General features: G+C 31.9%; 8 protein-coding genes across 9 annotated transcripts in view; 7 read left to right on the plus strand and 1 right to left on the minus strand.

Annotated features, from left to right (window-relative positions):
• LOC122602894 (LEAF RUST 10 DISEASE-RESISTANCE LOCUS RECEPTOR-LIKE PROTEIN KINASE-like 1.2) overlaps positions 1–1,767 on the plus strand; it is a 7,381-nt gene extending 5,614 nt beyond the window's left edge. Inside the window, exons 3-4 of the mRNA XM_043775509.1 lie at positions 38–274; positions 589–1,767. Of these exons, the coding sequence (XP_043631444.1) occupies positions 38–274; positions 589–1,550 (1,199 nt within the window). The 3' untranslated portion in view covers positions 1,551–1,767. The remainder of the gene's footprint in view (positions 1–37; positions 275–588) is intronic.
• A 6,923-nt stretch (positions 1,768–8,690) lies between these two features.
• LOC122585329 lies at positions 8,691–12,788 on the plus strand. 2 transcript variants are annotated; one of them, XM_043757459.1, is made up of 7 exons: positions 8,691–9,225; positions 9,544–9,749; positions 10,720–10,771; positions 10,847–10,963; positions 11,050–11,135; positions 11,222–11,313; positions 12,083–12,788. In XM_043757459.1, exons 1-7 carry the CDS (start codon positions 8,977–8,979, stop codon positions 12,304–12,306), a joined length of 1,026 nt encoding a protein of 341 aa, XP_043613394.1. In that variant the 5' UTR covers positions 8,691–8,976; the 3' UTR covers positions 12,307–12,788. The 2 variants fall into 2 exon arrangements, with proteins under 2 accessions (XP_043613394.1, XP_043613393.1); XM_043757458.1 differs by having other exon boundaries at positions 10,720–10,963.
• Positions 12,789–21,357: 8,569 nt separating this feature from the next.
• On the plus strand, positions 21,358–25,333 carry LOC122585988. Its single transcript, XM_043758102.1, has 3 exons — positions 21,358–21,544; positions 21,686–21,891; positions 24,834–25,333. Exons 1-3 carry the CDS (start codon positions 21,452–21,454, stop codon positions 25,129–25,131), a joined length of 597 nt encoding a protein of 198 aa, XP_043614037.1. The 5' UTR covers positions 21,358–21,451; the 3' UTR covers positions 25,132–25,333.
• A 388-nt stretch (positions 25,334–25,721) lies between these two features.
• Positions 25,722–27,097, plus strand: LOC122585917 (reticulon-like protein B9). The gene is made up of 5 exons (XM_043758034.1): positions 25,722–25,889; positions 26,130–26,310; positions 26,408–26,537; positions 26,624–26,693; positions 26,793–27,097. The coding sequence occupies exons 1-5, from the start codon at positions 25,787–25,789 to the stop codon at positions 26,960–26,962; spliced, it is 654 nt and encodes a 217-aa protein (XP_043613969.1). The 5' UTR covers positions 25,722–25,786; the 3' UTR covers positions 26,963–27,097.
• Positions 27,098–32,266: 5,169 nt separating this feature from the next.
• Positions 32,267–35,159, plus strand: LOC122606948 (receptor protein kinase-like protein ZAR1). Its single transcript, XM_043779852.1, has 2 exons — positions 32,267–33,760; positions 34,362–35,159. Exons 1-2 carry the CDS (start codon positions 32,299–32,301, stop codon positions 35,009–35,011), a joined length of 2,112 nt encoding a protein of 703 aa, XP_043635787.1. The 5' UTR covers positions 32,267–32,298; the 3' UTR covers positions 35,012–35,159.
• A 6,290-nt stretch (positions 35,160–41,449) lies between these two features.
• LOC122584751 (E3 ubiquitin-protein ligase MBR1-like) lies at positions 41,450–44,028 on the plus strand. Its single transcript, XM_043756806.1, has 5 exons — positions 41,450–41,901; positions 42,210–42,359; positions 43,242–43,340; positions 43,415–43,567; positions 43,670–44,028. Exons 1-5 carry the CDS (start codon positions 41,569–41,571, stop codon positions 43,802–43,804), a joined length of 870 nt encoding a protein of 289 aa, XP_043612741.1. The 5' UTR covers positions 41,450–41,568; the 3' UTR covers positions 43,805–44,028.
• A 16,458-nt stretch (positions 44,029–60,486) lies between these two features.
• LOC122605673 (elongator complex protein 2) lies at positions 60,487–67,288 on the plus strand. Its single transcript, XM_043778629.1, has 10 exons — positions 60,487–60,708; positions 60,838–60,925; positions 61,009–61,094; positions 61,506–61,656; positions 61,744–61,904; positions 62,322–62,987; positions 64,431–64,743; positions 64,982–65,199; positions 65,798–65,975; positions 66,538–67,288. Exons 1-10 carry the CDS (start codon positions 60,577–60,579, stop codon positions 67,020–67,022), a joined length of 2,478 nt encoding a protein of 825 aa, XP_043634564.1. The 5' UTR covers positions 60,487–60,576; the 3' UTR covers positions 67,023–67,288.
• Positions 67,289–70,542: 3,254 nt separating this feature from the next.
• LOC122584988 overlaps positions 70,543–72,089 on the minus strand; it is a 2,604-nt gene continuing 1,057 nt past the window's right edge. The window contains exon 2 of the mRNA XM_043757083.1: positions 70,543–71,326. Coding sequence (XP_043613018.1) covers positions 70,741–71,326 — 586 coding nt within the window. The 3' untranslated portion in view covers positions 70,543–70,740. The remainder of the gene's footprint in view (positions 71,327–72,089) is intronic.

Consider the following 72,089-nt stretch of genomic DNA (forward strand, 5'->3'; position numbering starts at 1 on the left):
CAGAGTATTTGTTTGCTTATACATATATACTTTCTAGTTGTTGTTGGATTTGCGCTCCTCATGGCCCTTGCCATCGGCATTTTCTTTATCCGTAGAGCTTACAAACGCAAAGCTTTTGCGTATTTTTCGTCAAAGGATAAATCACAGGAACTAGAAGATGTGAGTGTCTACTTTGGTGTATCGGTTTTCTCCTATGCAGAACTTCAAGATGCCACCAATCATTTTGACTCTTCTAAAGAACTAGGCGATGGAGGTTTTGGAACTGTTTATTATGGTAATATCTAAATATATCAAGATTCAATATTCAAAACCTTGGCACCTCACTCCCTCCGCCCTTTTTAAAATGTCATAGTTTGACTATTTAAATTTTTTATTTGACTTTTGAAGGTAAAAATTTTTATTTATGTTATACAAAATATAAAATATATAAATGGACTGAGTTTGTAGTATACTTTCCACTAAAAATAACTTTTATTAAATATTATATAGTACAAACAAAAATATGTATGGTAAAAAACGATACTTGAAAAGTCAAATTAGTACTTAATCTTCAAATTTAGTAATACTAAATAGTGTTGTTTTTACTAGGTAAACTTCGTGATGGTCGGGAAGTTGCAGTGAAGCGACTTTATGAGCACAATTACAAACGAGTTCAACAGTTCATGAATGAAGTTGAAATTTTAACTCGATTACGCCATCAAAACCTTGTGTCACTCTACGGTTGTACTTCTCGCAAGAGTCGTGAACTCCTTTTAGTGTATGAATACATCTCCAATGGCACTGTTGCTGACCATCTCCATGGAGACATGGCTAAACCAAGCCCACTAAAGTGGAGAACCCGTATGAAAATAGCCATAGAAACCGCCAATGCGTTGGTGTACCTTCATGCGTCCGAGATAATCCACCGAGATGTGAAAACCACTAACATTCTCTTAGATGAGAGTTTTTGTGTCAAAGTTGCGGATTTTGGGCTATCGAGGTTGTTACCTAATGATGTGACACATGTATCAACCGCGCCTCAAGGGACCCCGGGTTATGTAGACCCAGAGTATCATCAGTGTTATCAGCTAACTGAAAAGAGTGATGTTTATAGTTTTGGAGTCGTTTTAATTGAATTAATATCATCAATGCCAGCTATTGATATTAGTAGGTCCCGTGAAGAGATTAGTTTAGCTAACATGGCTATAAACCGGATACAAAGATGTGCTCTCGATGAGCTGATCGACCCGTTTTTAGCAGTGGACCCGGTCACCGAAAGAATGATGACGTCAGTGGCAGAATTGGCGTTTAGGTGTTTACAATTTGATTCAGAATCCAGGCCTACAATGGTTGAAGTTTTGGAGGTCTTGAAGGGAATTCAAGTCGAGGAAAGTGTTGATAATATCAACGAGTTGACCACCACGAAGTCTGATGTGCCACCGCCTTCACCGGAAAATGAAGGCGCCGGGTTGTTAAAAGGGTTGCACGCCGCATCGCCTATCTCGGTTACGGCTAAGTGGCATAGCACTAGTAGTGAATCAACCACACCATACAATAGTGTGATACATTGAAGGATTATATGCAAATGTATAGTTATAGTATTGTTTTTGATATATACATTTTGTAACCATTATATGCTTGCCATAAAAGTTCACATATGGATTTAGTAACTAAAAAACATCAATGTTAGTTAGAAATGTATAAATGGATCAACCACCGAAGAGCGGTGATCCATACGGTTTAAGATATATGCTTGTGCATAAATAATGTTGAGCGGAAATGATAGTATCACGTGTTTTGAATATCTATATCTATAAGATCAGATCCCATGTTGAAAGTTACACCTTACGTTGTAGTCATTCACATACAAACCCTTATTGCAGTCATCAATCGTTTTTCCCATTATTTCTTTTACACCCATTTTCTATCAATTGTATCTGTTGCAATGTACAGATACCATGCTAGTTTATAGCAAATAAGGATCATGCATTTTATAAGGTTTAGCGATATTAGTATCATTATGCTTTAAGTTGTAAATATTTTAAATTTCAATTTTAAACTAAGCGTCTGGTCAGTCTATTAAAAAATTAAAGTGCCTCATTAGTCAATTGAGTTTAAAAAAAAAACTGTCTTTGATTAATATTTTATTAGGTTCAAAAATTGAAATGTCAATGTAATTTTCTTTTTACCATAAACTATTTTATGATCTTATGTTACTTAGAAACTCAAAGTACCTATGTGACTTGATGACCGATCATTTTTATTATGTTTCATGACTCCAATTGGTGCTGTGCCATTATCGGGATGATATTTCATTTCTTAACCTTTTTTGAATATACTCGTATAAAGATAAGGATTAAGATCCCAAAGTTCAAAAGGTTTGGTCCATAACTGATAATTCTAATAAAGTTCAGATCCATAAACAAGAGCCCAAGATAGACCCTTTATTTAACCTAATACCTCATTCATTATCAATAAAATTCAACCAAAAGTCCAAAACCAAAAGCCCAAGCTACACTGATGAGCTAAATACTTCATTCAATATTTAGAAAAAGAAAATATCAAATTAAGATTCAAGTTGGTGAACGGTGAGTCGGATGATCCTTTTGGATATGCCATCTCACAATTATTTGGGTAGCCATCACAATCATCTAAGAACCATTGTCAAATGAAAATCAACCACTCGTTAAACCAAATGGGCCCGTCCACCATTCAATAGAGATCTCAAAAACAAAAATGTGTCACCAAGTCCATTGTGTTGTGGCTCACCATCAATGTCAACTTTAAATTAAAAAAAAGAATGATTAATCCCTCTAACAAAATAGCTTAAAAATTTTCTTAACTATTGAATTATGACATGTGAAGAAATCAGGGGCAAAATTAAGAAAGAAAATTAGTGGATAACACATGTCACATTCTTAAGGTTATAGATTAATTTTTAGGCTATTCTTTAAAAGGATTAATCATTTTCCATTTAAAAAATAAGCCAACTTGTTTGTACTGGTAAAGTTGGAGGCATCTTAAATCTTGGATTAAAAAATAACTCCTTTAGATTTTAACATTTAATTTTAATCCAATAATCAAGATTTCAGCTTTATTAGTAAAGTTAATTTCTAACTTTAGAGAATCTCAATCCGATGGACGATGCTTTTTATGATACATGTTGATTTTTAGTGAATAAAAACATATTCTTTTAGTTGTTTTACTTTAATACTTGTTTTATTTTAACTAAAACTTATATATAGATATATATAATAAAACAATAATAGATTGTTAAAGAAAAACTTAGTTGAATTATTAAAAATTAAGTTAAGTACCTAGATCTTCACATGAATTTCAAATGATTGAAATTGAGTTGTGAACTTTTTTATTTAAGATTTCAATTTAATACGCGTGAAAACTTAAAGTTTTTAAGAAATGTCGATCACGACTTGCAAATATCTTTAATGATATTTGTATTTTTGGACTAAGCAGAAAAAGAAAAACGAAGTTAACCATCGTTAAAAAACAAAAAAACAAAAAAAAAAAACATGTGATAACACATGTTATTTAAATAATACGGAGTAATACTGTATGTATTGCTATTGATTGTAGTGCAATAATGGAAATGGAAATGTTCTTGATGCACATGTTGGGTTGAGAGTTGAGACATGATCATCTTGAAGAAACGTCGTCGTGCGATCGCATACGTGCACGTGACACTTAGTCTTGGTCAATCAATGGACCAATTAGAATAACCACATTTATTTCTTTCCATCCGATCCGTACACGTGTCATATTACAAACGGTGCTACCCGTCACCTCCATCTTACATGTCGATTAAAGTAATTGTATCATTTTGGTTGGTAAAGTTTTTCCATGATCAGTACCAGCGTGATAATCGCGCATTATAATTAGATGTGGCACAACAGTATTACGAGATTAGACGATTGTTTTAGGCTTCCAAATTTTCAAGGTCTCAATGTTCTGTATATTAGACTTAATGTTTGGATTTAGAACTAAATATCATTATACAATTTACATTGCAGTAACGCCTTTTTAGTTTTTGTATGAACATGTACATCTTTTTTATTACTATTAGTTGAATAACAAAAGTCGAGCTACTTTTTTTTGTTACTTTAATTTATATCGTAATGGATTACGCCTCCAAAATTGATTTCGTTTGACGCCTCTACAAACATTGAGCCGCTACTGATTATAATGTAACTGATAGGATGTCAATAAAATTAGAGATAAAAAAAACTTAAGTATTTATAGGTTTCACATTTAAAAATAACCAACTCTATTAATTTTATCCAACACACTTATAATATTAGAGATAAAAAAAAAGGAAAAATACATAAAAAGGTAACATTTTTACACAAACTTTCTAATAAGGGAAACCTATTTAAATTTCGTTTATTAAAAGGATCTCATTTCTAAAAACTTCTCAATAAAGGTAACATCTTTAGTTTTTAATGTCAACTTTCTGTTAAGTGCCACATCAATATGTCACGTCATGAAAAATTGATGACAAGGACTTTTGACTGGGAAAAACATATGTATACATCATATTTATATACCTATTTACATGGAATTTCTAGTTTCACAACAAAAATTTCACCCAACTTATTTATCACTCCCGGTTGTTTTCCACCAATACTCTTTGGTGTTCTTTGTGATGAGTGTTCATAATCTGATCTTTCCAAGGTTAATTTTTTTCTATAAAAAAGTTCAGCCTACAATCTTAGATCCAAATCCAACCAAACTAAATCCCTTTTGATGTTTCGCAAAACCTTTAGTAGCCACAAAAGTTATCATGTAAATCGGCTGTTTTGGCTTCTTTCAGATTCATATCTGGTCTTGGAATGATGATATTACACTGATAAAGATGTCTATAAATAACCGGGACTAATTGGATTTTATGGAAATCCCAAAAAGATGTCTATATATAGTTCAAGCTTCAAAAACTTAAAAAAACAATGTAAATTAACAAAAAAACTTGAAATGAAAATGAAGATAAACTCCTACTACTTCTTCTTTTGGTCGATTCTTACATATGGGAAACATTATTGGTTCCAATTTAATAGAGAAATCAGTGGTAGAAAATTGCACACCAGGTGTTCGACAAAATGTCTCAATGAAAACCAGATGTCCAGATTGTTTTTTAGTTTGAATTCAAGTACTTTCATATGGATTTCCAGGTTTTAGATAAAGATTATAGAAATTGATATAAAACTGTTATTTTTTTATTTTTTTTATATAAAGCTATTATTAGATGATTCTTGTTATAATGATTTTATAATTAGATGATTGTGCTAGATATAGATATTATATAAAGAACATACAAATACATATGACAAACTACAATGGGAAAAATACGATGATTCTCGTATACAATTTTTTTATAAGTCAAAGGTCCATGTCATCAATTTTTAATGACATGGCATTTAACGGAGAGTTGAAGTTAAAAATTAACGATTTACCTTTATTGAGAAATTTTTAAAAATGAGATTCTTTTAAAAGACGAAAAGTAAATAGGTTTCCCTTATTAGGAACTTTGTGTAAAAATGTTACTTTTTTATGAATTTTTTCCATAAAAAAAAAATTAAGTATTTAAAAGGTTTCACATATAAAAATTTTCATATGTTACAAGAAATGAACATTTTCATATGTTACAAGATTATAGTTTTACAGTATTAAAATTAAAATAATTTATATAGGAATACATTTTCATGAGGATTTACCATTAGTCCATTACCATTTTTCAATATTAGTGCATATAAAATACACATAGCACGTTACCCCCATAATACGAAAGTTTTCTTGACGGCATCGGTGTGGTGGTGGGGGACGGCTGTTGGTGATGGTGGCGGCGTCGAGTGATGTTAGATGATTGATGTAAAGGGTTAATGTAGATATTTTTAAAAAATAATGGTTGATAGTGTTATATATTCATTAATAGTATTCTAGTCATTTTCCCATGTAACTTTCAACATAGCGACTATTTTCTTTATTATACAGTATAAATCCTATCCTATATATTAATAAAACAAGATTTTTATGACATGATTATTGCTTACTTGTCATTATTAGATTTATTTATATGAATTATTTCTTTTTTATTTTCTTGAGTTATGACATCATTTTATTTTAAATTTAGATTTTTTGTTTAATTTATTTATGATATTAAGCATTTTCCTTTTTTAAGTTTATTTCATTTTTATATTTGTTATTTATGATTTTTTTTTATTAAAAAATAGTTTTTATTTAAACTCTAATATTTTATACATGGTCTTTTAGATTTTCATCATCTAAATAGTTTTATCATAATAGATTTTATAAATTATTTGCATGTATGTGGGTTAATAAGCTAATTATATATACTAGAAATATAAGGTATACTATTCCGAAATTATGCGTAGTGTTGAACTATCTCACAGTTCTTAGACATCGACGTAACTTAATATTACAAGATTTAGACTAATAAGCCCGGGTTGAAACCGGGTTAATTAACTAGTATAGATAATGTAAAAACCAAAATAAAAACTTATTAAAGTAACTTTTCGTTTTTGATGGAATAAATACCTAAAATAACACTGAATTTTGGTGTCTTTAATAAAACTAGAAACCATTTATCAAACTTATTAATAGCAAAATAATTTTTAATTATTATCAGAACTAGTAATGTATTTGTTGGCCATGTAATATTAGTCATGTGTGAGTGCGATGCAACATTAGGGGAGTAATTATTAGTTTAAATGTACTTGATCGATGTAAAAAAAATGATAGTGTAGTTATATTAAAAGTTAAAAGATGTATGTTGTAAAATTAAGTGTATATATATATATATTTAAAGGTGAACTTCGTTTGAAACTTTGTGTTGCGATTCGACAACAGGAGGTTTAGCATACATTGTCTTAACCAGTTTCGTGCTAGAGAGCTCACTTGAAGTAAAAACGCCTATTTCAAATACCCGATGGGAAAAAATATCCTATTAATTCACCCGAAGGCACAATGATTAATAAGGGTAACCACTAACCGCTGCCCCTCATACTTGAACTTGAGTATACGCAAGTCAAACTCTCATAAATGAATTTCCTATATTCACTTCAAAGCTTGAATGCAAAACCTTTTGGAAAAAAAAATGTCCTTCCAACCATTAAATTTAATGATATTAGTATATTATGTTTGAAAGTCTAAAATAGACAAATAGTAAATAATAAAGAAGAACATTTTAAGGTTTACTTAATTATATAATTGAAAGGAACAAGGAACAAGTTATCTATAATATATAAAAATATAAATATCTATATATACTATGGGGTTGGGTATTGTAAAACAAGTATTAAAGTAAAACAAATAAGAAATGATCTTGACCATTAGATCATGGTTAAATTGATACACGAAGATTCACGAAACAATTGATGCACAATGATTTTCATGTTGCACGGTGATATTCGGTGAAGAAAAACCTATTGTTTTATTTGTTTTACTTTAATACTTGTTTTATTTTACCTAAAATTAATAAACAAATTACCTTCCTCTCTTTTAAACTCTTTACCTTTAAAATACCCAAAATAGCCATAATTTTCAACACATTCCTAACTCACACACCAAATCTACCCAATATATCCCTAAAATATATATACTATATTAATAAACAAACTACCTTTCCCTCTTTTCAACCCTTTATATTTAAAATACCCAAAATAACCTTAATTTTCAACATATTCGTAATTCACATACTAAATCAACTCAATATATCCCTAAAATATGTTACACCCATTTTTATTCAAACTATCCATCTTCTTTATTAATTAATTTAAATATTTTCATTGAATATCTTTATAATATTTTTAATAAAGTTATTTACAAATTAAAGATACATCTCTTAACCATAAAATAACTATACTATCATCTACATCAATTACTTTTAAATTAATAATCACATCGTTATCACCACCACTAGCACCACCAGTTGCTGCCACCGCATTGTACGGGTACCTATCCTATAGATTTACATATAGATATATGGTTTCAATTTTGATAGATATTTTTTTAATTATATTGTAATTATAACTTATACTATCTAATGAAATAAAGAACCCTTTATTTTTAGAATTATTGAAAAATTGTATAATATTTTCATCTAGCATTTTTATATTATTTTCACATATACTACAATTAACATTAATGATTAAATTATACTATCAATTATTTATTTTTTAAAATATCTTTGTTAACTTTTTACATTAAATAATGGAAAATGATTAATGCTCATAACCAAATAACCTAATAATCCTCCTAATCATGAGATTATGACACATGGAAAAATCAAGAAGCAAAATTAGGAAAGATAATTAGTGAATACCATATATCACATTCTTTATGTGTTAGAAGGATTATTAGGCTATTTGGTTATGAGGATTTATCATTTTTCAATAATAATACAACCAAAACTCCATTTTATGCATTAATCGGTTTCTGCATCTTTTTTTTGACAAGTTTTGTTGGTATATTAGTTGAAACTTAAAACAAACCAATTAGTCATACTAATTTTTTCCATCTTGGCCTACTACCCAAATACCCATCCATCCATTTCCTGCACACAGGACACAAATTTATAAAACGAAAACTCTTTTCTTTCTTTTCATCTTTCCTTTACATTGATTCCCAAATCGCTTTCCTTCTCCCCAAAAAAACCAAACCCCATTTCCATTCCCATTCCCATTCCTTACATCATTTTTAATCAATCAATCGAACAACTTCGGATTTTGATTTCGAATCAGAGTTAGGGTTTGCATTTGGACTTTTATAATATATTATTATCATCTCAATCCAACTTAAATTAATTCGTCGATAATACTATTCTGCGTTTCGATTACTTTTTTGTATTCCGATTAAGTTAATTTTAAGGATAATAGTTAAGTTAATTAATCTAGGGTTTAATACACACAAACAACATATATATATATATATATAGATATACGTATACATATATATAAAGGGAGGAGGATGTTAGGGGCTGGATTACAGTTTGGAAGGAGTCGTGGTGGTGAAGATAGATTCTATAATCCGGCTAAAGCTAGAAGAAATCGTCTTAATAATCAAGATAATCTCCGCCGAGCTCAAAGTGACGTCACCCCGGCGGAGACTTTAGTTGTCAAGATTCCGGTGGAAACGCCGGTTCCGTCGCCGGTGTGTAATCTGGAGAGGTTTTTGGAATCGATTACGCCTTCTGTTGCTGCTCAGTTGCTGTCTAAGGTTTTTTCTTTCATTCAGATTCATATATATTATATATATTTTTATATATATGTGTGTATCTATATATGTTATTGGAATAGTATAGATGATGCTTTGTGATTGTTTTTGTTAAATTAATGAGTATAATAATATGTGTAAAGTCCAAAATGACTATTAAAAACCGCTTTTTGATTGTTGACTAATCAACTAATCTTTGAACTAATCAAGATAGAAAGGTGAATAAAAATCGAGAGTCAAAGAGGCTTTATTGAAAAATGTTTAAGTTGCATATGAATCATGAATGGTGGTTTTGACTTTTGAATCTATTATGTGTTGCAGAGAGCTACGAATGGGTGGAGGAATCAAAATGCAAATCAACCTTACTTTGTGCTTGGTGATTTGTGGGAGTCTTTTAAGGAATGGAGTGCTTATGGTGCCGGAGTTCCCTTGATATTGAACGACAGTGATAGTGTGGTTCAGTATTATGTGCCGTATTTGTCTGGAATTCAGTTATATACTGACCCTTTGAAAATAGCAAAACCAAGGTATTTTGATGGTATTTCTTGTGCTTGAACGTTTCTATGTTAGAATTATGTTGTGTTGTGTAGTATGTTAGTTTATGCATCTAATAACATCCTGGATTAGACTGATATCAATATGGTGTTCAAATACACCGGGATATATTCATGGTGAACTAAATAACAGTTTTAGAACGAGTGTATGTGAGTTGGGTACCCAAGTTTAGAATTCACACAATCAGAGCTTGGAATACACAATTTGTACCAATGTGATTACTAAACTGTCTTTTGCAGTAATTTTACATCATAGGCTCAAACCTTCAATCTAAAAACACCCTAATGATTTTTAAGTTAAAAGGTAATGAAACATTGCAACCTGATGGTTACCCACTTACCCTGTTAACAGAAGTCCAAATGTATTAAGCTAAGCCAGCTTTACCGAATGTGAACTATGTCATGATGCTAATAAAGAAGCATCCTTGGTCAGCATGGCTTGGCCAGGTATCTACTAAGGAAAAAAATATAAAAAAAGGGGGGGGGCATGTTGGTGAATCATTACATTATAATTTAAGAAATGCATGCGTTTAAAGAATGGTAAAAGATTGTTCGTAAGGTTCTATACAAATCTAGCAACCTAGGTATGATACATATAACAACTCATCGTATGTTGGAATTATGTCTTTTATTCAGATTAACACAGTAAGTTTCATTGTTACATAGACTCATATATGAGGAGTTGTAAATAGGTACATTGTTTTGGTTTTTAATGTACAATAAAGAACCACATTGTTTATATGATTTCAGTGATCAGCTAAAGATCTATATTATACGACTATATCTTGCTACACGTGGATTTTTTATCTTATAATATTGATCACCATTTGCTGCGTCGATTGGTAAATTATCTAGTAATGTCGTCTCACTTTAAAGTAGATGAGCTATGATTGAATGTGACTCGCTTCTCTTCTCTAAAAAAATTTGGGTTTTCTGATGATAGGCAGCACATCGAGGACAGTGATGTTGACTCATTCAGGGACTCGAGTAGTGATGTAAGTAGTGATTATGACGTACCAAAGAGTGAAATTTCTCAGCATTTGGATCGGTTATCATTAAATTACCAACAGGCCCTTCAAGAAGGCTTCTCCAGTGATGAGGGTGAATCTGCAAGACCTCAAAGTTGTCTCTCATTTGAGTATTTGGAACGCAGCCAACCATGGGGCCGGGAACCTTTGACTGATAAGGTTTGTTTCTTAAAACAAGTGAAACAAATTTATAACTTATAAGGTACTTAATGTTGTTTGTTCACCTTATTTCATCTGTTGCACAGATACTTGATCTTGCCCGCTGCTTCCCTGAATTGAAAAGTGTGAGAAGTTGTGACTTGCTACCTTCTAGCTGGTTATCGGTGGCCTGGTATGACTTTCATGACATTTGTTGTTTTCTTTTTATCACATATAAATGCTTTTTTTAATTAATGGGCTCCTCTGGTACTTCAACAGGTATCCAATTTATAGGATTCCGATGGGACCAACATTGAAAGATCTTGATGCTTGCTTTCTCACTTTTCATTCTCTCCATACACCTATCACAGGTTTGTAGTTTCAGCTTTTATGAGTATGAAGGTTTTATCATATTTATTTTATTTCTTATCTGCTCTCTATATAAGTTTTCATTTTGTAAGTACATACTATGTGGCTTCGAAAGGCCCAAAACTATGTGAAAAGCTTTCTCTTTGGGTGAGGGTTTGATGAACTAACAAACACTAAAAAAAATTAAAAAACTAACCCACATAAAAAAACTTGTCACATTAGTGGTCATCCTATTTCAAGTCACAAGGTGTATTTTAAAGTTTTTATATCTATAAAAGACTTCATTTTTGTGGGTTTACAATAGGATTTTGTGTGAAGTTCGGTACATTCCAAGCTATCTGCTTGGTGGATAGATAATAAGTTATAGTATCAATTCCTTTAGATGCTTAATATATGATAAAATGAAAGAGTACATTACCAGGAAAACTGGTGACATTTTATTGAGTGAGAGCAAGTCACTGAAATTAGGTTCAAAAAGGTTACTATGGTAACTTTTTGGTATATGAGTAAATACTACTTATTTTTGTTCCAGCAATTACTGATTATTAAGAGTTTGAAGTAAAATATGTTCATATAATCACTAAACTGACTGCCGTGACTTCAAATTATATAGTTCATAATCAGTTCGAAAGTCAATTTTTCAGATGTAAACACCTACATAGCAAAGCTAAAGAAGTTACTTTATGTGATCAGATGCAGGTTTTGATACCGTGTTACCAAGTGTGCCTGGGTGGGTTTCCAGACTAATATTTGTATGATTGCTTGTTGCAGGCAATCAATGTGTGCATCCACCTGTTGTGAGTTATCCTGAGAAGACAGATGGTGTCCCGAAAATCTCGTTACCTGTCTTTGGTCTTGCTTCATATAAATTAAAGGCACCATTGTGGATCAACGATGAACGGATATCGTTGAGCTCTCTTTTGCACGAGGCTGACAATTGGCTCACAACCCTCCAGGTCAATCACCCGGATTTTCTTTTCTTTTCCCGCAGATGATGACGACAATGATGATGATGATAGTTATGTTTACCAATCTACCAGTAACTCCAACTTATCGTGATATGTATCGTTCCTTTCAAGATGGCAACTTAAATGTTTCCCAGACTGTGATATCAGATTTGAAAAAAAGGAAAAACTTGAAGGTAACAAGGGTTGGAGGATGCAGGTTTAGATAAATATAGAGATGGGTTAGATTTATTTATATATATAAAAAAAGAAAGATATATCCAAGGATGTTTAAAACTTTTTGGTATCTAATTTATGATAGGTTACGAGTGTGAGTGAGAGTGATAAGCAGCAGGCTGTATTTTTTTGTGTCCTGGTGATGATGTATGTGTAATGTTATAAACTTGAGGTTTGAGGCATTAGTATCATTAGTATTAGTAGTAGTGAGCCTCTTTTATATTTATGGATTAATTGCTTTGTTTAATTGCTTGCAATTTACTATAAGAAATAGTAAGTGAACTAATTAGTAGGTATATTTGCTTTCTCTCTCTATTTTTTCATATGTTTGTTAAATGGTTAGTGGTATGTTTTGATCTGCTTTGTTTTACTAAACCTTTATATAGTTAAGATTAGGTTAGCATTTTTCATTTTCGTTGTAGGTTATGGGTGGTTTATTTTTTTACTTTGGCAACATGTAACTCCAATCTCTAATCCCATTTCAGTCTCATAAATATAGATCATCTATATAAGAAACATACAATTTTTTTGTGGCCAACTACATTTTGACATTTTTATTTAAAAAATGTTTGTGTCCATAATTCTACAGTTTTATATTTATAATGCAAGACAGTGAGCACATATTTTGTACTTATATAGAGAGATTTGTTAACCAACATGTATAGAATTATGAAACCAACAGCTTGAGGGGTTAAATTTCTTTTAGTGTTTCTCAGATGGAGATCCCCTCAAATTTGTTTACAAATTTTTTTTTCTCTATAGTGTTTCTCAGATGGAGATCCCCTCAAATTTCTTTTAACTTGAGGGGTTAAATTAGTAACATATTGATCATTGAATTAAAACCAATGGTCATGATTCAAAATACAACTTTAAATCTTAATCATTGATCATAATTCAATAGTCAAGATTTCACTAACTTGACTAGTCAAGTTGGAGAACTTGAGGGATTTTTCATCCTTATTTTTTCTGCCTTGGACGCTAATAAAGACCGCCTAAACTTGCAAAGTAATTTAGAACCCTAGATGTTACGGTTTCGGAGGTCACTTCATGATGGTACCGAGGAGGGTTAATAGTATAATGACCAACAATGAACCACAACATATGTTCCATTTTATCTCTTCTCACGATCAGTTTGATAGGTAAAGTTGACCCTCAACTTAGGAGGATCTTGATCCACTGATGAGTTATATATCATGCTCGAATCAGTTCACATTTATGAGAAATACGATGAGTGGAAATGGAATCTAAATGGTGATGTAAAATTCCTGGTCCAACATATTAAACTATGAGCAATGATATTAATACCATCATTCTTGATATATTTACCACATTATATAATAATCCTAATATATACTATAAGACGGTTGAACTAATAACTTATTAACCAATTAAATCGTTCAATTTCATCAAATTGACTTTTGCTTATGTCATCATTTAGATTAACTATAAATTAAAAATCCTAATAATCATTATCCAAATATATTATTATATTAATATTTATATTATTTTGTAGAAAAAGTCTCATTAATTTACACTTTTTTGTTTTCCATCAATAATATACACTTTTTAGCCCTAAATACTTAATTTATGTTTATTTACTTGAGAAAGTTTTTTAAAATTTATAATCATTAAATTAGTGTTAAAAAAATCTCAATATATTAAATATTGTCTACAAAAACTTATTTCAAAACCTAATGACTTATTAACAAATATTAGATTATATTTTTCTTAACTATAAATATTAATATTTAGTTTAATATTTAATATAAACACAATTTGAACTCTAGATATATATCCCAAACATAATAATAAATGACGATATACAACATCCTTATCCTAAACACAATAGGAATCACAAAACATGAGACAATCACGGACTAAAAACACGATTTACAACAGAGGGTTACTTGAATACTAAATCGAAGTCAATATGAAGTCCATTCAAAATTCATTATATCTCTCAAATAAAAAAGGTACATAATTTTCTTTATTTTTTATATTAGGTTTGCGTATTAATATTTAAAGTTACAATTGTCACTCAAATCAAGAGTCCTAATTATTATCAAAGAGTATGAAAACAATCCTAATTGTTATCTAATTATCATAGGACAGGTGATCAAAAATAAATCTATGAGTGTTATGAGTCCGCATCATAATGAAATACGTATACTTGAATGTCAAATACATGATCAAAAGTATGTTTATGTTTTAATTCTTAATTATCTTTCATAATAATATCACATTATGAGTACAACTGGTTTCAAAAAGTTATATAATAGAGAAATTATTATAACATGTGCCTTGTGGAATGAATATGTCGAACAATTTCATCAATATGTCTCAGCTATAAATGACGGTAACGAACATATGATTATTGTACTACAACTTGCAACTTATAACACTTAGAACTCTATATCTTCAAAATTATAAGCTTTTATGACTTAAATGTATGAAAATCTAATATTGATAATATCGTAAACCCGTGTATAGTAATAGACACGGGTCTAAAATCTAGTGTAGGTCTATTCTACAACTATTTATTGCGTAGTATTGGTAAACATATTACAGTATAAAGTATGATACCAATAGCCTACACTTACACTATAGAAGTCTCCCTCTATGCTCCCTACTGTTTTAATCCCATATCAGATGGGATAACTTAATATCTTTGTTTTGCATATTTTACGTGATAGGCTCATGACAACAAAAAAGTTTAATTGCGAGAGGTATGGAAATCTCTTCGATACAAGGATATTTTACTTATGTTAAGGATATTTTACCTCCGTTATATCACTATCATATTTTTGGCTTTCGACTAGGCATATAAAATTTTATCTTTCCTGGCATACTTGGACTATGAGTCCTAGTCTCTTATTGCAATTATGTGTTATTCTTTGATAAGAGTAAGGTTTATTTGATAATCATTCACATATGAACATAGATAATATTAAGTATAATTTGATTAATTTATATGTGAACGAATATGTTCACATATACCTATCACATATGAATATCAAGTTATAATATAGTGGTTCTCACGGTTCTTCCAATTTAAATGTTTCTCACATGAGCCTTTACCTCTTTGATAATTAGTCATACCAATAACTTGTTGCCGTAAATAGAAAAAATAAGTATGTATGCCTTCCAACTTTCAAACAACCGAACAAGATTTTCAACAAGTACAATATCTTGTAACTGAGGCATGTGTCAAGCCTCTTTGTTGAAACCGAAGAGCTCGTAGGGTTGGAAAACCATTGGCACTGGTTCTTTGGTTGGCTCTTGAGTTGGTAATGGTTCAGTGAAGCGATGAAGAGGTTAAGAGTTATGCAGGGTCATTTGATCAGTAAATCAAATTTGTTTTCTTAAGAATAATATTATAGTTTTTTTAAAATGTAAAACCTTTTAACCAATATAAATACATATAGCTATAAACCCATTTGGAACTTCTTGTCGGATATCCGTCAATATTGCTGTAACTTTTTTTGTTTTAAAAAAATATATAATAAACTATATCTTTTTTCTTACTTAAACCATTTATATTTTAACTTATATAAAAAGCATGAGTTTTCCTTCTTTGTTATCTACATTTCTATAAGGGAAGTGATATATTCACAACAAATATTTACCATTTACAACAAATACATGTATTTACTGCACAATGTACAACCGTCTGAAGCAGACAATCGTTGTAGATGACAAATTTGAGTTGTGAATATATCATTTCCCTTTCTATAACACTAGAGTGGTGCTCGCGCGTTGCAGCGACGACAGTCTATAACTCTTTAGACACCGTAACGGTTTATAGCGTTCAGTTTACTTTCATGAGATGCGTCAATGCAGGATCTAACCGTATATATCATTCTAAAAATAAGTCACGGATTAGGTGCGAAAAATAATGAAGTGCAAACACTAACCATGAAAAATAACCACTTACAAGTGTTGGGGAGGAGACCAAGGCAATTAAAAAAATAAATAGTCAAAGATTAAAACTTAATACGAATATACAAAAGACATAATTGGTTCATAATTTCGTGAGTTATAAATATTTTCTTATCCGTAGCAAAACATTCAACAATAATTTTAGAGTAGGATTTTAGGTAATTGTGGTTTTTTTTTTTAATTAAGGGTAATCTCGGAATTTCAGGGATAAGGTGTGTGGAGGTAGTTTAAATATAGAGGGGATATTAGGTAATTCAAAGGTAGAGAGTTGAATGGGGGGAGGTAGTTTGTTTATATAGATAGTATAGATAATACAATAATACTCTATAAAGCAAGTTGCCTATTATATTTTTAGAAATTCAGTACTTTTTTATACTCAAAATATCCCTAGCCTTAAACATCCTGAATATATTACTCATTTATAAAGCAAACTACTCCTTTCTTTTTTAAACTTTTTAATTTTAAAAAATTCAAAATATTCTTAACTTTCAACATATTTTCAACCACACACTATATCTATCTAAGATACCCATTTAACTTTTTTTTAAAGGTGGATTTCGCTTGAAACTTCGTGTTGCAATTTCATCTAATAAACTTACATAGCCTTCATGAAATTATTTACAACATACATCTATCAACCCATAAATAACTATTAACTACACTATTTTTTTTACATTAATAATCACATCGATATCTGATATCGCCTATTTTATATATTTTTATTTTACGCGATATCATTTCTTTTATTTATTTTATACTTGAATTGTTATCATTTTTCTAAACTTTTATACTTAATATGTGATTTTATTGGGTTATAAGTGTAAAATGAAAATTGGTAAAAATAGACCAAATGAAGATTATTTGTCAATAAGGAGCCAAGGATGAAATATCTATTACTTAAACTATGAACTTGAAGAATAAAAGTCCAAATCACTTTTATACTGACTCAGCTAGAGGGAAGATCATACTGCAAGAGGAAGTCAAACAAAGTCAATTAATGTGCAAGAAGCTGTCGAACAAATTCAACCACATTTATGAAATTGAAAATAAAAGATGATGGTGGTCTCGTGGTTTTCTCAGCCAAAAAGAAGAAAAGACTCAAGGCCTTGGGCCTTGTGGTGCGCAAGCCCAGGAAGCAAGAAAAGAAACAAGTTGGCCCATCTATGTTGAGGACTAATGCATCAGGCCCAAAACAAATTGGCTGAAGGAAAAAGAGGCAACCGACTTTTGTTTCACGTGGGCTCCAAGCAAATCAATCCTCTATATATATCACATAATGCAGCTAACAAGACGGAGCATGACATCTATCGAATATCTAATATATATAGGGGGGTTTTAGTTTCGTACGTAAGGAGTTTTGGAGGGAATAGAATTCGGGAGCTGCTTGGTTCACGTGGGGTTTATAGCCGCAAAAGACGAACTTCTTCTGAGGTGCTTGCAATGGAGGCATTTAATTGTGAGGTGCTTTTGGTTTATGTTCTTGTGAGTAAGCAACAGTAAGAGACAAAGGATTTTTATCCTTTGTTTTGAATTCGTCTACAATATTCAATCGCAAGCAAACACTGTTCGATTTTTTTCACTTCACTTTTATTACTGTTATTATTATTATTAGTTAGACTTTATTATAAAACAATTAGTATGAATTCTATTATATTAATAATCGTTATGGTGTTTAATTGTTTAATTATGAGTAGCTAATTTTCTTTACACCCACTTGGATAATGTGAGCATGTCATAAAGTTGTTACTTTGTTACTTATAATTGTTGAACACGGTTTTTACGTTTAGTCGAAGATCCATGTTTGTCCAAGTTTATGTATTGTTTTGATTTCTTATATAGATTAGTTGGTAATTAATTATAGAAGTTCGAGAGAAATCTATAGGATGACTAATTGGTTTATGAAAGAATTAATCGGTTTCTTAATTAATTCAAAGTCATTGGAGTTTGAGAGAAACTAGTAATAGAGATTAAAACAATTAAATTTGGATTAATATGTTAGTCGTTTATGATAGAGAGATCTAATTAGACGATTAAGAAGCAGTTCGAGAGAAAGCTTTTTAGGTTAAATCGTAAAACCAACTTAGGACTTAATGCTTGATTGTTAGGGTAGAAATTATTCGCAAGAGCGATAACTATACTTTTGACAATTAAAGATTTGAGTATAACGAGAGTTCATCTTAATTACATATTAAGTAGTTCAACATAAAAAGTGACATTGTGATAATTTGACATGTGAGCTATTCCAAGTGGGTGTGCTTTTTATATTATTGTTTCACAAAATCTCTTTTCAATTAATTCTATGGAATTACTAACTTTTTCACATTAACTAACTGTTTTTAAAACCAATATGACGGGAGTCTTTAAAATCCAAAACTCTTTCTAAAACTACTTAAAACTCGCTTACTCTTAATTAGTCTATGTGGATTCGACCTGGACATACCTTTAAACTATAGTGCATACGAACGGGTCCACTGCCCGAGAGTGTGTAATAGTCGGTTCTAGGATATTTCTTGTTTATAAATTTAAGACTAGATTTTACACATCAATATCGCTATCACCACCACCGTTGCCATTACTAACACCACCCATCGTCCCCGCCACCAACCATCGTTTTTACCGTCGCTGCATTGCGCAGGTACCCTTATAGTCTATACTATATTATAAAGAAAATAAGGTTTCAAGTTTTAACTTTCAATTTCAACAATGTACACATGATAATGCATGATGTATTATACATCAATGCCCCACAACTTTCAACTTTCATTTTCATCTCTCTCCTTAAATATCAACCACTCATTTTTTTTTCTCTCCTTCATAAATCATTTTATTCATCTAATTCATGTAAAATCTTTTATCTCAAAAACCGTACATCAATAAATTATAAAATTTATATGGGTGTTCTTAAAACTTCATGCTTTTTCGTTAGAGATGTCATTTGATATACTTTCGACGAATTTTTAAATCCGAAGGCGAAGCCCGTACGGATAAGGCACTTGGCTATCACACCCTATGACCTATCACACTTTATGAACTATTACACCCATCATCCCACCACTACAACGCGCGGGTACTTACTGACGTATATTATAAAGCAAATCCATATTTCAACTTTTCAACATTCAATTTCAACAATTTACACATGATAATGCATGATGTACCATGCATCAATGCATACAACTTTCTCTCTCCTTCATAAATCATTTTATTTATATAATTCTTTCAAAATCTTTTATCTCAAAAATCGTACATCCATAAATTATAAAAATTATATTGGTGTTCTTAAAATTTCATGCCCTTTCATTAGAGATGTCATACGATATACTTTCGACGAATTTTTAAATCCGAGGACGGAGCCCGTATGGCTAAGGCATTTGGCTATGACACTCTATGACATATCACATTCTATGACTTATCACTCTCATCATTTTACCGCCGCAACGTGCGGGTACTTGCTCTCGTACTATATAAAACAAATTACCTCTCCTTCTTTAAGTAATTAAGATTTTAAAATGACCATATTACCCCTTTTAATTATTCACTAGTTTAAACATCTTCATCTATATATTTATAATACCTTTAATGAAATAACTTACAACATATATCCTCCAACACTTAAATAAATATATTAACCACTCTTATATCAACTAATTTTACATTCACTACTACTGTTGTCGTCATTACACCGTCATCATTACTACCATTGTCGATGCATCGTTCAGACATACCTAGTTTTATTAAATGGAAGAATCACATGTATCTTTAATTAAGAAGAAAAACTAAATTAAAAAGAAAACTTTGTATATTTACTCAAAAAATACACAATACTCGTAATACATTACAAATTAATATATACTAAAAACTTATATAAATGTATAAGTACTTTATGCGTGAAATGTACAAGCATTTAAAGCATATACTAATTTTAACCACGTTTTGTTTTAACCCCCTAAATATTAACCAAATTTCGTTTTAACCCTTATAAAATATCTATTTTTTAACTTTTATCCCACATCAAATTTTCGCTTTTATTTTCGTTTCACTAAACTTTTAGGTTCTCATGTTTTTATTAAACAACTTTCACACAGTTACGAGTTTACTTCTAAACATTTGGTGTTTGATTATTTTCATTTAAGTACTTTATGCGTGGAATGTACAAGCTTTAACTTTTGCCCCATATTAAAGTTTTCGTTTTTATTTTCTTGATACTAAATTTTTGGGTTTCCATGTTTTCATCAACTAATTTTCACCATTTGGTTTTGACTATTTTTATTCATCTTTTTATATACATAACGTTTTTAAATTTGCCCACATCAAAGTTTTCGTTTATTTTTTTGATACTGATTTTTTGGGTTCTCATATTTTCATCAAATAACTTTCACATGGTTACGATTTTACTTTCTAAACATTTGATTTGACTATTTTCATCCATTTTTTTTTATATATATAACATTTTTAAATTTGTCCCAAATCAAAGTTTTCATTTTTATTTTCTTGACACTAAATATTTGGATTCTCATTTATAATATACTAAAAAGCTATATGAATGTACAAGTACCTTATGGAATGCACAAGTTTTCTATATTTTAGCTTTTGCCCCACATTAGAGTTTTCGATTGTATTTTCTTGACACTAAATTTTTGGATTTTCATGTTTTCATCAAATAACTTTTACCTAATTACGATTTTACTATTAAACATTTGGTTTTGACTATTTTTATTCGTCTTTTTATATACATAGCGTTTTTACATTTGTCTCACATCAAAGTTTTTATTTTTATGTTCTTGCCACTGAATTTTTGGGTTCTCATGTTTTTATTAAATAACTTTTACATGGTTACCATTTTTCTTTTATCTCGCGGCAACCGCGGGTACTATAACTAGTATAATAATAAAAGATAAAGCTTTTAAAAAAAAAAAAAAGGCAAAAGTAAGTTCACCAACAAAACAAAAAGAAAAGAAAAAGAAGCCTCAAACCCCTTAAAGAAAAAACACACACTCTCACTCAGCTTTTGCTCATCAAGATGGCGGTGTCAATGTACGTTCTGGCGCCCGTCGTTTCGATCAACCTCATGGCCTTTATTCTCGCCATCGGCGCTGAACAACGTCGTAGCACGGTACCTCCCACTACTTTTTCTAGTGAAAAAAAAAAAAAAGTAGATATTTATCACTTTCCTTTTTTACATGACATTATTATAATTATTGTATGTATATATAGTTTGCATCTATTTATTTACATATATAAAAATCATATATAGGCGAAAGTAGTACCAGATGAGTATGATGAATACGATTACTGTGCGTATGATTCGGATGCATCAACGGTGTACGGACTAACGGCGTTTGGTTTGCTCTTGATTAGCCAAACGCTCGTTAACGGCGTTACCAAGTGTTTGTGTTTTGGTAAAGGTCTTGTTCCAGGCTGTTCTAAAACCTTGGCTACCTTTTTCTTCATCTTTTCCTGGTAAGTAATTCCTTTTTACTTTTTTCTTTTTTAATCTCAAAATATAATTTTGCTATTAGTAGCCCACCTCCGAATAACACGCAGTAAAATATTGTATGTAAAAATAAGGAGAATGATAATGACAGCCCTTAGGTTGTCATTAACAACTTATTACATGCTTAAAAATTTGTACATTATATATTAAAAACAGCCCTTGATTTTCCTAACAGCAAGGTACAAATTTTAATGCACCCAATTAGTTTTTTGTCACTAACAAATAATAAACGCACCCTAAATTTATTTTTTAATCGCCATGAATAACAAATTTCTTTTTAAAGTTACTTTATTCAATTAGTTATTTGTTATAAATTGATTAGTCGGTGCTATGTTTGTCATTATTATTATTATTTTAAGGGTAAATTATCATGTATTTATGATATTGTTATAGTTAGGGGCCCATCATGTGCTTGTTTTGTTTGTTGTCATGGAATAATTGTGATTAATACATTTACAACCCGTGAGCTGCAAATCGTTGGGGCTACCCGCCTTACCCCAGCCTAATAATCTAGAATATAGTTACGGGTTTGTGGAGGTATTGGTGAAGCCTTGGGTTTGTCTACTACGATAACAAAGTTGGCTTGGGGGGATTATCCTGGTTCGCCGTTAGCCAAGATGAGAAAATTTGTAATAATTACAATTAAAACATTTTTTCGTTACAAGTGTTGGTTTCGAATAGTAAATATGTTAATGTTGGTATTATTATCAGTTAAAGAGGTCTTGATATATGTACCAAGTGTGGGGAAAAAGTTATTCCTATATCTTTATCAGATAGAGGAAGCAAATATAAATGTTTGTTAGTGTAAGTAGGGTATGATGTCTTTTTGGCCTTAGATTCATGACTTACGCACATGGTACGACTTTGATTTATTCTGTTTATGATATGAGTAGGTTTTGTGCATATTATTTGTTTGAGCTCTCATGTTGAAATTCTCCACGTTAGGTATGATTTTTGTTATCCAATGTTTGAACATTTTGATGATTTGGGGTGTATGGTTGTCTCAATATAAGTTCTAATCTGATATGCTACTTAAAAAAAGGTTATCACTGGATATGTGGTCAATGTAACACCATCGTATTCTTCCGTTTCAAAAATGATGAAAAACAGATAGTTGTTGAATCCAGATATCTAGATAACTATACAATGGAGATATGAGTTGTAAATATTTCTTAATTGTTTTATAATCAACTAATATATATGAATGTCGAGTTTGAATCATCTAATCTATAATCTTGTTGGATAAACCATAGGGAATGGAAATGCAGGTGCAACCGCTGATCAATTTAAACTTCTTGCTCATATCTTATTTGTTTCTTGTTTATTACTTTGCAATATTGCATCAACAATAATATAATTAATGCAACAATTTGTAAGCTTTGGACATCTTACAGTAAAACCTCCTTAGTTCAGATCAAAAGATTTGAACTGTTAAGAATAGTTCTTCAACTAACATTGCTGGTCAACCATGAATTTTTCATGGATAGTCATATATTCATGATTCAACAATTTCATTACTTAAAATTCCAAGATTGTATCATGCAAAGAGTATTGCGTACATATGTCATAAGGTTATCCATCCAAGAAAAGATGACTGTATTTTTTAGTTGATACCACATCTTGTATGCATGTTACAGTGGACAGAAATACAAGATACTTTTGGTATGTTGTCCGTGTGGAATTTATTGCAAACCTGTGTCATAATGGTCACCATGCAATAAATGAACATGCCTTTTGGATTAGTGTTGGGCATATGACCTAAAACTCAACTTAACTTTTACATCTTAAAATTTTAGCTGTACATGTCATGCATACAGTAGAAACCACATATGCTTGTGAATTTGTGATGTTTTAGTTGATGACTTCATTTGATGACAAACACCATTTGGCGGTTTGTTTTAGAAGACGAAACAAAACAAGTGTACTTCATCAGTTTACTAACCTTTTAAGGAAATTAGAGAGTTGAAGGTGTTTTATGTTGTTAGTTCATCGTGGCCTCATCAATTTCATGCACATATTAGATGTTAGTACCATGTTTATGAGGCAAAGGTCGCTTCAAATTTTTGGTTTTTTTCATACCTTCATTAGAACCATATAAATATAGCTACCGCTACCTTGTTCGTATTTAGGTTGGTCACTGATGTTTGCCAAAGCTATCCAATAAAGGATTTTGCCAAAATCCTTTTTACCAAAATCATTTTGGTAGAGCAAATAAGCAAAAGTAAACCTTACAGTTGATTTTATTTGAAAATGATGTTGGAAGAAGTTGTAAAACACTCACTTTTTGGGTGATCTCTATCGGAAATCTCAGTCTTGTCAAGCTTGTGCCTCTTGCGGACAGGCTATTGTTATGAAAGTGAAGTAGTATTAACATGAAACCATGAAGAGGTATAAAAGGGAGTTGCATATCTTAGACACACCTGAATGACTAGAACTTAAAATAGGGGTGGAAGAATAAGAGGGTTGGGGTGCTACTGTGCTAGGGTGACAGGTCAAAACACGGATCGAGTTGGGTTGTCTAATACGATTTCAGAAGTTGATATGGAGATGAAATATAGTCTGAATTCTGAAACAGCCTATTCATAAGTGAATGGTGCAAAATTGCCAGCTACATTCTAAACGCTTACCCTGATGTAATAATTAGAACCCATTTGGCCAACTTTTCCATGTATTGCCGTATCGGTGCAAACCACCCTGTTGACATGACCCACATAAACTTTAGGTTTTAGTGGCTTGCCATGATCTTTGCCCGTAAGGAGTTGATATAAGTGGTGCTAATACTGAGTTACTGACACGGGATCATATATAATTCAATTCAGGTCTCTTCCATATGAGCCCATAGTAAAGTATTGATTAAAAGCACTGATTAACATTGATTTTGATTTGTTGCCCTTAAACATGTGAATAGGGTCGTCTTTGTGGGAGCAGAAGCATGCTTACTTTTAGGATCTGCAAAAAATGCTTATCACACTAAATATCGAGCCAGCTTGGGTGGTAATGATCTTTCATGTGAAACCCTACGCAAGGGGGTGTTTGCTGGTGGAGCTGCCTTAACATTCATCTCCATGGTGGCATCAATTGTTTATTATTTGGTCCATTCAAAGGCAGACACGGGTGGATGGGAAAAGCACAAAAATGAAGGTTTGGGTATGACGTCTTTAGAGGCTCAAGACCATGGAGGCGTGGGTCAGTTTGAAAAGCTTTAGCTAAGTTAGAATGACTATATCTTTGTTTCAGCCGCCATCTTGTAGAGAAAAAGAAAGAAAAGTAAAGAAACCGAAGATTAAGATATGTTTAAGCTTTATCTAATCGAATTACTATTAATATGTACAACTGTTTGTGAGTTTTGTCAGAGACAATTATTTGTCTTCTATCTTTATATGTAAAGGTTTTCAGACTCTGCTTTCACATGCTTTTGATTGGTTAAAGATGTGGTATTACAGTAAACATGGAAGGAGTTGGATTGGGCTCGAAAGTAACTTGGATAAGGTGGAGGAAAATGGGCCAGTTGGACCCGTTGATAGTAGAGAATTTTGTCATATACAAAAGGCTAATCGAAATTTTATGCAGTACTCGTTCATTCGTCCTATACTCTGTAAAAACAGAGAGATATAAAATGGTATAAACTGTTAACTTGGAGAATATGTAGTGTTTGTTGGAGGAATCCCCAAAGCCATTCTAAAGTCATCCCTTTCTTTCTTTTGCAAACCCTTTCTTATACACAAAGTTTAGTACCTTTTGTGATTATATATCTAACATCAAATAAGTTTTTAAGCACATTTAGATTCCAGTTACTAGTTGATTATATTACTAATCAGTTATACAAACAGAAGTTTGTCAACTGCATTTAACTTGGTAACCATGTCGAGATCTTCTAGTGATTCAGATCATCACGACACCATCACATATCAGAATACGCCGAAGTTCAAAAGTGTTTTTCATTCTGTGATTGGAAATGGACTGGGTATTTCCTAAATTTTTTAACTATATGATGAGCATATCAGTTTAGTTTTATACATGAAAAAGTGATTATTTGTAACAATAATAAATAATCTGAATGCATCTACGATCTACCTTGATGTCATATTTTTGCTCCAAAATATCCAATTGTATTGTAAATAACATTTGGCTTAATCATATTTCTTTAAGACATCACGCTGCATCGATTTCTATCACTGACTTACGGCTTGATTGGCACTTGCAGTATCAGACGTGCTTCTATGGAGGAACACACGATTATCGGCATCAATTCTATTGGGGGTTACTGCAATATGGTCTCTTTTTGAGGTTTATGAGTATAACTTTGTTTCTCTTCTTTGTCACATCTTCATCCTTGGCATGTTGATCATCTACATCACCTACACCATGGCCAAATATACGCAATGGTAACGCTTTCACTTTTCCATGTCTATTTTTGGCATACATCTTTAATTTTATTAGCTTTAAATATGGTGATGGCTAACTATATATTGTCTCACATAGGGATCTTCCTGATTTTGAAGAGATCACCATACCAGAATCCACATTTAAATGGTTGTATAGGAAAACTAACCAATTGTTACTTAAATTCTATTATACTGCAAGCGGAGAAGATCTCACTCGTTTTTTCTTGGTATGTGTAATTCGTATTCTATACTAAAACTTATTGAATAGATTTTTTAAATAAAATATATCTAAAACGTTTTCTTTCTTTTGCAGACAATGACATCCTTTTGGATAATATCTGTTATTGGAAGTCATTTCAGTTCTTTGAATCTTCTATACCTTTGTAAGTTGTATTGGTTATGCTCTATATTTCTAAACGTGATGACTAGCGTATATATATGTGTGTTTGTGTATCCTTATATTCGGTTCAATCGTTTTGTAGGTTTTCTTTGCATTGAAATCCTGCCGGCTCTTTATGAACGATATGAGAATGATGTGAATCATCTTGTAAGTAAAGGAATCAGAGACATGAAATTACTAGTGGAGCAATTTGGTACTAAATTCCTTGACAAGATCCCAAAAGGACAAATTAAAGAAAGGAAACGCAATTAAATAGCATAAGCAAGTCACATTACTCATCATATGAGACATCTATATGTAACAATTTATGTACATAATTATGTCAAAAAAATCTGGACTTAAAGGTAACACTTGATGTTCATGCTAACATATATAAATTAAACACATTACCGCGTTCTATTCAGATTTTCGTTTCATAAATAGAGAAAAATTGTCAAATTTACGAGCTACTTAACAAACTATGAATAGCTAAAGTTGAAAACTAAAGTCTGTTCAAAACTTAATCGTGATATTTACTAATAACAAGCATTGATAACAATAATATTGTTAGCCTTTGAGATCTAGAAATTGGAAACTCAGAATTCATATGTAGTATACAGTTGTATAATACGAGTATTAAATAAAAAGATTGAAGGATGGATAAGAATTGAACAATTCAGCCCACTGATAAAAGCAACTAGAGTCAAAAAGCAGTTTTTAAAAAAAAGTTAAAAGTCAACTGTTGACATGTTGTTAAATATCCATGTGGAATTGTGGATCATCTCATTCCACACATAAACAGCAGAAAAATAATGGCAAGAGAGTGGAAAGAAGTGGCCCAAAAAATTGGAATCCATGAAGGCTTTGCAGACCATGCGGTGTTACTCTTCTTGTTTGCAATGGTCACCTTCTCAGTCTTTACAATTATCATATTCAAATGTGTAGATGGTGTAGATGATGCGTCAAAACATGACTCGGCTCCTAGCAACCAAGCCGCAGCATGTGGTGGAGGATGCGGTGGTGGTTGTGGGGCTTGAGCTAGATTCAACGTTGCGGAAATAGCCCTTACAAGGATACAAGTTCTAATATAGAGAAATAATTATTATGATGATTCTTGTAAATTAGAAGTCTATGAAGATGAATATTGGCTAGAAATTTATATCATTGGTATGTAAAATTTGCATCAAGATTCTATTAAGAATTTTAGAAACTGCTTTGTAACTGGGTTTACTTTACATATATCTAACTAGGAAACTTTTTTGTAACCTGGTTCATATATTGGCTAGAAATTTATTTTACAAATACCTTCTAATATATATAGCATTGTTTTTTTATTATTATACATAATACATGAGCTTTATAAAATACTCCCTATAATAGGAGTAACTTTTATGGTGCCCAGAACACCGGAGATTGAAACGTCCTCATATAACGAAGGAAAAAATAACTCAACACAAAGGGCACTGGTTTATCAATTTAAACCAAAGTTTTCCCGACAGGTTAGGGAGAGAGAGTTCTTAAAATACGAAAATGATAAATGAAGTTCTTCTAATTATATGATCATAACACTTGCTAAAACTAAAAAATGAAATTAGAAAAGAAAACAATTGTAAATTGTATTCACTTGTCATGTTTTAAAATTTTAGGAGAAGTATTGAGCTATTTATTAAAATGTCGTATCAATTCCTTTTTAAATAAGATATGTTTGAACCAGTTGAAATATTCCTTGGCCATTTTCAAACATTTTCTTTTTTTAGAAATGATTAATATATTAACCTAAAAATTCTTCTATCGCATAATAATTTAAACAAAAAATACAAAGTGTAATTATTATATTATAATATAAATAATTAAAATTAATAAATAAAACTCTCGGAAAAAAAAAAAAGTAAATTGATTCTATTCTCACAATTTCTTACCATTTGTAAGGAGTGATGAGAACGAAAGTGTTTCCCACCTTTATCTCCTTGATTTCATTTTTTAGTCCAACCAAACAATAAAAGTTATTCTTATTTCATTTCGATACTTTACATTTCATCATACTAAACATCCTATCTAAAGGGTTGCCTGGCGCCCTACTTATCATTTAGAAGAATTAGTCTCTGTTAACTCCACATCAGCGTCATATTAACCAAAGACTAATCCCCTAAAACATTCGCAATGCAAGGACTATTCTATGACTCACTATTTATATACTAATTCTTTAAACACCACACATAACCTTTAGATATTCACTCTTCTCTACTAGGAGTAATCACCCAAAGGATGAGTGAGGGACTAATCATCCTTAGTGATGTTCACTCATCCTTATATTGACACGAATGGTGGGACGAGAATGGAACGGAGGCATTGGGCACCTCCTATTGTTTACACTGAAAATATTATCTAATATATGTTTTAAAATGTTGTATAATATATATACTTTTAAAATTTTCTAAATACAATCTGTTTATTGGATGGTTCTATACTTAATGTATATTTGTATATCTTGGTGTAAGAAACAATTTATATATATATATATATATATATTGAAAAGTTATATCAAGAATAAAATGATAAGGTTTGTATTTTATTTTGTGATATCACAAAATGAAAAAAGACAAAGAAGAAGAAAAAAAAGCATCAGAAACATGTCATGAGATGGTGCTTCGACTTTACAGGGACCAAAAAGACCACTAAAAAGGAAAAGAAGAAAAAAAAAAAGGACCGTCTCTTTATTTAATTAATAATTTTTAGTCATTGATGTATTTACCAGAAAAGTGGTCACTACTTACGGCCATACGATTATACACTGAATAACATTTCTTTATTCGTTAAGGCCCAAATATGCCCATAATCTTTACTAGTACATTTTTGCAACTTTATGATTGAATAAGTATGAGATTCTAAATACTGTTCCAAAAGAAGATGACAATAATTTTGTCTTTAAAACAGATTGTATTATGTATTGTTACGCTTTTAAATGGAGTCCTTTTACTTCAACTTAGGTGTACGGTTCATGACAAAATAAAAGGATCAATTGTATTACCTCAACAATACATAAAAACGTTATTACGAGTATATCTACAAAATTAGAAATCTTGGTATTCATTTTGTTTTCGATGGAGTTTTAAACTACACCCATTCTTGTTTTAGTTTACAACCCTCGAGAATGTTATAATGGTTTAGTAGATCCAAAAGTTAATTATAACAGTGATTTATTGTTTAGTACAAGTTGACGATTTCAACATTTGGGGGATTGGGCTTCTAAGACATTAAAATAAGAGTTCGATCTTGATTTCCATTAATAAATTTGCTTCCAAGTCACTTTAAAGTATTATTATTTCCAACTTTATTATAATCTGATTAATGCTAATACCGTATTTGTCCTCAAAATACTGTAAGAAAACCCGTTTTTATTTCCCAAAAAAAAAAAAAAAAATAGAGATCCAGGAGAAGTACCATTGGAGCCTAATGGTTTGGTTGGTAAGTCCGTAAGTTGGTGGGGTTTTTTTTTTTATTATTATTTGGCTCCATCATAAACGGCTATATAATATCTTGCCAAAACAAAATACTTGAGACTTTCATGGTATAAGTCGCTAGGTACTAGTAAGTCTTGAATGGGAGCTTGTTTCAAGTTATACTTATGCATTTCCTTTTAAAATGTTTTCCTTTCTGTTTTTTGTGTTGTGTTATAGACTCAAAAGATAAGCTAAAGATGTTTTGAAAATACTTAAAAAGATTTGGAAACAATCTTATCTGTTATTTTGAGCCCCTACCCAGCTAAACGGTGTTTCTTTCTTGGTTGGATTTTCCATTATGATCCCTCGTGAGGTTTTGTATATAAAACCAATATTTGGACCCCGCAGGTTGCAAAAAAGATAAGACCGTTGGTTCGGATTAACAAATGTTGTTGGTTATATCATTTTAATACTCAATTAGGGATGTTGTTGTAATCATGAAGTCAATATTGTAGATTCGTAGTGGTCGGTCAAATTAATCAAAATCTTTAATTAAACGAACTATTCATGAAATAAGTGTTTACACAGTGTGTATTGGTATAACATATATAATATAAAGGGAAGGGAATATGAGGATGTTATGCACATAAGTTGGGTATGTGAGAAGTTTTTCATGGGGCCCAAACATTTATTCAAAATATTAAAATATTGGTATGTGAGGGGTTTTTCATCCAAATTGGGTGCATAACAGCCCTATACTTATTTTTCTCATAATATAATTATAGTATTATACTATACTATTCATAACATGAATATGTATATCATTGTTGTATTATATTTTTTAATAACTAAGATTATAGTTTAACGAGTGGTTATTAACTTATTATAACTGTTTGATTTCTAGCCATTAGAGTTCAGGTAAAACTTTTATATTTGGTCCATAAAAACAAAACATTGTAATAAAATTTTATTTTATTAAAGTTTTATTAAATGGTTATGTCTTTCACATTATACTATATACAACGATCGGGAAAAAAATACGGTTGAGTTCCTCTCAACGTAAAATCATGGCTCCGCCTACCCATGTCATAGGAAGTATATATAATGAAATAAATGATGAATGGAGATGGTTTTCCCACTTTATTTATGTGATGTTGTATAATTAGAGTTTAACATGAACATTTCGACTATTCTATTTGTTATTTTCAATGTGTTTACTCAAAAGATTTCAGAAGTAAAATCTTTTTATATATAGAAATTTTATGAAAACGACGTGGAGTCATGTTCTATCCACAACATATATGTTAATCATTGGTTCGGTGTTTGTAGAGTTTTTCTTGAAGCCACTATGTGATAACCGGGACACGCTGAAAAAACTCGTATCTACTTTGTAGTATCTCTCGCCCTTATATGATGAGATGAAGTTGCTATCCGAAATACTCTATTTCGAAAAAATCTTACATCAAGTTTTTCTAACACTTTCAATATATTTACCAAATAAGGTCTTGAAACTGAAAAGATTTTTATAAACAAACATTGTAACTACCTTTAAAGTTAAAAGTGATGGTAACTTAACATAACACTTTTAATTCATCTATAAAAATATACTATTTTAACAATATATCATACAAATTGTTAATCTGTTGTTGTAATATACGAGTCAAACATAATGATAACTGATAACTTTATCATATCTCTAGATCCAAATAACCAAACCTATGTCTAGAACTCATGACAGCTAAAATATACAAAAATACGAGTAATATTTTCCAATCCAGAATCAGATTTCTTTAAAGATTATTGCATTTTATACCAACTCTAAAAGAATAAATAGGAAAAGGACATTATTTTATGGAATGCACCCTAGTCCTACTACCTCTTGAAAGCACAAGCTACAATTAATATTTAATAAACTATATTCCCAATGTCTTGTAGGCTGAAAACCCAACTTAGACTTTACCTTTCTCAATGCTCAAGTCCATCATCACTCACCTTTTTTTCACACACAAACTTCCATATCCTTTTCTCTAAAAAACCTCCAAAAACCTCACTTCATCTCTGCTACTTCTATTCTCATTTTCTTGACTTAATTTTCTTGAAGAAAAAAGCTCAAAACTTTCCATCTTAAACAAACATTTTTTTACATATATTTTCTGGGTTTTTCTTGAAATGTTGTCACTTGCTTTTATATTGTCAATTTTCTTGATTTTATGCAACTCCCATTTCATAGTACATGTAACTTGCTTAAATGATGAAGGATATACACTTTTGACTTTTAAACAGTCAATTACACAAGACCCTGAAGGATCTTTATCCAACTGGAATTACTCTGATGAAAACCCTTGTTCTTGGAATGGCATTGCATGTAAAGACCAAAAAGTCATTTCTGTAAGTATTCCTAAAAAAAAGATTATAGGCTATATATCTCCTGTTATTGGATCTCTTAGTGAGCTTAGGCATCTTAATTTAAGGAATAATTTGTTTATAGGAAGTTTGCCTGTTGAGCTTTTTAGAGCTGAAAAGCTTCAAAGTTTAGTGCTTTATGGTAATTCCTTATCTGGGTCAGTCTCAAATGAGATTAGCAGGCTTAATTACCTTCAAACTCTAGATTTATCAAGTAATTACTTTAATGGGTCATTGCCCAATTCAATTATTAAGTGTAGGAGGTTAAGAAGTCTTGATTTGAGCCAAAACAACTTCACTGGTACAATCCCAGATGGGTTTGGGTCAAATTTGGGGTTTCTTGAAAAGCTTGATCTTTCGTTTAACCGGTTTAGTGGTTCGATACCTAAAGATTTAGGGAACTTGTCTTTGTTACAAGGGACTGTTGATTTGTCACATAATATGTTTAATGGTTCAATCCCACCTAGCTTAGGAAATCTTCCTGAAAAGGTTTACATTGATTTAACTTATAATAACTTAACGGGCCCGATTCCACAAAATGGTGCTTTGGTTAACCGTGGGCCAACCGCCTTCATTGGGAATGCTGGCTTGTGTGGCCCTCCTTTGAAAAGTGTTTGTAGTCCTAATGATGCTATTTCTCCGTCCTCATATCCTTACTTGCCTAGTAACGATCCATCTGAAACCAATGAAAAGGGTCGGAAAGGGTTGAGTAAAGGTGGTGTGGTTGCAATTATTGTTAGTGATGTTATCGGGATTTGCCTTATTGGTTTAGTATTATCATACTGTTATTCAAGATATTGTTTTTGTGGGAAAAAGAAACGTGGGTATGAGAAAGGAGCTGGTAAGGGAAGAAATGAGTGTTTATGTTTTAGAAAAGATGAGTCGGAAACTTTATCTGAGCATGTTGAGCAATATGATCTCGTGGCTTTAGATACACAATTAGGGTTTGATTTAGACGAGCTTTTAAAAGCTTCGGCTTTTGTTTTGGGGAAGAGTGGAATTGGGATTGTTTACAAGGTTGTGCTTGAAGATGGGGTTACTTTGGCTGTGAGAAGATTGGGTGAAGGTGGTTCTCAAAGGTTTAAAGAGTTTCAAACCGAGGTTGAAGCAATTGGGAAGCTTAAACATCAGAATATCGTGACTTTGAGAGCTTATTATTGGTCTGTGGATGAGAAGTTGCTCATCTATGATTATGTCCCAAATGGCAATCTTGGTACTGCAATTCATGGTAATTTTTTATTTTTTTTCTTTGAATTCCGATATTAAAGCATTACATGCGCTATATGTCTTGAAACTCGATTCTAAAACTTCTATAAAGTTTGATATATATTACAGCAAAAGGAAAATATATAGGGTGTTTACATAGTCTTTTGAAAGTTATTAGTTGATATATACTAGAAGTTAAATAATTAGCACTAAATATATTGTTTGCATGTGCTTTTGTTGTTTAAAGATATCTATACTCCGTATATGTCTTGGTAGTTGACAGATTTTAGTTAATTACATTATTTTGTATGACATTAGTAGAAAAGATGACCAAAAAGACACTTTTGAGAAAATAATAGATATGTGAATTCAGAGTATATATCTCCTGTATTATATTGAACTAGCAACTATGAAAGTGAATCTAATAATCAGAGGCAAACTCTGTTTTGTGAACTTTATAAGCATTTCCTTATTAATTACGACTTCAGGTCGCAAAATTTGGATAAAGGATCGTGATAAGCAAATCAAATCAGCCCCCAAAAAGCATTGAATCAGATTTAGGCTCTATGCAGGAGCATAACCGTGAACTAATATGGACTTTATGATGGTATCGTTTTTTTCAGGGAAGCCTGGAGTACCATCTTTTGTGCCACTTTCTTGGCCCATGCGTTTGAAAATAATGAGAGGAACTGTAAAAGGTCTAGTCTATCTACATGAATTCAGTCCCAAAAAGTACGTCCATGGTGACCTAAAACCATCAAACATCTTGCTTGATCACAACATGGAAGCCCAAATCGCTGATTTTGGCCTAGGCCGTCTAGCTAACATAGCAGGAGGTGGCACACCTGTAATCCAATCTACCCGAGTGGTCTCAGAAGTTGCAGCTGCTAACACAACCCCCACATCAGCTTCATTTTCAAATACTCATGCATCTTACTATCAAGCACCCGAAGCTTTCAAAGTAGTGAAGCCGTCGCAAAAATGGGATGTTTACTCTTTTGGTGTTGTTTTACTTGAGATGATCACTGGCAAAACACCCATTGTTCAAGTGGGTCCGGAGGAAATGGATCTTGTGCATTGGATTCAGCTTTGTATTGAAGAAAAGAAACCACTTGCAGATGTTTTAGACCCAGGGCTAGCACAAGACGTGGATAAAGAAGAAGAGATTATCGCAGTTTTGAAGATCGCAATGGCTTGCACTCAAAGCAGCCCAGAAAGAAGACCCTCAATGAGACATGTTGCTGATCTTTTGGACAGAGTGAGTCAAGATTGAAAGAAGTGTTGATTTTGTGTTTGAAGTGGTAAGAATCAAAGTATTGTGTTGGTTTTGACATATTTGCAAAGTGGAAGGGTGTGTGATGTAAATCTGGTGAGAGATGGAGATATTATTAATTTATTTTTATTTTATTTGTTTTTTGTTCTTCTTTTTCATGCAACAGTTGGATTTTTAATTTTTTTTTAATGTATATTTTGAAAGCATGTGTGGTGTCATTGGTCTTGATGATCCATTTTACTTTTGACTTATGGTTTTCCATTTGTCTTGATTCGTTAATTAAATCTTTGCTAATTTAATGCTTTCTTTTGCTCTTAGTTTAATGTTTAATGACTTTGGTTAGACATAACCAAGTACAATTTTTACTATTAATATATTAATAACTGGTGTGGAAACAGAAAACATTGTCTAGTAACAATTTTTATTGAAGAATTGTAAAACACATGCTTTCACAATGGTAGGCTGTACTTGTCATTTAAAAACGTTGTGATTGTAACGGTATCTAAACCCTTTATTTTAGGGTGTGATTGGTATGAAAGTTATTGTACTCAATTGTGTAATAGTTATGTGTATAGCAAAACCCATTAGACATGACATTGTGTAAAAACCTTCTAGTTATAATTAACTTATCCATATAACATATACAAGTATAATCAGATTTTCTAACTTAAACTATCAATAATATTGAAATAATCAATAGATATTGAAATATAAATATTTCAACTATAATAATAATAATTAACCTATTAATCAAAGAGTGACATTCTAAATGAAACCAACTTTTATCTATACTCATTACATGGATGCTATGGTGCGATTTCTATCATAGGTTGACAATCTTTTTGTGGACACGTGGGATCTTAGAAAAATGAACGCATTAATTTGTTGGTTAAAGGTTTCATTGTTTCAATTTCAAAGCACATTTTATAGAAAATTTAATAACTATAATAAAGTTCGAAAGAAAGGTCTTCGAATATATTTTGATTGAAAGAAAAGAGGTTCCACATATCACAATCAATCCGTCATTCATGCCTCACCTCAACGACCCTATTAGCTTTTGCCATATTTACAAGATAATTTTATTTTCTATTATATGAATATTTAGATAGTTTTTTCTCTTATAAACTAAAACTAATTTCTTCGGTGTTTTTTTTTTGCCATTTTTCTATAGGTGTGTTTGGTAGGCTTTCAACCTTTTAGGAACTTCAAGCTAAGCTCTCACCTAATAAAACCGTACTAAATTTTGCCCGTATCTTAAGCCTTACCCAACCATAACCTCTTTCTCATTGCCACGTCAGCACCACATCATCTCTTTTCTCATTTTATATTCCAGAAAATACTACTACCAACCATACCTCTTTCTCACCCTTTTTTCTCAAAAAGAAAAAAACAATCTTATACTCACATTAGCCTCTCTCTCTCTACTTACTTTCTCTCTCTCTCTACTTTCTATTGTTTTCTCTTAAAAAAAAGTTGGAACCTTTTTCTCAGAAAAAGGCCCAGAAAAAGTGAGAAAAAGGGCGTTGGGAAGGGCCTTAGATTACAATGGAATAGTATTGATATTTTTTTTTTGAAAGGTGAATTTCGTTTGAGAACTTCGTGTCGCGATTCGACAGCGGGAGGTCTAACATACGTTGTCTTAACCGGGTCCGCGTTAGAGAGCTCTATCGAAGTAGAAATGCCTATTTCAAATACCCGATGGGGGAAAAACCCCCTACTAATCCGCCCAAAGGCGCGACGATCAATAGGGGTAAACCCTGCCTCCTCAGACTTTAACCTGGGTATACCCAAGCCAAGCCTTCATAGAAAGACTTCCTATGTACTCACCAAGTCTTGAACCCAAAACTTCCTGCTTGTAAGGCAGATACTCAACCACTTGAGCTAACTAGGAAGTACGAATAATATTGATATGATCTTGGGATTCCAACGGAAGTCAGCAGGTTGATGGTGATGATGTGGCTAGTGTTTTTGAGGCTCATAACATACACTTTCTTAAGTCAGGTTGATATGATCTTAGATTCCAATGGAAGTCTGGTTGATGGAGGATTTGATATTTAAAATCAATTAAATTTGTTGTATGACAGGCAATTATTATAAGTTTAAGATTACAAGCCCATACGACTAAAGCTCCATTAAGTTAATATCCAAAATACCCTAACTAATACGAGTAAATAAAGTTTAGGGTCCTTTTAAGCATTCAAGAAAAATAAAATAAAATTGATCCATGATTCTATCACGGAGGCCAGTAGCTCAACAAATTTAGGTAGATAATTGGAGTTTAGTCCATTATCTATATTTATGCTCCCTATATAAACAAACTATCCACTCCTCAAATTAAACATTCTACCTTTAAATTTTCTATTTTACCCTTATAATTTACACTTTCTCAAACATTTTATTCCTGAACTTCCTAAAATACCCTTAAAAAAATCTTATGCATCTACGTATCTATCATTCATTTTTTGGAATAGAGATGTTTGTGCGTTTAAATAATGGATATTGTGGTATGTTGATGTTTGCAGGTTGTTTTTACTATGTATAGTCATGTAGATTGAAAATAGTTTTTTTTAATTTTATTTTAATCTTTATAACGCTAGTTTGATAAGGGTTAGTTGATGAAGAAGACAAGATCTCAATTTAATTTCTATATTCGATTAAAATTATTAGCCGCATCACATGTATTTCTTTTCAATACAACCCATTGTTTTTTGTTTATGATACCCCACATTTAACTGCCTTTTTTTTCCAGAGGTGTCGCTGCAACGCGCAGGTATTCTTCTAGTGTTATTAGAAGAATGCGAGTTTTTAATTCAGATGTACATTAAATAACACGAATATACAATTGCTTTTGGATCTTTTATCTGACCACTATTTACAATATTATATAGTAAGATTCGAACTTAAAACCTCTCTTAAAAATATCAGTATGCGTTTGGTTCACAGAACTTGATGAAATCTGATGAAATGAATTTCATTCATTAATGTGTTTGTTTATTCAAAAAAGGGGGAATCTCATTCCATTGGAGTGGAAACATTTCATCACTTGAATTTTTAAAAAATTAAAAACATTTCGTCAAGTTACATTCATTCAAATTCCAATTTCTTTTATAGATTTCATTCCTTCCAAAAACATTTTGTGAACCAAACGCGCCATCAGATTTTATTAGATAAAACAAGATATATATATATATAAAAAAAAAAAAAAAAAGCTAAACAAAGTTTTCTTTTAATTTTATCGGGCCTACGAAACTTTTTCAGTTTTGTTAAAGCAATGACTACAAAAGTAGAATGAACTCAATACTTGCATTGTCAATAGTTTATTACGAATACATAATAAAAGCCCATCAAGCTTGGAAGCCCATTAACTACTGTTAAAACGGAATAAGGCCACTCCATTCAAACTCATTAGTTAAAAAAATATTTTGTCACAACCTAATAAATTGATAGTTTTGAAGCTGATGATTCTCAGAGACGGAGCCAGAAATTGAGGATAGGGGTGACCAAAATAAGTGACGATCCATAATAACACTTTGCCTTTGTAATCTTACGCGCATAGTGATGGATCAATTCTTCATCTATCGGACGAAACGTCACCATTTCTTAGCACTAAACAAAGCCGTTAACACAAAGTGATAATATTAATCTGGTTATGTTCATCTATGAACACATGACTGAGCAATAAATTAAAACACAAAGTGACAAAATGTTGAAGACTTATAGGTAAATAAGTTGATTGTCCCCACAATTTGGTTTCTATCTATATTAATTTGGGCAAATATATAATACGTTATTACAATAATATCAATGGTTTTTTTTAAGGTTGTGATAAAATATAGAAGGGTAAACTTGGAAGGTGGGTTGGCCATGGCCACCTCTACCACCCATGTAGCTCCGCCGATGCCCGATGATGATTCTAAAGACTATAATTAAGATGATATGTTATATTTAATGAGTTTTTAAACATGATTATAAAATTTGCGTTAAATATGGTTATAAAGGATTAAAGGAACATGATATTAGATATTTAAGATACAATTTCTTAACTACGTAACAACACTTCAGTAACAACATGTAACATGTAAAACTACTAGCATCAAATTAAAATCCTTGATTAATTTTACATATATCAGTAATCTATACATCTGACATGTTTCTTGTGCAAAGTGATTCTTCCTTCCAACAATATACACTTGGATAGCCCTTGAGAATAACATTTCATGACCAGACCCACTTCTAAGCTGAAAGTTACACCGGGGTCCAGATATAAAAATCTTTTATAACATTCCATGCGCTTCTATAAATACCCCGTCATGTCTTAATTATCCGGTGTAAAACCAGCTCACGCTTCGTTACCATAATGAAACTACCAGCTAATAAGACCTTCCTTATAATCTTCCTCCCCATAACCATCCGTACAACTTCCCTTGCTATCACTCTTGCATTTGAATAATGTAACCAGTTTATGTTTGATCATGTTGCATATCAAAAACCAGTGGCGGCGCCCCTGAGAAATTTAATACCCCGGCCGAGCAAAGAAAATTATGCCCCTAACTTTAACCGAATTCAAATATATAAATAACTTTTTTTTATAGATGATAACTAGCATTATAAAAAAAATTATATATGCATAATAAGATCATAATTTTAAAATTACATACTATAGTAGTTACTTATTTACCCGATGATCCGTGAAGCTCTCCTAGCATTCTTCATAGCAAATTGGTAAATTAGCTCTTCACAATTTATGTTCTCTAAGATTTCGTTCTCGATAGCCATCATAACCAATCCATTAAGTCTTTCTTGAGACATTGTTGATCGTAAATAAGATTTCAATAACTTCAATTTAGAAAAACTCTTTTCTACAGATGCAACTGTAACTGAAATAGTCAACAATATTCTATATGCAATGGTTGCATTTGGAAAATAACCAAGCTCTTTCAAAACGCTTTAAAACATCTATAGGGTTGTGAAGTTCATTAATTCGTGACGTGTCAAATAACTTTAACTTCATATAAAGTTCATCAGCATCAATATCCGGTCTTTCTTCAAACCTAAGTGCATTTTCAAGAAGGTGGCATGACAACTTAAGCTCTTTCTCTTTAATTCCCTTCAAGTTATGTGGAAACAAAAAATGAAATCAAATATATATTTATATTATAACACATCTTTTAACATATTATACATTTTATATAATATATATATATATTTTAAAAAATTTATGCCCCAAGCGGGAATTGAGTTTGCACACCCTCTAGGCTTCCGATGTCAAAAACAGCTTTAAACTTTATTCTAATCGTCAATATCAAAGTATATTTATTTCTCTACTAAATTAAAATATTGTGAGCTAATTTATTCAAAGATATGTAAAATAAGTGATTTGTTTATAACTTTAATTAGTTGCTTTAGATTAATTTGGTTAAGTAACTTAACTTAAGTTTGCAACCAATATGTGTTGCTGGAGATATAAATACCTAGTTATGTTTTTCTATCCCTGGCCATTGCCTAGCCCTATAGCCTATTGGTTGTAAAAATGTCAAAAATCGTCAAAGAATTTGATAAACTGTTACAACTATTGGATCCAAACAACTAGTTACACATCACTACGAATATTGTTCATTCATATGATTCATAATAAATCTTACTTTTTATGTCGGCAAAGAGCCTAAGAATCCAGTACGCAAATAGTCTAAAACTGCTATATTTATTTAGAGAAAACGAAGACATTCGAGGAGGAGGAGAGGTACTGTTTAATTTGTTAGTTTTCTTTTGGTCCACATGGGATACCTTCATCTTTCTCTAAAATATTCTGTGATTCTTAGTCTTTTAGTTCCACCCCACGTTGATTTTTTAAATAAAACATGTACACTTTTATATATATTAATTGTAATTGTAATATATATTGGAGTATTACATTACAATTTCACTTTCTTTTTAAAAGTTTAATGACAACTTCTTCTGTGTTATCCTTTTCGCCACCTTGATCTTATGTCTAGTTATGCACCTATTTAGGCCCCAATAATTTTTCATTAAACACCACCTCTCTTAGATATATATAATTATATAAAACTCTAACACTCTGTCTTTAATCATGGATTTTTTTTAATCTTGTAGATACATGCAAACAATTAACGTGTTATTGCATAAAAATCACAAGGTAAAAATGTCCTTGAGTGATAAAATTTTACCAATGTACACGTTAGGTTAAATGACTACATACAAACACAAAAAAGTTCAATAATTTGAAACTGAATTCTAATTCTGATAATAATAATAGTATAATTTATGATTTCTTGAATTGTGGTATTCAATATGTCCCAGAGACATAATGGGGCAGGTTGGATTTCAATTCTCAATTTTCAAATATACACAAATATTTTGTTTGTATTGTAAAACACCAAAGAAAATCAACAAAGAAAACACAACATGGGTGAAGACAAATGCACCTGCAGCTGCCCATAGTCCCACACACATATTCATTACTTGTCATTTCCACTTCAACTATCTATTTCATAAAATTCACAAACACACACACATCCTAATTATTCTTCCTAAAATCCATGGCAACTGAGCATGGAAAACAGAGGAAACAGAGGATCAAATCACACACTGCAACTACTAGTGCTACTCAAGTGATTAGTGAGCCCAAACAGGGTTTTCCTTGTAGGAAAAAGTTGTTTGGTTTTTTGAGTCTTGGATGTGGTCGGGTTTCTTCGCCAGCTATGGCGGTGCATTTGCCAGAGAAATCGAGGAGGAGAAAGAAAAAGAAGAAACAGAGGAAAAGTAGGGAATCGTGTCCGGAGAATGTGTGTTGTACTCCTCCCAGTATTGGATTTGCTTATGATGTTGCACTTAGTACTAGTGTTGATGCACATAGACGAAACCATAGACAGGTAATTAATGGCTTAAATAAACACTTTGTGCTTTTCTATTTTTATATCATCGTCACATCGTCTTGTTTCGTGGATTTTCATGACCCTGTTACATGAAACGCTTTAAAAATAAATATAAAGTATATGTCATAAAAGTTCATTAGTATTATGAATGTTGTTATATGTATCCAAATAGTTCATTATTATTATATGATGATCACATATATATATATAATATGATGCACTTGATTACATCTTTCTTTGTTTAATAATACGATTATCTAGCATGGAAACAATGAAGAATAATGGAATTTATCTTTTTTTGATAGCGTGCTCGTTCCGCAAGGCATGTAATGAATGTTCAACAACGACCATGGAGTACTACGCATGTCAATGAGGCAACTTTCATTCGATCAAATGTACCCGATTCCAGACAATTTAATCGTCTTCAGCGTCGTTCTCCTGAAGGAATTCCCGAGGTTTGAATCTACTCATTAGAGATAATTGCAGTAAAATGTATTATCCTTTGCACAGGGGAGTCTAGTCATTTTTTGGTGCCTAAAGTGAACTTATGAAAGACGCATATTGATTTAATTTTTTTACATATAATAATACTCTACTAATGGTAAAACTTTCACAACTTTCTGGCTTATTTCCTAGCTCCATATTGATAAAAAAAAAAATGGAATCAACCTCTTTAGTTATACTATCTAATTAACATAAAACAGTTAGAAAGTTACATAAGGTAATTGTGTAAAATACCTTAATGATTAAATTATAATATGAGTTCTTTATCCTTTAAAATATCTCCATTCATTCTTTTCGTCAATTCCTTTTATATCAATTATTGACAATACTTGACGCCGCCAACATCACCAACAGTCGCCCCTACTACCACACTGTTGTTATCATCCGCCGCATTAAGCGGATACCGTGCTAGTTTATATATACGAAAAAGGGGCCTACAAAAATCATGGTATATAAAAAACAATACCGCTGACCTTAAATTTACCATTTTTTTTATTAAACTTTTTTTATGAAGTATTGAAGTAACAAAGTTTTATGCTAAGTATGTACGAGACATTCTCTTTAGGTAAAATGATGACAAGACATGCCATCACATCATAAAAAACTAGTCAGACCATTTTACATTCTATTCTATTCTACTATAGTACTATTAGTCTGTTACTATATATTAAGGTAAAGGACATAAAAGTTTGTTATACGAGTATTAATTAGGTAAAAGTAATAGTTTTTTCACATATGATGGTTGGATGAATTACATTTTAAGTGCATAAACCGTTATATATAGTTCTAAAATCTGTGTAGTTAGATTTCATACTAAAATAGATATGTTGCAGATAGTAATGTTCGAACAGAATCCACTGTTAAATGGGAGATTAGAAGGAAGTGATCGATTTGGAGCATGGAGGATCAATGCAGATCTCATGTCATATGAGGTATTTGACTATTTTTTTTCCCTCAAGCTTTGACTCGGAGAACGAACTCAAACTAACTCACAAATCTTATGCAGGAACTTGTGGAATTGAGTGACCGAATCGGGTATGTTGATGGTGGTTTGCAAGAAGAAGAAATACTTGAATGTTTAAAACGACCTAAGAAGTCGATTTTTAAGTCCTTTGACTTTAGTTCTAAAGCTAAAGACTACAAATGCAGCATATGCCAAGTAAGTTTAGTACTTACATAAAGAGATATAACTTTTGAATAACCATAAGTGTCATAGGAAAAACTTATACGAGCACATAAAATAATTTGGTGAAAATTACAGGAGGAATGTAAAGGAGATGAAGATTTGGGAAGACTTGAATGTGGGCATTATCATCATTTAGATTGCATAAAACAATGGCTTCTTAGGAAAAACGAATGCCCGATTTGCAAAGCTGCTGCTAAATCCGACAAGTAATCAGCCATGGAATGCTTTTACTAAGTTTTTTTCTTCTTTTTTGGTTCATTTGTTATGTTAATGGAAAGTTATTAGTTTTTATTTTGCGCAACTATATGTATACATGGTAGATAATTAAGAAGAAGTCATCATTGGCGATGTTACAAGAATATTCCTACAAACATGTAAGTTTATGTTGTTTCGTTGAAATAATATTTTTCTGACACCGTGTATTTGTTTGATTATTGAAAATATATAAACGGACAAAGGCATAAGGTTTCGTTTTTCAGGTTGAAGTTAGTATTTGTGTCAATTTTGTTTATGGAAGAGTCTGCAAGAGATTGTTGGCACAAACTGTGTCATTATACAAATCGGTTCATTTTGGCAATTGCATGTCAATATAAAAAAGTTCCATCACTTAAAAGAATACATTTACTTCCGAATGGGTTGGTGGCTTATTGGTAAAGTCTTTGATCTTGAAAGAATCCACCTGCCATATTTGTCGGGATAGATTAATAGGGGTTTTTTGAGAGTTCTGATTTCCAAACATACGTGTAATTTACGAGTAATACAGAATGTCGTTTAATAAATAACATAAAAAACAAAAATAAAAAAATAAAGTATGGAGTATGAGAGCTTAGGGTATATTTCGGGGCTCATCCCTAAACCCGAATCCTTGTTTGGCATTTCGTCCTCAGCCGCCCCTTTTGGCGTCAACTCTTGGTTTGTGGTGCGGCCTTTCAACGTCGATGCTCGGAGTCAGGGATCTTGTTTTGTTTTTGGTTTTGTTCACGTATATTTATATTTATATATTTATATAATTATTAAAACAGTAGTTAACTAAACGATTCTAAAGCATCTTTAACTTAAAACTAACTTATAATATTGCCACATAGGATTTATCCTACGTGGCATCTCCATAATTTTTTGACAATATTTATAAACTTTATATATTTATATATATTCAAAAAAATTTAAATAAAAATATATATGAAATATATATAAAATCATATCGTATAAAATAATATATAGATTACCAAATCTTATAAAAAAATCTTTCCAATCCCCGTATGTGAATAAAAGTCCATATATATATGGCTATAAATATAAATAATGCAAATTATTAATTAATATTATAAAAATAAAAACTTCTTAGCTCCTTTACCAACCCTTGCTACAAGAAATCCCAACACCACCTTAAAAGTCTTTCAACTTTCAATACAAAAACTTTGATATTCTCATGTTAATTAATATAACGAAAGCTTTGCAAGGAATTAATCACAATCCTTATTCAAAGTAGGTTAATTTATTATCTTTTAAACAAAACAATGCACGAGTTAAACTCTTTAGATGAGATCAATAGTTAATTCTTGAACATGATTTCATATTATTCTCTTTGGATAACGATATTTACTTTTGTTCATGATGCATGTTTTATAATAATTGTCAACTATCGATTTTCATTGTTTGATGATTCTTTCATCTATGCTCATTATCTATGCTCATCTTAATGCATTTTAATTATTACTCCATTATTATTATTATATTGATAGTGTTTCATTTATGTCAATGTATTGCTCTTTTTAAAGAATAAAGTGTTAGGATTTCTTATTTCAAAGTATTTTTCATAAGAAGAAAGTTGGACGTTCAGCAATTCGCGTTTGAATCGAAATTAAGTTTACAATATTTGAACTTAAAATTTTTTTTTCATTTGTTTTAGCTATTCATTATGTATCTAATATAATATGTTATTCGTCCATTCATCCAAGCATGTTTTTTTTTTATGGATCTGACTACCGAAAATGACTTAACTATTAGATTAAAATTGCATAATATTTCAGTATTTTGGTATTTAAATGTAGCTCATTGTAAATTTATTAAGAGTTTTGTTAATGACAGCCTTTAGGGCTGTCAGTATTAGTTAATTTGATGCATTAAAATTTGTACTTTGTCTTGCAAAAATTCAGGAGACGATTATTGATATATAAAGTATTACTTTTTATGTATGTAATAAGCTGTTAATGACAACCCTTAGGGCTGTCATTATCATTTTTCTTTTATTAATGTCAATATTAAAAGTTTTGAAAAGTCAATATAACTACCGTACATCGTGCGAGTAAAAAACCTAGTTACCTAAATAAATTAGTAGATAATGAACGTACCTCTTTAAGACCCTTCTGAACCTACTTCGATCCGAACCTCCCCTTTATTTACCACAAAAGCCAACTTATTTATTTGAATATTGTATAAGTTAAAATAATAAACATTAGAAATAAAAAAACACGCAAACCCAGCCCACCCGATTGTCACATGCAACCCGTTTAAACAACCCTTTCAACCATCCATCCATATTCCCATGTAAATTAAACGATTCCAGATATCTTATATTGTTTCATGTCTTCCATATCTCAAGAGCACTAATTTTTCACCTTTCTGATCCATTGTTTTTTATACTCTATACTAGTCAACCCATTAACTTCTAAACAAATAGCCGCTTAAAATTATTATTTGTTTTTAAAAGGGTAATGAAGGGAACCCTAGATCCGGTAATACAATTAGATACCCATTGAGTTACCCCGTATGAGTCATATGATACCGGTACAATACATCCATCCTAATCCCCACATAATCTGGGCACCCCGAAGGATCGAACCCGCGTATTAAAACTTCACGTGTGGGTCTAGGCTTCAATGGTAACAAGTACCTTAAGGGAATTATTATTTATGCCAAGTGAGAATTAAACCTGAGACTTTCAGGTTGTTTTTATGTAATTTCTTTTTTGTATTTTTCTTAGCTATCTTTAAGGGCTATATTAATTTGGGAGGAGTATTGGCACCGCATATCGAGAACCTCACACATATGAGACGTCTATAAGAGGCTATCCAATGCCTTAGACTCATCATTCAAGGACTAGTTTTTGTCAGCGTCATATCAACAAAAAACACTCAAGAGACTAATCTCCCCAAAACAAACTAATACACTCATCCCTCAAGGACTACTCTTAGACCCACCAATTATTTAATTTTACCCTTTTATCTATAATAATAATAATAATATTAATATTAATAATAATAATAATAATAACAAATAATAATAATATTAATAATAATAATACCAAAAGTGCATAAAAGACAAATGTATAGGGTGGAATTTGAAACTTAATAATACCAATAATAATGATACATAAAAGACAAAAAAGTAAAAATCCCAGGTTTTTCTTCTCCATTGAACTTCGGCCTCCTACTGCTCCATTTTTTCGACCGCGGGAAAATTTTTAAAACCCCTCATCTTTCTTTACACTTAAACACACACATAAATCTATCTATTTATATATATATATATATATATATATTAAAAAGATAAAATGACAACTAAAAATTTGTAAAGAACTATGAGAACTTTAATATTTAAGGATAATATTGTAAATTTATAAAGTTAGTTTAAATAATCAACAATTAAAATGAAAATGCTCCTTGAATATCTCGTCAGTTACAACCAAATTAGGAGTTACATAAATTTGAGATTAATTTGCGGCACTAATTGTCACTTATACGTAAAAAACATTTTTTTTCCTTTAAAACATTTTTCAAATTTTGTTTATTAATCAAATTACATGTAGAAATGGATTGTGATATTAATTGTCTCCACCATACCCATGAAGGGAAAGACAATTTTCTATACATTTTTTTTTTGTGTGCGACGTATTTTTTTTTTATATCAATAGGACAATATGTGTTTGGAAAAGTGTTAGAATATGTAAATAACAATTTAGAAAGCATATTTGTGTAAATAACACAACTGATATTATTGATAGAAATATGTGTACATCGAATGATACATGTGTCCATATCCAATTATCACATATGAAATATACGAACACATTTGCACACAGACGAAAACACGTGACACCGAACTACATATGTGTCCACATATGCACACCATAAAATATATACTTGTGGTCACTATAATATAAAATGCATACTTATAATCAACTATATATAGAAGTCAATAAACCATAATACTGTTAAAGTGAATAAAAAAAAAAGGAAATAAATTTTAATTAATATAAGTTCATGATTTTTGAGAGGTGGTTGCCGTCAATTTTTTTTTAGAACTAATTGCATTTTTGGTCCCTGTGGTATCATACTTTTTGCAAGAATGGTCCAAACTTTTCAAAGGTCGCAATTTTGGTGCCAAAAGTGTGATTTCTTCGCAAAAATGGTCCAAAAGCAAACTTCCGTTTAATTCTGGTCATGTGAGTGTCATGTGAGGGGTAAAAGTGTCCTTTTACATAAACAAGACCATTCTTGCAAATATATATATATATACACTCACATATATGTGTGTATATAAGCTTAAAACAAAAATATAATTAAATATAATAATATATAAAGAAACAAATTGCCCAAATGGTTTCTCTCTCTCTCTCTTCTCTCGATCTCTCTCTGCATTTTTGTTCACTTTCCAGTGACCATGTGTACTTTTGTGACCAAGTTTTTCCGGCCACCTTCACCGTGAAAACCACTCGCCGGCCATCAAACACATAACCAAATCGGAAGTATCACCCCACCAACTCCACCGCTCAACACCTCTAAAAAAATGGTGCTTATTTCCCATCTGAAAACCACTCATTGAACTTTAACCAACACCATCGTACAAGTTCATAGCAAGACCACTGTTGGTGGTGATGAGTGGTGACTGCGGTAACCTGGTAAACACACACACACAAACACACACAAGAAAGTCGCCCACCGCCACCGTATCTAAATCATTCTAATGTCTGAAATCTCGCCGTCAATACCCTACGTTGCCACCACGAGCGCCGGCCACCACTAATGCAATAAAACAATCACTTAACCCTATAGATCTAATCGATTGGATGTTGCCATCGTTCGTCACCTTCACAGCGTCATCACTTAACCACCACTGTTTCCTCCTTTTCTTTGATAGGAGAACCAAAATTAGATCTATATATATTGCAGATCTGGAAAGAGATTTTCACAACCTTTTTTTTTTATCTTTTTAATATTCTTTTTAGTATATAGAGATATATCTATATATTTGTTACATAGATCTATGAAAATTTTGTGTGCAAAAATGGATTTGATTGACTTTGAAGTTAGATTTTAGGTGAGTTGTGATTGAAGATAAATGAGAATAAGTTGGTGTATATGTTTGGATAAGAAGGCAAATAAGAAAAAAGATAAAGAAATAAAGATTCGGTGGAAGACGATATTGCCCATTACGTGAGGGGCACATTATTCATTTAACGGTGGAAGTTTAATGGAATCGTCAGTTTGGACCATTTTTGCAAAGAAATCACACTTTTGGCACCAAAATTGCGACTTTTGAAAAGTTTGAACCATTCTTGCAAAAAGTATGATCCCACAGGGACCAAAAATGCAATTTTTTTAGTATTCCTTTTATACCCTCTTATTGTCTCATGTGTTAAATTAGGTGATTTTATTTACAAAATTACCATTGATGTTTTTTAGTCTTTGATTTAATTAATCTAATGATCATGATTAGTTCTCGTAGTTCTCGACAATTTTTTAGTTCTCGCAATAACTTCACTATATATAAATATGTGTGTGTGTGTGTGTGTGTGTGAGTGTGTGTGTGAGGGTGGGGGGGGGGGGGGGAAGAAAAAAAAACGTGATTAACAACTCGTCCCTGCAAGAACGAACGTCACGGACAAGTGTGAGGAACGAGAGGGGGAATAGTTACACCCAATAGTGTGGACTCGTCCGTCCCTGAGGAACGAGCGGGGGATGGAGGCATTGGGTAGCCTCTAAGTGCTCTTCCATTTTGTCTCTGAGTGTGGTACATTTGTTTCTTTTTGTTTGCATTTCTATTTTGTAGATTCAACTTGGTATAATGATTTATGGCCTCTTTTTTCCATCATTGATTCGTATCATAAAATGTACAATGATATAAAGTTTTTTGCAATAGAATCGTGTGAAGTAGAATGTCGGTTAATTAAGCATGTTTTTTATTAATATATTTCATTGAGAAATGATATTCGTACCATATATATTAATAAATCTACCGTACATGACAATTTTTTTAATACATTGTACAAGTTACTAAAATATATATGCGGTAGATTTATCAAAACCTGTGGTACGTATACTACTTCTATATCTCGTTGCTTAAACTTGTATATGGATATACTTAAGAATTCGGCTAGTATTAAAGTCCATAGTTGGATTAATAAATAGAAGAAACTTTGCTAATTTCAGTATTAGAAGGGACACTACTTAAAATACAATGTTTTATGTAAAATATCTGAATTGTATTTTTAAAAATTCTTCTAACAATCCTCCTAATATCATGACTATATGACAAATGTACAACACTAATTTCATCTCATAAATTTATCTACTAATCATATATATCATTTCCCATTTCAAGTTTGTTTTTTTTTTTTTTTTTCTTTGGGTCACTTTTACCAGTTTCATAAATTTACTTTTTTTATAGTAGTCCATATTCAACTTGTATCCGCAAATCACAAAACTAATGTGCAAATCTCAAAAACCATATGCAAATCATAAAAATCATATGCAAATCATATGCATATCACAAAACCCATGTGAAAATCACAAATTCTATATGCAAATCACAAAACTCATATGCAAGTCTCACAACAACCATATGCAAATCACGAAATCCATATAAAAATCATATGCAAATCACAAAACCTCTATGCCGATCATAAAATCCACATGCCAATCATAAAACCCATTTACAAATAATATTCTCGTAAATCTTATATACAATTTGGGTCAAAAGTAAGTTGTTAATTGACATGTAAAAAAAAATGATACCTTCATATAATATTTTTCCTCTATTTCTCTCACATAAATCAACTTTCTCGCTCTCTCTAACCAAACATTGTCTCAACTATCACTTTCATTCTCTCACACACAAACATGCCTAAACAACACTACATACACATTCAAAAATGGCTCCGGTTTCATATCGAACTATCCCCAGTTTTATCACGGGGCTATGCCACCACATGATTTTTTTATGAGCGACAGTCGAAATGATTCCCGAGATATACGTTGAAAATGATTCCGATGGATATAAAATTAAATGATCCAATGCGTATATATTGTATTTTTTTAAGGTTAATTATAAAATTTTTATATTCCTAGATTTGAGTATGACTTTAATGCATGTATGATAGAGATATGCATGTATGTTATAGAGTGTATATGAGAGTGAGAGATTGGAGTCAATCTCCTTTGGTGGAGTAAAATTGGAAGGTATCCAACATATGTGAATATAATAAGGTAATTCACCCATTTGTTTTATATGGAAGATAACGAGAGTGGGTAAAACCCACTTGTCACTTATTAAACATTTGAGAAAACTTGTCACTTATATGTATATAACAATATAATGTACATGTAAATAAGATGGGTCAAAGGGGCTCTTGCTATGCGTTTAGGCCTTAATAACATGTATGTAATCACATACGTGATCAAGTCCCCCAAGTTTAGACATAAAGAGATTTCTCAAGTATGTTTGTGTCTAAACTTATAGCCGTCTTTCTTTTCCTTGTTGATGGTTACAAACACTTTCGTAGTTTACACTTGTACAACCGTGGACTTGAGATACTTTGTCCGCCGATGGAACATTTTCCTATTCACTTTATTAGCGGGAGCCTTCTTAATTGGCACATATGATTAATGGTAATGGTAATTATATATTGGTACATAGACCATGAAGAAACATAATATTTTTCTTCATTTTTATCATATAAAAACATAATCCATTTCCGCTTTCATCATCACGGAGGAACGTAATCCATGCCCGTCTTCTCACGGAGGAACGTATACCATATGCCCGCCTTCATAATCACGGAGGAACGTATCCATGCCCGCCTTTATTATCACGGAGGAACATATCCATACCCGCCTTCATCACGGAGGAACATAACCCATGCTCTCATTATTTTCGTTAATGTTTTAGCTATTAAGTAATGACTTTGCCAGTATCAAGTCCCCCAAATTCAATTGTAAAGGACTTATTGTTAGTATCTTTGCATTTGAATTTTTATTTATTTATTTATTTTTGCCCACGTCTAGGTCTTACACATTTTATAACTCGCGAGGATTGTCATTTCCTGATCAGAAATGCTTACCTTTTTATCCAATGAATAAAAAGATGATTAATTTTTATTTTTACTTTTTGTTTGCGCGCCGTTTCCCGATGAGAAACGCTTACCCTTCCATCCAATGAATGTGAAGGATGAATAAAGTCTTGGGTGTTGAGGTAATTACCTCTTTAATCCCTTTTGATAATGTCACTCCCCGATGAAAAGTGCGTATCTTTCCATCAAATGGATGTTAAAGATGAATAGAATTTTTAAGAGTTGAGGTAATATAATTAATTACCTCTTTGGTCCTCTTTTATATTTGAACTCAATATTTGATCGAATGCTCGGTAGCATGAAACTTGGCCAGGATATGTCGAGACTGTTGTTGTTTGGGTGGCCACAAAGAGTTGTTTTACCAACATTGAGGTTTTAAATTAGATGCTAGAGAGACATTTGGGGTGACTAAAAGTGCCATTAGCTACACATTCAATAAGATATATACATGCGAGTATATTCTGATTTATACTATATCCATATATTTGGAGTATTTATGCATAACTAACATGATATGCTATAAACAATCATGTATGGTATATAATTACCTTTGAGCAAATAATAATAATAATCATTTGAGGGTGGCCAACACAATATATTATGATGGCCCATTAACAAAGCCAATGAAATACATAATGTAAAGATAACTTGAACCACGTTCTTAATGTGCAAGTATGTACTTGAAAATGCGTACTATTTTTTGAATAGTGAAAAGCATTATAGTAGATACTATCTATTGCAGAGTTAGCCTTGACCAAATAATTAGTGGATCAAATATTTTGTAGTCTGGTAGCTTTAGCTTTTCACTTTTTGCTTTCATTTGATCACACCACATATAAAAAGTACAGTAATAAAAAGTTCTATAGCTTTAGGATTTAGCTCTTATCTTTTCATATATTTGTATTCCCAAAATGCATATTCCATGTGTATAAAAGTTGTGCATGCTTTCTTATACACAAGGAAACAGTGTGCTTTACTAGGAAAGGTTCTTGTGTATCCATACACACGATTTTCATTGTTGTTTAGTGTGTAACGGGGCACTTCACAACAAGAGGAACAAAAATATATGTCTAAAAGGTAAAAGACATACACCATGCGAAAGGCATATAGTTTTTGCATGTGGCTTCCCATTGAGAAGCGCTTACTTTCCAATGAATGGATAAAATGTTCTTTAAGTGTTTAGCCAAGCTTGTTTGCTTATTTTGGCTTAAATGTATTAAGAAATTTAGATTCTTGGGTTTATAATTTGGATCGGAATTTGCTTAAAGGAAAGAATTTTTTCTTCATGCTTTAGCTTTTGACTTCCGAATATTATTTAGATTACCCTTTCATCTAAATTTATTTCTAAGAAGTTGTTTAGACTTCCATAAATTAATACGAGTAATGTATTTTGCTCGTGCCAAAGCGTCCGAGCATATTTATTCATTTTATTTACTCGAAAAATACGTTCAAGAATATTTATATATACTCTTTATTCGTCTGGCACATAAGTCCAGGAACATACAACCTCAGAGGTCATGTATTATAATGCACATCTTGCTAGCATATGAGGTAGATATAATAGTCGTAAATCATAATAGTTACGGAGTATATAATAGAGCATGATGGTGTATGTGCGTAAAACACATCTACACAAGGAATATTAATTCCTTAGCTAGCTAGCTAGGTTTTTTCTATATAACTTATATTGTTTGACCATTTAAATAAATGTACATTGTTTGAACCTATACGTGATCATACATCTATCCATATATGGCCATACATCATGGTCAAACATGCATGGTTAAAGATAAAAGCCAGGATCTAGACATTACCATCACAAATACCCATATATGCATTATTCGTGTACATATGAGTTTTGTATTCATGGGATTGAGAGAAAGTGAATTTATCTCAATACATGTTGTATAATAAAAAGCGGTGAAGCCTTATCCTTTTTTATAGGTTTTTAAAGGCTTTCATAGTTTGATTTTCTTTATACACTAACAACGTAGCCATGACAAAGAAAGTTAATATAACGTATGATAATAGACATTATACTTTATTTACTCATAGCAAATTACCATTAAAGTTAACTAGTATCACGTATACACTTGAGACTTTTATGCCTACTTTTCTAGACTGTTCGCTTTGTGGAGGCAAAATAAAGCAATGCACACCACTTTGTATGCTACTCGTATTTCTTTTGGGAGACACTTATATATAGTGTAAAGTACGCGTTTACCCGTAAAGTCGTAATCACAAGTACCTATAACATATACAAGAGTATGTAATATACCTTGAAGAATGAGTTGACTCATTTTAACATACAATTGTTTATAGTCCATACTTCCAGCGAAGACTCATAATGTGGCTTTATACGTACCCACTAGATTTTATCACTAGATTTTACAGTATTACAAGTAATACGGATTACTTCTTATAACTAGATTTTACATATTTCAAGTCTATCATGTGACTATAGAAAGTGAGACATCTGGGATTTCAAATTCAATAGTGCTCCAAGAAAGCATACCTATCACACTTTCACACATAGAGTACTACATACGTAGCATATTTTAATATATGTATTTACTATACAAAGTTTGAGATATGTACCTCCAAAAAGAGACTCGGACAGGACCGGACAAAAGGTCTCCATTGCTATGGTTACAATAATATAATCATATCGGCCGGAAAACCTGAGCTGTGTGAGCCATAGCACCATAAGCAGTAACAATGTACATATACACTGGTCGGTTTTCCACTGCCATTGTTGGTGTCACCTGATGCTTGAATCTCTGACGGACGGATGACTTTTGAGTACATGTGCGAAAATGTATGTCCGGTTTCTTTCGCCTCTTCCCGAAATCTGATTGGAGATGTAACTCGTATCATAATTAGGAGTGGATATACGAAACATATATAATATATCCAGCAACTAGTTTGCCAATTGGGCTGAAACACCAGGTTGCCAAAGAAGTTGCAAGAATGCAAGAACGATTGTGGCTAACTAAACAGTTTGTGTGCGAAACCAGACAATGTTTTGCTATTTGTTGTGATGGAGAGACACGAGACATATGTTGCTCGGTCCCACAGATGCGCCAATGTTTGAGCCTAGGTTGACTGGCTCAGTGACGATACGGATTTAACCACGACAACCATCGCATCTCCTGAATATACAGTGCAAACCTAACAAGCTCTTAGCGAGCCTAAGGTGGCAATGGTTGTCCTAGAGTGAGATAGACGTTTCTCATGAGCTCTAGAAGGAAAGATCGCAGTGATTATGATCACTTGCTTTGCATATGACTTTAATGCATATATGATAGAGATATGCGTTAAAGAGTGTAAATGAGAGTGAGAGATTGGAGTCAATCTCCTGTGGTGGAGTAAAATTGGAAGGTATCCAACATATGTGAATATAATAAGGTAATTCACCCATTTGTTTTATATGGAAGAAAATGAGAGTGGATAAAATCCACTTGTCACTTATTAAACATTTGAGAAAACTTGTCACTTATATGTATATAACAATATAATGTACATGTAAATAAGATGGGTCAAAAGGGTTCTTGCTATGCGTTTAGGCCTTAATAACATGTATGTAATATATATTCACAGTTGCAATGTGGAAATCACGTGTGTAATTCATTTGAAAAATGAAATATCAGATTTTAAAGACTCTCTAGCACACACCTATTCACTTAATGCACAGTGAAACTGCATAAATTTTCCAAATTTAAGCTTAGTCCATACAAATATCCATCCTACATGTGGATTAGGGCCGGTGGGAGTGGAGTTTGGCTCTAATTCGAACTTTGTTTTAAAAAGGTTATGTTTGTTTGTTCAACAATGGAGAAAATTCGAACCAATCACAAATATTATTTACAAAATTCCACTCGATGTTATCGCCTAAATCCACCCTTTTTAGCCCTTAGTACCACAGGTAAGATCGATATTTTGTGATCTAAGATTGATGTTGGAGAATCAATGGAAAGTGTGTGGTGGAAAGTCTATGAATCCTAACATTTCAATTTGCAAATGAACAACATACGCGAGTTCTACATCGCTATTGTGAGTATTTATACTCACTTCTTGAAAATAAAAATGTTACACTTAACCCGTCTAAAAATACAATTCGATCTAATCTTACTTTTTACTAATGTTATATATCCGGCATGAAACTGGATCCATTTTTGAATGTGCGGGTGAAGTTTAAAGTGTGGTATTTGTAAGAGAAAGAAGTTGACCGTTGAAAGAAACGCTGGTTATAGGTAGTGAGAAAGTTGATTTGTGTGGGTAAAAGAAAGGGAATGTAAGGGAATCACTATTCACACCATTTTTTTCCATTATAGACACCAATTTTTTATATTATCCACACTAAAATAACTAAAGTTAACATAATAATGTACTAATCATAATGTCTTTTCCTTTTTAGACTACCTTTTACATTTAACTTTTGTTATCAATAATATAATAATAATGACATAGTAATTATGATTTCTTGTTACTTTTTTCTTTAAATATATTATTGTATTTGATTATTTTTATTTACAATATCATACATTTTACTTTTTATTTCAATTGAAAGACTAAAAATATAATAAAGTCCGACACACTCACCTTATATAAGTATACATAATAGTAGAAGATATAAATAATAATAGATAAGAAAATATTTTACATCATTTTCTTAATTAATATTAATCGAATTCTCACACCTACTGAATTACGTCTAGCAAATTTAATCTGGTTGTACACATTTTGTCTATGCAAAAAATGACTTTCCCATGCCCGATCAACTGCGTGACTAGACCATTGTGGATGCATAGGAGGTATCAAAAAATCTCCTTTTAACATCAGTCTCACGAAATGATTACCATTTAAGCGTGCAATTACGCAAATATTATGTGGTTGTAAACTTGGTGGGCTAGTAAAAAGCGGTAAGCACGTTGTATCTCCTTCTTTGCTCAAAAAAATAATCACCACATTATACCTTGAAGCAATGAGTAACCCAGTGTCTGGCATAATCATCCAATATGGTGGATCTGCAAATCCTCCTTCAAAGTAATTTAGCATTGATGTGACCAATTTATACCTATCGCCCACATCGTTATTGGCCATTTTATTAAGTATTTTTAGTTGATTTTATGTGCATTTGGCGCGTTTATGGTGTTTGTTAGTGTTTTCAGGCGCTAAACAGGTTACGTGATCATTTGACACATTTTCGGATGATTTCTAAGGCTAAGAAGTTGATTTGTGATTTCGAGAGTTGTTCAAGGTTGAGAAGATAGAAAGTTGGAGTAAAGTCACAAGTAAAAAAGGTGTTTTTGATCATCAGGTCTTGACTGCGCCGCAGTGGGGAAAGCATGAGCCCACTGCGCTGCAGTAACCTAAAGAATAAATCAAGCCGAGGTTCCTTACTGCGCCGCAGTGAGGGAATGCACATCCCATTGCGCCGCAGTGGGTGCACGGAAGCTGAAGCCCTTGGACGATTTTTGCATCAGATTTTGAGAAGTATAAATAGAAAACAAGCCTAATTCCCAACTTATCAAAACTCTTTCTAAGAGCTGTTTTATAAGGGATTTTTCAAGGATCAAGAGCAAGATATTCTTCAATCGATTCATTGAAGATTCACGAGCACCCATCTAGATCGTATCTACTTTTATTTTCTTGCAATTTCAATTTCTCAAACGATTGGTACATCATGTTTTTCTTTCATTTTAATCATTATTATGAATTGATCATGAGTGGCTAAACGTTTAATCATCCACCTTGATGAAACTAGACGAATGATGTGATTGTTATATTTTTTAATTCAAAGAGTTGATTTTAATTATCATTGTGTCGAGATCTTGATGATTTAATTCCTTTATATATATATATATATATATATATTATTTTGATATTGGTGGCATGTGTGTTCTTCGTTAGTGGTACTAGTTGAATGCATGTGTGATTTACTTCTTATCACATAAATTTACTAAAGTTTTCGCCCTTACTTTTGCTACATCACTTTCGCTTTTTTAATTTTTCGCACGAAAGTTTTGTTTTATTTAAATTTTTATACTTTTATTTTTCTAATTTTTGCCACGAAAGTTTCATTATCTTACTTTTCACCATATAACTTTTATTTCTTTAATTTTCATCAAAATTTTCCATTCCTGCCACGAAACTTTTAAACTTATAAACTTTTTCCATTCTTTAATAAACCTATCAATGACATAATGCTTTTTGATTAAACGGTTAAATATTCAACTTACTTTCACTAGAATAATAGGTGTTTCAACTGGATAGTTGAATCCCCACGAAGCCGAGCCTAATTTTACTAGTAAATACAATAAGAGCCTTTTTTTCCTTCAAATTTTAAGTATTTTATTATATTTAATATTAACAAATAAAAATTTAAACTTCACAAATATAGAAATATAATAAATGTATAAGATGACATTGATTTGCAAAAGTATCGAAAGTATAAAATTATAAAAGTTTTTTGTGACTTAATAAATAAATAAGATGATTTATATTTGTCTTACAATAAATATAGTAAATACTTTTTTAGTTAATCAAAGTAAAAAAGAGAAATCTAATCATTCACATTTACACAGGTTACAAGACAACCCATTACTTTTTTAGTAATTCATTTACACTTATTAATGTTAATTTTAATCAGATTGTTTTATTGAAAAAATAAATAAAAGAAAAATTATTTGGTAGCTATAATAGTTATAGAAATTGTTTAAATATAAAAAACTTAATGCACATGCAATTATAAAAGCATATCATTCAAGTTTATCAAATACATAAAACACAAATAGAAAAGTTCAAAATAAAAAAACGATACCGATAATAAGTTCAAAATGTAAATAATTAACACTTGTAGACTTGTTATTTTATGTTTTGTTTAGCTAAATACGACCCTAAAGCTGCAATTAACGTATTTAAAAAAATATACCTTTTATATCAAACACATATTCTTAAGTTTTAAGTTTTAAGTTTAATTACTATTTTATATAATTTAACCACAAACTCAATTTAGCAAAGAGTTTGAGACTTTTTTTTATAGTAAGTTTAAGTTTAATACGTCTAAATTTAGTAAATTGCAATTGTACTTTAAGTTCTATTTATATGATATCCATATGATTTGCACCACTACAAAGTCGGCGGAAACTAACGAACCATAGGTTGGTTAGTTTTTGTGACATCATAACTAATAGTCTTAAAAATAAGTTTGAGAATAAAAGGATTTTAGATATGTCAACTAAGCTATTTTTAAGCTCAATTTTAGTATTAGACTTCAGTTTTATATATGGAAGAGACCATAAATACATCATTGTTAACGGGAGGAAAAACTTTAAAAATAAAACTACCATTTATGTCGAAGTATGTACCTTTTCATCAAAGAATATGATTTTGTTAATTGTTTTCAATATCATAATATATTTGTTCAAAGACCATTTAGTATAGGAAAAAATAAATATGCTGCTAGAAGCAGGTAACATTCTATTTTACAATCCTCCCCCACCCTCATCCTTCCTCAAAATCTGGGTAGCAGTATGCAGTTAGATGCATACTTGTTAACCCTTTTATTATATTATATACCACGAGTATGGTACCCGCGCAATGCAGCGACGAGTTGGCGATGATGGTGGTGGCGACATCTATTGGTGTAGGTAAATGTATTTGATTTAAAGAGGATAGTAGAGATATTTTATAATATAATGGAAAAATGGTGTAATTTAATATTAAGGGTTGATGGTGATTTAATTCATTAAGGGTATTTTGGTCAATTCGCTTGTCCTATTTTTGTAAACTTTCATCGTGGGGTTATAATTTTTATATAGTAATATAGAAGTACAGAAGTATAAATATAAACTAAATTTGCGTAAATAGTGAAGCAGGTTAGTTGACAGGTGGCTCAACAACCAACCCTTTTTTTTTGTCTTTCTTTTCTTTCAATTTTAGTATTTAAGTTAGCGTGTCGTGTAGATGTTATTTAACTTAACTTTTTGGGTTTTTATTTTTCATTTTATTTAGGTAGTAATATATACTCTTTTACACTTAAACTACTAAATCCCTTTAAGATTTTTTTATTTTTACCATTAAAATTTTATGTTTAAGGATTTATGTGATACAACTTTAGTCTATTTTAATTTTCACAAACAAAATTTTTAGTTTTTTATTTTTATCTTTTAAGAACATTGTAAGTTTATATTTCGTCATCAAAGTTTTATGTTGTAAGATTAGCGTTGTATTGTTTAACGATGTGTTTTTTTGTTAAATGGTAATGTGACATGTTTGATTTAATTAGCCGCATTCAAGTCTATATTCGGTTGTTATCTCCGGCCGGGTATAACACTAGTTAAATTTAAATACATAATGATAGAGACCGGTTTTTCCAATCTCGCCCGACCGGTTATTTCGGCTGAACCTTAAAAGTTAAAACCACCCACAAACTACAGTTCAATGTTCGGTCCAGTTATCTTACTATGCATGGGCCTATATAATATCAGAGGCCCAAAATCCTAAATCTCATATTTCAACCCGACCCGTGTTCACCTGTAAAACCCCAGCCCTCCAAACAATTCCCAGCATCGCCGTCAACCCCGTCACAAGCGACTCACCGCATCTTCTTCACACGCACACACACAGCATGGTTAATATAGAAGTAGAGCGCGTGTTTATCGGAGGCGGTTGCAACAGAATAGTGAACAATGTTTCTTGGGGCGCCTGCGGTCTTGTTTCTTTTGGCTCCCAAAACGCCGTTTCCATTTTTAACCCTCAGGTATATATATATATTTTATATACTTATGCACTAAAATGTTACTGTTTCTTAAAGAAAAATCCCTGAATTTTATTTATATTTCTGATACAAATATTATACTCTTTGTTATAAATTTATGTATTTTAACAGACTGCAAAGATATTGACTACACTGCCAGGTCATAAGGCTTCAGTTAACTGTACACATTGGCTTCCAAACAGCAAGTTTGCATATAAAGGTACAATCTTTTTTTTCTTTTTTTTTTTGGTAACATAGTTTGATGGGTCATTTTTTTTGTACTGAAATATTATAATTTTGTAGCAAGTGATTGGGAAAAGCATTATTTATTATCTGGTGATGCTCAAGGAGTTATTGTTTTATGGGAGTTTACTCTAGCTGAAAATAAGGTAACTTTCTTGATATATAATAGTACCAAATGTCTGGTTTTCATCGGTGTACGTATTTGGTCATCTAACGTGTTTTTGGTAATCAGGATGCCCGGATGGGACACATTATGGTGTTTAAGTTATTAGTTTAGATTATTGTTAAACGTATGTTACTTAGCATTTAATGACCTAGGATGTGCATAAAAAGTATGATTGGAATGGTTCAGAATTATGCCATGATCCCGATATTTTATTTTAATACAGAATTTATGCGATTAGGAGTTGTGATCGTATTGTCTATGGTCTTATGAATGTTGATTCGGTGTATTTAAACAATCTATTGAGATCATGAACATGTATTTTTATACTCTTTTCGGTAATAGTTGGTTGATTGAATATGAAGAAATTTGTGTTTATGAACTTTGTATACAGTGGAGATATGTATCACAACTGGAGGTATCACACAAGAAAGGTGTTACGTGCATTACTGCAGTTGTGTTATCTCGAAATGAAGCAATATTTGCATCTACGTCTTCGGACTGTGTTGTTAATCTGTGGAAACTAGCCCTATCTGATGGTGCAGGTTAGTGACGGTATAATTAGTCTTAATAGTTGAGATCATATTCGGCATTACTTAAGTTAATACTGTGTTTTTAAATAATAATTGCAGGCGATTGTACTATTATAAATTTGCATTCCCTTTCTACTGGTTTGAAACCAATGGTTACACTTTCTCTAGCGGAATTGCCAGGAAGTACCACACACCTTATTTTGGCTATGGGGGGACTCGATAACAAGATTCATTTGTATTGCGGTGAGAGGACAGGACAGGTAGTACTCATGTGAAGCCCATGTTTTTGCGTTTAACTCTATAGGTCACTAAATACATAATGTGGGTTTGCTAATTAGTTGAATTGAGTAATTTCTGTGCTGGCAAAAATTTTAAGACTTCATTTTGTTCTATATTCTAATTAATGAACAAGATAAAATTGCAAAAGATATATAGTTTTAAGAATGATTTAGTTATATAAGTAATGATTTTGGAGGTTTTAAGCATCAAAAGTACTTTGAGAAACTTTTGGCCATTTTTTCTTTTAAGTTCTTCTTACCTGTTTGACTATTTAGAGATTAAACGTATCCGAAGTCGAGCTGCTCTTAGATAAATGGGTCATAGTTGGTAGTTGCTACTTGCTACCTCTACTTCATATATTTGTTGGCTTAAGTTTTGCTTGTTTTTTGTGCTCATAGTTTGTTCGTGCTTGTGAGCTAAAAGGGCATACAGATTGGATTAGAAGTTTGGATTTTTCATTACCCTTATCACTAACTGGAGAGCCACATAATCTTCTTCTTGTTAGTTCTTCTCAAGATAAAGGCATACGTATATGGAAAATGGTACTGTGTGATTCTGCTGGTAATTTTGATAAAACAAAAGCAGTAAACAGCCTGGCCTATTACATAAAAGGTCCTGTTTTTGTAGCGGGCTCTTTCTCTTATCAAGTATCATTAGAATCGCTTGTCATAGGTCATGAGGATTGGGTATATTCAGTCGAGTGGCAGCCACCTTCATTAAAAGAAAATAAAACATGCTATCAACCCCAAAGCATCTTATCTGCATCTATGGACAAGACTATGATGATATGGCAACCCGAGAGAACAACAGGTATCTGGGTCAATGTAGTGACTGTTGGGGAGTTGAGTCATTCTGCTTTAGGGTTCTATGGTGGGCATTGGAGCCCGGATGGTGATTCTATATTAGCCCATGGTTACGGTGGATCATTCCATCTTTGGAAGAATTTTGGTTCTGAGATTGGTAATTGGAAACCCCAAAAAGTTCCATCTGGGCATTTTGCAGCAGTGACAGATATAGCATGGGGTCGGTGTGGTGAATATCTGATGTCAGTCAGCGATGATCAGGTATTATTTTTGTCTAGTTAAAAACCCACAAATGGAAATGTTAGAGTTGCCTAACACCAGGCTTACGTCTGGTTCTACAGTAGTTTCTAAAGCTTGGTCCTCACTTGGGAAAGGGGATTGAGTTTGGGTTGGCATTCGAACCATTCCTATGTCTTTTATGTTATTTTATAAGTATTTAGCTATCTACTAGATTTTAGACCCGTGTCCAACACTGGACACGGGGTTACGATATTATCAATATTAAATCTTCATACATTTATTTAATAAAAGTTTATAATTTTGAAGATATACGGTTCTAGGTGGTATACTTTGCAAGTTGTAATACAATAATCACAGGTTCATCACTGTCATTATTAACTGAGATATATTGATGAAATTGTTTGCTGTAGTCATTCCACAAGACACATGCTACAATAATTTCCCTATTATAGAATTATTTGAAACCAGTTGTACTTCTAATGTGATATTATTATAAAAGATAATTAAGAATTAAAATATAAATATGTTTGTGATCCTGTACTTGACATTCAAGTATATGTATTTGATCATGATGCACGAATAGGTTTATTTTCAATCACCTGTCCTATGATAATTAGATGCCAATTAGGATTGTTTTCATATTCTTTGATAACAATTAGGACTCTATTTGAGTAACAATTGTAACTTTAAATAATTAAATATATATATATTGTCGTTCTTAAAAAACAAAAAAAATTCTCAATTTGATGGTTACAAATAAATATATATATATAAAAAAGGTTTTTAAGTTGATGGTTAAAAATATATATAAATTAAGTATTCAGGGCTAAAAAGTTTAAATTATTGATGGAAAACAAAAAAGTGTAAATTAATGAGACTTTTTCTACAAATTAAAATAAATAGTAATATAATAATACATTTGGATAATGATTATTAGGATTTTTAATTTATAGTTAATCTAAATGATGACATAAGCGAAAATCAATTTGATAAAATCGAGCGATTTGATTGGTTAATAAGTCATTAGTTCAACTGTCTTATAGTATATATTAAGATTATTAATACTTATTTTTTGAAATTACAAGTATAAATTTGTTTATTATTAACAAGGTTCTTCAAAGTCTAAGTTCTTATTTCTTAACTATCAAATATTATGAAGAATAACCATAATTTTTCTCTTTAAAAGTTTAACAAGTTTTATGTTTTACACTCTTGTAAATAGTTAACAAGATTAGGTAGTATAATATAGAACAAAACAGTTTTATGTATCAGTCTTTTTTATCAAATGATCAAATGTTAGGAGTAAAGACTGATTGCAGCTCTCAGGACTGTGACAGGGCCTAAAGGTGCCAGACCTTCTGTACCTAGGCCCATTTGTGCATGTCCAGTAAGATATTGCAAAACAGTTTTCGTTTGTGAAAATGTGTGAAAAAGGAGCTGATTGTCTATTATTCTTATATGCAGACGACTAGAATATTTGCTTTGTGGCTAAACGAGGCTAAGTTAAGAGGAGATGACACTTGGCATGAAATTGCTCGCCCTCAAGTTCATGGTCACGATATTAATTGCTTAGCAATTATTCAAGGAAAAGGGAACCACAGATTTGTAAGCGGAGCTGATGAGAAAGTTGCTAGAGTTTTTGAAGCCCCTTTATCATTCTTGAAAACGCTAAATCACGCAACTTCTAATCTACATGATGACCTGCAAGTTGATGTCCAGGTATTGGGTGCCAATATGTCAGCTCTCGGTCTGTCTCAGAAGCCTATTTATGTTCAAGGTATGCTCACAATCTCATACATTCTTGTTATCAAGATACCCCCTTACATGAGATTTAGCACTTCATTCTTAACCATTTCATATCAAAATTCTGTATCTGTACGGGAGGTGCCCATTTGCTATCTCTAATCTTCACTATTGATTAAAGCTTAATCTCTTAAAAGATGAAAATTGAGTACGAGCGTTTAGAAATCACCACGTTTTTTTTGGTCAAAACGACTTAGCTTTTTATTCTGCAGCTTCAAGCGAAACATCAGAGAGAAGTGGTAACGAAGGTTTTGATACACTCGAGACTATCCCAGATGCAGTTCCTTCAGTTTTGACTGAACCTCCTATTGAGGAACAGTTAGCATGGCATACATTATGGCCTGAGTCCCACAAACTATATGGTCATGGAAATGAACTCTTTTCACTATGTTGTGATCACCAAGGGAAACTTGTTGCCTCATCTTGTAAGGTATTGCTGTTAAGGGTTTGTTTGGATCCGACTCTGAGTCTGGAACTGGGTATTATATTACTGTTTAAAATGAAAATAATCAGCTTTTAATTAGTTTAAAATCAGTTTTTACTGTGAGGATAATTATGTTCTGCATTTGATATCTGATTATATGGGTGGGGGAGTAATTGGTTTTGGATAATCAGTTTAGTTCTTGCTTGAGAATATTCAATATCATTGGTAAACTCAAATTACATATATCGATTTATAACCTAATAGATTCCCCCAAATCGTCTCTTCTTTTGTCACAAGTTGGTGGTTTTGGTCATATAGGTGTGTAAGTTTGTCCGAACTTGTCAAACACACAAAAGCTCAATATCTAAATGTTACATTTAAAACCCTTAAACCTCTTCCAATAATCATTTCTTGCAACACATTTTATTACATCTGTTTTTCTGTTTTCAACTATTCAAAATTGTGTGGTTATTAAAATGAGCATCTAGACACCTCTTAACGACATTAATTGTATCTAACTACAACATCTGCGTGTGTCTTTGTAGAATAGAAAATTTTACCATTGGCCATTGGGTCATTCTGATCCCTCTATTCCTTTTCACAGGCCCAATCAATGTCAGTGGCGGAAATATGGCTTTGGGAGGTTGGTACATGGAAGGCAGTTGGCCGATTGCAATCTCATAGCTTAACAGTTACCCGAATGGAATTCTCTCACGATGACAAATATCTTTTGGCCGTCTCAAGGGATCGCCATTTGTCACTCTTTTTTATAGATCAAACAGGTACCTAAAAGGCCTCTCAACCCTTTTATAAATTAACAGATAGCTGCATTTGAAACATCAGTTTAGGGTGTATGAAACACGTAACTTGCATAATAGGGTAATGAACTTCTTTCGGATTCTTTTGTAGGGAACAAACTTTGTACTCAATTATAGGTAAGCAAGTTCAGTTATAGGTAAACTTGTTGTAGAGATTTAATTATTAGTAAAGACTAACTTTTAGGTAAATTGAGGCAATGAGCTTCTGATTGGTCAATTACAATAAAAATTACACATGAGTTTTAGGACAATTCTCTTTTCTTAATATTAAGATATCACAATAATGACATGACAAGACCTATCTGTTACATCCCCTGAGAACAATTGACTATCAGGTTATCATCCTAAATAATTTTTTCTCAAGAGTTTAATTCTTTTTTTGGTACAACTATGCAATCAAACTTAGTTTCCCAAATAGAATTCTGGCCAGGGTTTGTTTACCCTTTGTATGCAATTTGCTCTTGTGAAAAAAAGATCATAAGATAACAAGAACATTGGTTTGACTTGTGTTCCCTATATGGCTCAGATCAAACCAGTTACCAGCTTTTAACAAGGCAAGAGGCACACAAACGAATAGTATGGGCATGCTCTTGGAACCCCTTTGGTCACCAGTTTGCCACTGGTTCAAGAGACAAGATCGTAAAGATCTGGGAGGTGCAGAAAGAATCTTGTGTGCAACTTATGACTCTGCCTGCTTTCAAAAGCAGCGTCACCGCCCTATCATGGACAGGCCTTCACGAACATAATAACAACGGGGTTCTTGCAGTTGGAATGGAAAATGGGCTTATAGAGCTATGGAGTCTCTCTTTTGCAAATAGTGAACAGGATTCTAGTATTTCACCACCAAAAGCCTCTCTAATCATCCAATTCGATCCGTTTATGTGCCATGTTTCATCAGTGAACCGTTTAGCATGGAGAATCTCCACAAAGGATGATGGTTCCGAAAGTATGCAGCTTGCTTCATGTGGAGCTGATCATTGTGTTAGAATATTCAAAGTAAGTTTTGTCTAAGCTGGTATTGCGGAGTTCATGAAGGGCTTCATATTGATATTTTATACTATCAACAGTCCAAAAAGTGTCGAGACTTCTTGGTGCCCTAGGATCTCACCCATTAACTTTTATTATCTTGTGACATGGAGAAACATAAAGTTTTGTAAAAATGTACCAGTTCTATTAGTTTTGCTTGCCAGTTTTGTGTTTTTCTTTTTAGAAAATTATATATGTAAAGAACATGGCACATGCTTTGACATGTGATAGTTAAGGAAAACTGTTTTCTACTTCTGGTTTCATGTATGTCGATTCATTTTCTTTATAAATTGCAACCTATAGACCATGCAAGTATGGCTAAACCACCACCAAGGTAGCCTGATCGCTAGAATTCTTGTCAAATAAACTTGTCTAAGTAAACATCTTGGGAGGGATAAGGATTAGGGAAAAAGCTCTGAAATGGTCTTGAGGGTACTTAGTTAGAGACTCGGGTAACCTGAAAAGATGATTTTTTATGTGTTTACATCCAAGTGTTACTAGTTGAAAAGAAGTTGGTGTTGTGTTTGTGTATTGATAATAGTACTAGTACTTGTAAATTTGAGAAATCGTTGGCTTGACAGCAAAAATGCACTTATTGAATCATGAATTGCAGGATACTTGTGGGGTTAATCCATTATTATCCCAGCACAGCAACTTTGTGTTGTAGTATTTGGTGCATTAATTTATGCAAACTCTCTATATATGTTGGAAATCTATATATTATCTTTCAAGTACAATAATATATGTGTATGATTAAAGGGTACTGAAGTTAAGATTCTAGGTCCCGTTTTGATAACATTTCTTTTATATCTAGCGTTCTTTGTTTATATATGTTTTTGTAACATGAAAAGTTGGTTAACAATATTGTGGTTTCTCTTTCAGTTAAAAGAATTCATTAGACATGTCACATGATAACATCTATATTTGTCTAGGAAATTATACAATGAATGAATGAAGATACATCTTAATTTAAACATATTAATACATTTCCTAGGCTCAGGTTATTCTCAACTGTAACTAGTCTTGCTCTTGTAGAATATTGGTTTCTAGTTTTCACAAGGGTGCTTCATGCTTGTGGAATACCAAAAAATTGAATCTCTTTTCATTTATGGTCTTTCAGATAGGGCTTTGAATTTCAAATTTGATGTTTGGGTTCCAATATTTGGCTTCATGGATTTTCCTCTTCGTGGTAACCCCGATGGTATCCTTTGGGGCTGGTACAAGTGTAGCGTGGGTTCAAGGTTCGCTTACTGCTTGTTTGGATGTTACAATTGATTCTTGAGCCATTTAACAATTTCCTAATTGCTACGTACAAATTAGAGTTTAATGTTTTATCTCGAAATTTACGTTAGATACTTTAGCTATCTATCACAGATATTTCAATATTCTAAATTTGCTCTAGCCTTTAGGCACGTTAAGATAATGGCAGTGCTTAATTTGTGACTTTATCAACTTTTACATTTACAATTAAATATATATACCGATATGTAAAACGACTAAAACACATCATTCTTGCACAAGTGAAAAACGTATCCAAAAAATACAAGAAACTTTTAACATGGAAGATTTTTGCGTTTGTAATAGATCTTATGGAATGATAACATTGTGGAAATGTGAAAATGGGATATGACCCGATTGAGACCCTTATTTTAATAAACTATTCTTGACGTTTTGTAATTGATGTTTTTGTATTTGTATGGTCATTATGGGCGATACATTATCCAATTGGCCACTTTTGTGGACTGTGAACTCACCAAACATACATTCAAATGTCATATTATGGGCATAGAGTGTGTACGTAGACTTATATAAAAGCTAAGTCTTTCATAATCTTAGGCATTGCATTTGGATAGGAGTTAAAGTTTTTCTATAAATAATAATTAAGCTAAAAGACTTGAATCAAGAATAATGCATATACATGCTGATTTAAGGGAATCTGGTCATGAAAGGTACGGCAAGGAGGGTCTCATGAAAATAAATGGAACAATAAGTCATGTTAATTAGACATATCAAATAGGCATGAAGCCACATGAATCGATATGGGTCGTAATCGATCTTGAAAGATATACTAAGAAAAGCTAAGACGTAACAGTTAGATGATAGGATATTGGGTGTTGTTAATCTTGGTTAAATGGTAAATTTTCTTCAACTGGGCATTTTTGTTTCTTTTACCCATTAAGTATTGTCATGAAAAAATTATGATTGAATAAGGTCTGTAATTAAGTGATTTTGTTCGTTTTATATGTTTGATGAAGAGTCCGTTAAAGACAACATAAAAAATAGGACCCGTATGGTTTTTCTAACCAACGAGCAAAATATGGGCAAAATGGCGATTAATTCATAGATGAACTATAATATACTGACATATAATTTCACTTTATTTTTGTCTTTTTTTAAACTGAAATATAAACTTCGGACTATGATTTTGTATTGAAATTGACAAACATAGATTAGCTCATTTCTTACGATTATCACTTCCCTAAACAGTTATTAATTACAAGATGAAAGCTGGAAAAGATAAATAACAGGTGAATAAGTACACACTAAACGCCAATGACATCCATCACAACTACTGGTATTGGGGATATTGCAGATAAGCATAAAATCTCAGATACCAGGGGCGTTGTTCTTAAACTCAAATAAGCACAAAATATGCACCTCCTAACTTATGTAGTATTTTATTATGACAATATTACTGGTTATCACGTTAATCCAATTACACTAAAAAAGATCCAACAACTCGTCTGAGGCTTGGGGCCAGTGATAGGAGACCTGGGAATACTCTGGTTCGATCCTTTTAGCGTTAGTTTGTCATCGTGACTACAGACCGGCTGGTTAGTGGATTTTTCTCATAACTGGAATAACCCGGGGGGGTATATAATGGTTGACGGTGGCCTTTTGTTATCGGGTCATATCGTATGGAGTATCTGGGCATTTAAATGAAAAGGATATATTGGCGTTAAGTGTATGGACAAGTAGACTTGAGGAGTGAATGTATTCTGAAACTGATGGGGCATTGTATTCTTAGTGAAATCGCCAAAAGATGCACATCAGTTTGGACAATTTGACCCTTAGGCTAGTGAATACAAATCATACAATGACTTTCTTCTAGCGCGAGTGCGCGACAAGATTTTGATATCCCTTATTATATATAAGATGAATATTCAGGTATTGGCCCAATAATCCCCATTCGAATATTGAGTAAAAAATTATTTGATTTGCCTATGAAGTTTTGAAAATCTTTGGCATCACCACAATATATATACAGTGTAATATTACTAGAAAATCGCTTCAAGATATATTATGGTTAGGTTTAGCACAAATTTTATGATCTCGGAAATGTTATGCAGACTGGATATCATTTGCAAGAAAACTGGTTAGATTGAAACTAAACATTGAAAATGATAAACATTTTCTTGTGAATTATTGATTTTATGATATAATTATCTGCTAGCTACCAAAAAGATATATAGATACAAGGAACCAGATTCACAAACACCAAAGATGGTTTCAACTAGCAGAATAATTGTACACAAATCAAACAAGAAAAAGGTACTAACTTTTTCAAGTTACCTCTACAACCCATTACATATACATACCATATATCTATACAAACCAATATTAGAAACAAAATAAACACCATATTATACAATTATACAATGAGAAGGAAATAAACAAGATCCATCAAGTACATCGTCGAAAATCACCTGTCTTGCGTGTATTGAGGCTGAGACGCGTGATTAATCTCAGAGTACCCGACATATTGAGGCTGGTATTGATGACGACCAGAAAGAACCCGGACAAGTTTAGGACTACCTGAATTCGTTGCTACGTAAGCGCTTGATGGAAATGCAGCTTTCGTGGCAGCTTGATTATTCGGAGTGGTGGGAGCAGGAGATTGTTGCAATGGAAAATTATACGCTTGGGTTGGCTGTCTAGTGGGAACATAATACACGAAATTTTGCTGATTCGTTGGCAGTCGGGGAGAATATTGTTGGTAGTAAGATGGTGGCGCAACGGCCCCAGAAGGGTGGTGGTGGTTGATGTATTGAGGTGGTTGAATATATTGCACTTGTTGCTGGTTGTGTATATGAGGATTATGTTGTCTGTCAATTTGGGCACTTGGCATTGACAATAAACAAGGATAATTTTGTTGTGGAGAATTTTGTTTTTGTTGAATAATTTGAATTCTAGTATTTTGATTAGGGGTAATTGGATCAACTTGATTGTTATATTTACTAGAAGGTTGGACTTGTAGTCGGGATAATTGATTGCTTATGGTAGAATCACTGCAGTTTTTACCAATAACAAACTCGGTTAAAATCAAAATCCTACATCATTCAACCATATGCATTTCACAAAAAGATAGGAGTATTATTGAGTCGAGTCAAGATAGTGTCAAACTTGAGCTCAATTCGATTGACCTTAAAACTCAAAGCTCAAAACTTGACTCCAAAATGGACTAGGCCTTTAATCATTTTCAGATTTGAACTAGATTAAATAATTATCGATGGTTTCGAGCTCATATAATCTATGCTAATATATTTAAAATTCGTAGTAATATTCATTTAAAGTTGATATTCACTTTCCAGCTAACTCAATACTCTTTAGAGCTAGAAAACCATATTAAACATTAAAGTGATTGATGATTGTAAAATGATAAAAGCTTGACAGACATACAATAAAAGGGATGTTCATTACACGATTATAAAATATATACATATATAAAGGTACAAACTTCATAATCCTCATAGATTATTTTAAGGGTCTTTCTAGTAGCGAAAATTTTTATGATCGTCATTAGCGTACATATTTTAGTTATATTTTAACATAAAATTTAAAAGTGTACATTTTATGCATGTTAATAACAACCCTTACAGTTGTCATTAGAAAGATCCATTTCAAAATAGTTTCATATCAAAAACACACTTCTGAATATATTAATAAAAATACAACTGCATTATGCACGGTAATGCCAACCCTAACGGATGTTAGCAAAACCGATATGTAATTAGCATTTTCCTTTTTCATTTCACAGATATCTTTTTGTAT

The sequence above is a fragment of the Erigeron canadensis genome, chromosome 1 (assembly GCF_010389155.1).
Source record: "Erigeron canadensis isolate Cc75 chromosome 1, C_canadensis_v1, whole genome shotgun sequence".
Classification (NCBI taxonomy): Eukaryota; Viridiplantae; Streptophyta; class Magnoliopsida; order Asterales; family Asteraceae; genus Erigeron; species Erigeron canadensis.

Excerpts from the sequence above, each read along its gene's own strand:
- LOC122584751 (XM_043756806.1), top strand. The coding sequence starts at position 41,569 with ATGGCAACTGAGCATGGAAAACAGAGGAAACAGAGGATCAAATCACAC. Across the intron at positions 41,902-42,209 it reads ATAGACGAAACCATAGACAG|CGTGCTCGTTCCGCAAGGCA; the intron begins GTAATTAATGGC and ends TTTTTTTGATAG. Across the intron at positions 43,568-43,669 it reads ACAAATGCAGCATATGCCAA|GAGGAATGTAAAGGAGATGA; the intron begins GTAAGTTTAGTA and ends TGAAAATTACAG.
- LOC122585988 (XM_043758102.1), top strand. The coding sequence starts at position 21,452 with ATGGCGGTGTCAATGTACGTTCTGGCGCCCGTCGTTTCGATCAACCTC. Across the intron at positions 21,545-21,685 it reads CTGAACAACGTCGTAGCACG|GCGAAAGTAGTACCAGATGA; the intron begins GTACCTCCCACT and ends AATCATATATAG. Across the intron at positions 21,892-24,833 it reads TTTTTCTTCATCTTTTCCTG|GGTCGTCTTTGTGGGAGCAG; the intron begins GTAAGTAATTCC and ends ACATGTGAATAG.
- LOC122585329 (XM_043757458.1), top strand. The coding sequence starts at position 8,977 with ATGTTAGGGGCTGGATTACAGTTTGGAAGGAGTCGTGGTGGTGAAGAT. Across the intron at positions 10,964-11,049 it reads GGGAACCTTTGACTGATAAG|ATACTTGATCTTGCCCGCTG; the intron begins GTTTGTTTCTTA and ends TCTGTTGCACAG. Across the intron at positions 11,314-12,082 it reads TCTCCATACACCTATCACAG|GCAATCAATGTGTGCATCCA; the intron begins GTTTGTAGTTTC and ends TGCTTGTTGCAG.
- LOC122605673 (XM_043778629.1), top strand. The coding sequence starts at position 60,577 with ATGGTTAATATAGAAGTAGAGCGCGTGTTTATCGGAGGCGGTTGCAAC. Across the intron at positions 61,095-61,505 it reads TTACTCTAGCTGAAAATAAG|TGGAGATATGTATCACAACT; the intron begins GTAACTTTCTTG and ends CTTTGTATACAG. Across the intron at positions 64,744-64,981 it reads GAAGCCTATTTATGTTCAAG|CTTCAAGCGAAACATCAGAG; the intron begins GTATGCTCACAA and ends TTTATTCTGCAG.
- LOC122585917 (XM_043758034.1), top strand. The coding sequence starts at position 25,787 with ATGTCGAGATCTTCTAGTGATTCAGATCATCACGACACCATCACATAT. Across the intron at positions 25,890-26,129 it reads TGTGATTGGAAATGGACTGG|TATCAGACGTGCTTCTATGG; the intron begins GTATTTCCTAAA and ends TGGCACTTGCAG. Across the intron at positions 26,311-26,407 it reads ATGGCCAAATATACGCAATG|GGATCTTCCTGATTTTGAAG; the intron begins GTAACGCTTTCA and ends TGTCTCACATAG.
- LOC122606948 (XM_043779852.1), top strand. The coding sequence starts at position 32,299 with ATGTTGTCACTTGCTTTTATATTGTCAATTTTCTTGATTTTATGCAAC. Across the intron at positions 33,761-34,361 it reads TCTTGGTACTGCAATTCATG|GGAAGCCTGGAGTACCATCT; the intron begins GTAATTTTTTAT and ends CGTTTTTTTCAG.